Below are 60,948 nucleotides of genomic sequence, written 5' to 3'. Positions count from 1 at the left end.
ACAATATATATGGTGAATAAAATTAAAATAAGGTAAGTAATAAATAAAAGCCACTATTCTCGACCTTTGTCTGGTTCGTAATCTGAGTGAGTGTGTTGGTAGTCTATGATGTAGATTTATTCTCGTCGCGAAGTTTCAAACTTTACCGTTAACTAAAATAAACTACAAAAAAAGTTGTCCGTTCGGTTCTCGCCGCCCGGGAAGAATTGTGGCGCCTATTGTTTGTACGTGCTTTGTGGCGGTCTTTGAAGCCGTGTAGAGATTTCCCCAGAATATCATTAGCAACCCCCCCCCCTCTCCCCCTTTTGCACCGGTTTTTATTTATTTATTACATTTTATGGCTACTTCCTTGCCTGGTGTAGCTTGTGGGAGGCAGCTGCTGTTTGAGGGGAGGGTGTTTGTGTCGCCCCCTTTTTGCCCCAAGCGACACCCCGATCTATTATTATAAAAAAACAAATATTGGCAGAATTATTCTTAATATCAATATTTGGAAAAAAGGCCTATATATACAACACACCACAAAATACAAAATAGAAGTTCCTGTTCAGTACAATGGAAGAAATAGGGATACTGACCCGATTCGTCAATTGGTGCCATATATTGTACTCGCCACCCCTGCACAACGGTCTCCACCAACGGAATCATTTCAAGAAGGTTCACACTCACGCATGGAATTCTCCCTCCTGAGCGTGCTATCCATAGAGGCACTGGCTGAGAAGATTAGAAAAAGCATAGAGATCAAAGTGCTGTCCTGTGGGGATTGAGTAAATCAAATACATCTCTATGCAGACAATATAATATTAACCATCACCGAGCCTGTAACCTCAATCCCGGCCCTCCTGAAGGAGATTAAGGAATATGGAGAAATGGCAGGATATAAGCTAAATGTAAACAAATCATAACTAATTACCATCTTCCAGACTCTCAAGGCCTCCCAATTAAATTCTGCCCCTTAAAATGGTGCCTTCAGAGGATTAAATATCTCGGAGTCATTATTCCGAGTCGGCTGAGTGAGCTTTTTAAGGTGAACTTCTCCCATCTACCCCAATAGATCCAAACTTCCCTGGCAGTGTGGAATCATATCCCATTGTCTCTTCCTAACAGGGTGCACTTGATTACAATGTTGACCCTCCCAAATATATTGCACCACCTGAGAATGATTCCAACCCAGAAAATGACGGGACCAGTTCATGTATCAACGTCCTTGGCCGTGCTTTGCTTGCTCGAGACTGACATCTTGAGGAAGATGCCCCTAATAATTTTGATCGATCAAGGTTGCCTTGAGTTGCCATCGGGCCGTCAAATGGCCTTTTCGCTTTCTTCCACTCGAATGTGCATGGCCACACTACTGTGCAAGCGCTTGCGAGTAAGACCGTAAAGATTCCCCCCGGTGTGAAAATGTTCGTTCCTTTATGATTGCGCAAGCCGCTAGACCAGGAGGCGACTGCGGGAGGAATTCTCCTAGGACCCTCAAACAAAGCCATTCGGAAGTTGACGTTGGTAGGCGCCCAGACTCTGGTTATCCAATGACCAGGAACCGTTCATTCAAGTCCTGAATGCAGGGTTGGACACGTCTGTCATTCAGGAGGGCACCGTGCTAGCCTACACATCACCCGCGCTTCATGAGGGAAACATCGATAGCGGTAAGGGGGCCGTTTCAAATATGAAGCCGCAACAGGTTTCTGATGGATACATTTTGTTCCGAAAATTCTGATTTTTCTGAGTCCCAGAGGTGGGAGTTGAGGGCGCTTTTGCATGAATTTTCCGATGTATTTAGCAAGGGCAAATTTGACATCAGCCGCACTACGCTTTTGAGTCACCACATCGATACGGGCGACGCCACTCCCATCCGGCAGAACCCCTATCGGTTGAGCCCTATGGAAAAAGAACACGTACGGCTGGCAGTTGAGGAAATGTTGGCCGCCAATATTATCTCGCTGTCCACCAGCCCGTGGGGAGTCCTGATTGTACTTGTTAAAAAGCAGGATTGTAGTTTGCACTTCTGTGTTGACTTCCAGAAGCTTAAGATATCTGTGGCTGACACATACCCTCTTCCTTGGATGGACGATTCCCTGGATGCTCTCGCAGGAGCACATTATTTTTCGACTCTTGACTTCCTATCCTGATTTTTGGAGTTGCCACTAGATGAGTCCTCTAAGCCCAAGACAGCCTTTCATACACCACAAGTCTTATTTGAAATTAATCGGCTTCCGATGGGTCTTCATTCCGCGCTGGCTATGTTCCAGCGATTGATAGAACTGGTTCTAGCTGGCCTGCAGTGGGTATCGTGCTTGATATGTCTCGATGATGTTATCGTTTTTAGCTGTACGTTTGAAGAACATCTGGAACAGTTACGTGCTGTCATTCTTAAAATGCGTGCGGCGAACCTCAAATTTAAGCCGAAGAAGTGTCATCTGCTCCAAAAATTTGACATCAGCCGCTCGGCACTTGTATTGGTTATTGGCTGAACCTGGCCTTCATTATGCTTGCGGGTGTTGTTACACGGTGAGTGTGGGAGATGCTGGTGCTGAAGGGGGTCCAAAGGTTTTGTGTGTTACTGCGTTTTGTTTTCTCTCTCTCTCTCTTCCCTATTCTCTCTTCCTTTTTTTGCCTATTGTTGTTATGTACTTCCATCCTCTTCCCCCATTAGTTACTGTATATTCTGTATATAGTGTATATGTTGTATAGATGGGTTGGGGTATTTGTTTGTTGCGGCACACTAAGGGGTTGTTCGTTTTGTTCTTTTGTTGAAGGGGGAGTTGACAGCCGGGACTGCTGAGTGCTACAAAGGGGGGGGGGGGGGGGTTATGTAGTGACATCGCGGAAAGTCACTGTCCAGTGCCGGCCCTAGAGAGGCACTGTGTGTGGTGTAACCACATCACGGATACCACAAAAGTGTGGGTCTAGTACTGGCCTTAGAGGGGCCCGGTGAGCGCTGATGGATAGCGCTAGATGGCACCATGCTTGGCGTGCAGTGCCAACCCTACAAGACAGGGTGTGGGAGTGCTGACCATAGGAATGAGGTTACTAGAGGGCATGGCACTCTGGTTGACCCGAGAGGACATGTGACCAGTTAAGTCTACAAAGGGGCCCAAGTGGTGGCTAGGTGTGGTCACGTGGTTAGCATCCAGATCCTTCCCGAGGATTTTGGAAGGTGGTCATGGCCAAGTGCAGAGCCAGCCACGCCGCAGAGAATATAATCCGGGTCCCCAGAGGGACCGGCGTTGTTGTTCATCCTTGAATAAACCTTTGTCTATGTTCTACGTTCTCCATTCTCCGTTCAATGAGTCTTCAATACGTGGACCTGGACCCGAGCTGTGGTCCCGTTCCGTAGTAGCTCGTTATGTTGTAATTAGTGTAGTTAGCCTGGTGGTCACCACCATAGGTTGTTATTCTGTTAAGGGGTAGTTATCCCGTGTGTTGGAGTTAAATAAATGTGTTGCCTCCAAGTCTATGTCTGCGACTCAGTTGAACTCACTCCAAGTCTATTACATCAATAATACGTGACTAAGTTTGCTAGTATTATGTAATTTTTTTTAATTGCGGCGTTCTCAATTTACAATGTATTTATCTTGTTAGCCTCACGTATAATTCAGACGAGCTTAGTTATAATTTCTAAGTATTTTTCGTATGTATTTAAGTACAGTGCACGTGTAGTGGGCTCACTTGAAAGACACACTGATTCAGGAGGCAACACATTTATTCTATGACCACAATGGGGTAACGACACAAACGCGTCAGGTCAGTCGGCACACTGCCTGACCCAAGTTGCTGAGCATGAAGACCGAAGAGAAGACGTAGCAAGGCGGGTTCTATTGCAGCAAACAGCCCTGATGCAGCCCCGGGACCCCCCTTTCATACCCCTCAGCGTGGCCCCGCTCCGCCCTCGGACACGATTTCATCCAGAACTTACTAGAAGGTTCTGGATCGCCTTCCACGTGTCCCCTGCCTGGCTCTGCCCTCGGCCACGCCCCCTTCTGGAACTCACTAGAAGGTACTGGGTCCTACAACACGTGTCCCCTCTGTCACCTTTGGCCTACATGCCATCACGTGCCCCTGCGGCCAATCGGGCTGCTACATCCTCAACTGCCCCCTACTCTGCCAGCCCCAGAGACGTCTACCATGACATATACTCTGCTGGCAGAGGGCTACTATACCCACTATTCTTCTCTCTGTCGGTAGATGGCACTAGGTGCCGTAGTGACCCATTATATGTCACTACACATGTAATGGACGGACACCCACCGTGAACCAGTTAACTACACGAAACATATATTCGGTTGGTTGGCATTATATATTATATTTTGTTCAGTCATCTTCGCGCAGAATATATACACGTGTGTAATATGAGTTTAATGTGTGAAATTATTCACGTCAATTATGTCACCATAATTAGATAGGTGGAAGATTGAGGAATCATGCCACGATTGAGCCATTTAATGTCTGTACGCTCTTCGTTAATAAAATATAAGTGTATGCTTTCAGTTTAAATTCTTCATCATCATCATCGGACATGTTTAATCCACTGCTCGATGGATACTGATTTAATTACCAGCTAATGCTCACACACTTGTGTGGTGACGTGGAATGAGTCACTGGAGCGCGTGCCGCTGGGAGATTGGTAGACAATGGCATTAGGACTATCAGCCCGTTCTACCAGTTGCAGCTGTGGGCAAAGCATGAAGCCATCTGAAGGATCCAGAGGGGTGCAGCGCCGAGGGTGGAGCCTGGCCACGCTTTTCAGGATATAAGGCGAGCTCCAACTCACAGTCGGGGCAGCTGCGATCTGGAATGGAATTTGTCGTAATTGTGATCGTCACCCTCTTCAAGCTGTGGGTTTGGCAGCATGTTGGCTGTCCCGACCCGGTGTGTGGTTATCCCCTAAGGCTCTGAAGGCCGGAATGAAAGAGATAGAGTACTTCCTATTAGTGTCTGTGAACTAGAACACAACATTTGGTGTCAGACGTGTTAACGAATTTTTTATTTATATTTTAGGGTTGTTATTAATTTTTTTTCTTCGAATCCTTGAGGGGGAAATAGACTATGCTGAAACACGTGAAGAGGAAGGCTCTCACCCGCATACCCTCGGGCAAGGAGGATTCCCGGGCAGGGCTGGCAACCGGGACCCCTTGTGGGGGGCCCCGGAGTGGTGATCCCGGCGGGGCAGCGAGCAAAGGGCGACGGCTCTGCGCCGCCGCCGGCTGAAGGGGGGCTGCAGGCAATCGGCAAGCACATCGTGGGGCTGCTTTCCACAGTGTCGACCCTGGTGGGGCAGCTGGGCAGGGAACAGCCGAAGGAAGGGGCTGTGGCTCGGGGGTGGCGAGCGGGCAACTCCACCATCACTGCCGACCGAGGGCAGGAATTGGGTCCCTTTAACCTGCCGCCGACAGCTCATCCGGGGGCACCTTCCCTAGCGCAGCGGCTGCCGCTTCTCAATTAATTTTCGGCTGCGGGGGGTGCTTGGGCGGCCTTCCAGCGGCGGTTCTCCACCACTTGCGAGCTCGCAGGGTGGTCCGATGCGGAGGCGCTACTTATTCTTCCCACCACACTGGATAACAGCCTTGGCGGCGTTTTTTTACATTCCGGAGGTGGACAGAACGAAGCTGCGTCAAGCGTACTCCCAGTTGGCGGCAATTTTTGAACTGCCGTCCAACGCGGCAGACATTCGTAATACAGAGTTGGGGGGAGACAGAGACACCCCGCGCTTTCTGCAGCGCACTGCTGTCGCTGGCCAAGGATGCGTACCCAAAGATGGAGCAGGCAGGACTGGATTCTCTGGTGCTTGAGAAAATGTTGACGCTGGCTCAGGAAATTAACGTTTGTTTGCCGGCCACAGAGGAGGATGACCTGTCCTCGATTCAGGTAGCCCATTGCATCCAGGCCCACTATAACCTGCGACGTGCTGGGGTGACGGCAGGGGCTGTATTTCCGGGAGAAAAGGGCAACCAGGCGCTCCGAGCGTCTCCCTGGGTGTGCGCGTCAGGTGGTTGGAGCCTGCGGAGGACATTCCGAGTGGGACGACGATGGGACAAGCGGCGGGGGGGGGGGGGGTCCCCATTACCTCTTTCAGTTGTGGCCTACCGAGACACATCTCCAGGGGCTGCCGTGCTGATTTGGGGCCGCCTCCGCTCCTCTGGGTCCAAAGGCAGGTTGCAATAGGTCACACACCCAGCCGACACAGCCACCTCATGCATCCCATTGCAGTCAGTGTCAGGTGCACACGCCATCGCCCCTCATAGGAATACGGGGTATGAAGGTGGTGCATGATGGTTGGCAATGGACCGCACTGGCACACTGTGTCATGGCAGCGGGATCATCCACAGTATGTGGATTTGTGCAGGCTGTTGAGGTGCGAATGCTCATAGATACGGGGGCATCCGCCACCATGGGTTCAGAGTTTATTTTTAGGACTCTGCCATAGATGTGGGTTGCCTGGGTCTGGTAGATAATCTGTTGCCGCTAATGGTGCGAGTTTAGGCATTATGGGCTAAATCAAGGCATCTATACGGACTGGCGATATTGAAAGGACGGGCCTGGTGTTGGTTTCAAGTTCGTTAGCGGTGCCTTGTTTATTGTGGAAGGATTTTTGGAAGAGGATGCCCCTCTGGATTTTAATTGACCAGGGTTGTGTGGAGTTACCGTCGGGGCATCGGTTGAGATTTTTGGAGTCCCCTACTGGATGGTGTATCGCTAACACTGTGGTTCAGGCTATGGTGTGTGAAACTGTTAGGGTTCCCCTGGGTGCACAGATGCTCATACCATTGAGCTGCGGTCACGGCTCGACCAGAAAATCGCTGGGAGTGAGGTTCTTCTAACCCCTTCAAATAGAGCAGTTCGTGGGCAAATTTTTATAGGGCATCAAACCTAGTGTGGGGAGCGGTGGCGCAGCGGTTAACACACTAATGAACATGGCGACCAGGGTTCGATTGTCCAACACCAGTGACAATTATCTGAGTCGGTCCTGGGCCTCCCCTAGATTAACTCAACCTCGAATGAGTATCAATTACAATGTGTAAACAACGCCACTGGGGAGATAAAGGCGGCCAAGCATGGTGCTGGCCACACACCCCATTGTGTATCGTACCAGCCTTCATAGGTGCTGGCTACAGTAGGCTGTTGGCAATATATTGTATTTTAATTAACAATTTGGCACGTTGTTTACGTGACATACTTTACTGGCTGTCGGGTGGTGGAGGGTTGCGACGCATCTATACTTATGGGATCTAATCCTAAAACCTGTATTAACATTTTAAGCTGTGTTCAACCACCACACTACAGGTCTCAACAACACTCACTGGTTCGCTCAATCACGATTATATTATTGCGTATGGAGGCAATAAAAGGTGTCAATTGAATACAGTGTACCAAAAAAAGTTTAACAGTAGTATTGCTATATTCTTGGTTCTTTCGGTAAAGTCACGTGGTTTTCACACCTGATGATTGTTGTGTTGCAGTCGAAACGTCGTGAATTTTATTGTTCTGTTAACGCCGACAATGGTATCTGCAGCGAAACGTCGAATATGAGATTGGAAATTTTGCTCTCTTAACATTTCGGCTATTGCTGAAGTGCCAAATCAATTGGCATGTTTTTCCAAGTGACGACTTGAAGTGATTGGCTCTGTCGGTTGGTGGAGGGTTATACTGAACATTGGCCTCTTACCTACCAAGAGTATAATGACATTTATTTTCGGCACTTCTTGACTCGAGTGCTCACTCGCCACGTCATGGAGGCCGTGATGGCGTGGAGAAGGCCGTGGTAGCGGAAAGGATGCCGTGATAAACTCGCTCATCTTGCACCGACTCACTCGCACATCAATGACTCGCGCAACCACAGACCCATTCACTCATCATACACTCGCTCACACTACCACTGACTCGCACACATCATACACTGGGAGTGTCATGCTGCCAGCTATGGCTGCAACTTTGGTCGTACATGTTATAGTATCGTAATACTATTGCATGTTCACCAGCTCACTCCTTGTTTAAAAAATGTTGCTGTGAAGGTCTGGCTCTCAGATTAACTCTCCCAAATAACATATATTGGTAGTGTCCTGATATAGACCGCCTAGTGGGAAGGATGTTGAAGCTGCATCTGCAGAGCTTTTTGGAGGCCTCCCAAAAGGTGAAATAGTTTTAGTGGGTGATCTAAATTGGAATTTGCTAAACCCGCTGGCCGTGGCCACATTTTGCAGATGAATTTAACCTGTTTAAATTAATAAATGTCCCCACAAGACCCAACCTAAAAAATCTGGTACAGTCATCTCTGCTTGACGTCCTATTGACAAATGCCCCTCACAATTTCACACTGACTGGTGTTCTGGGTAAAAACCTTGGTGATCGCTCCATTTTTGGGGTGAGATCATCAGCCAGACCCGAAGCACTCGGACACTTCAGCACTCGGGCATTTACTAATGATGTGCTTCACTCGGATATTGACAAGGTCTGTGATATCCCCAACCTAACCACGGCTTGGGAGACCTTCAGGTACACGTTTCTCCAAATTCTTAACAAACATGCTTCGTTGGTTAGATTTAAAACTAAAGGCAACCACCCACCATGGTTTGATCCTTTGATTACAAAGCTCATGAAAACTAGGGACAAGGCTTGGACATGTGCTCAGAAAAGTACTTTGGTCAATAACTGGCTAGAATACAGGATTTTAAGGAATAGATGCGTCAAAAAAATGCCTATTTTTCCTCCTGGAATCACATGGAAATGCCAGGATTTTCTGGAAAACAATCAAATGTATCGAAAAGGCATCCAATACAGATAATCTGCCCGTTGAGCTTAACGGAAATGGGGAATATTTTTCAGATCCCAAAAAAATAGTTGACAATTTTTTAACCTTCATTTTTCTGAAGCTGGTAATCTTTTTGATAATGTATTGGGAGTCACCCCTGCTCATGCAAATTCATACACCCCTGTCCAAATATTAAACGACTTTAGTTTCCAGCAAATCCACGAAAATATTGTTCTGAAACAACTGTCCTACCTCAGAGTCTTCCTCTACCGGAGCAGATAGTATTCCCATCTTTGCTCTACTAACTGTTGGTCACCTAATATACAAACCTATAGCCCATATTTTCAACCTGTCCATCATATAAGCATCAGTTGCTCTAGAATGGAAACATTCCTATGTCCGTCCACTTCACAAAGAGGGCCCTAAAGGTGATCCAAATAACTACCGACCTATCTCAATTTTGTCCCCGTTCATGAAAATTTTTGAAAAATTATTGAACTACCAAATTATCAGTTTCCTGTCCACCAACAATCTACTACATCTAAAACAATCTGGGTTCTGAAAAAAATACAGCACCACATCTGCTCCATTAGACTCTCTGAATCACATTTACAGTAGCCTTGATACTAAGCAGTAATATGCCTGTCTTTTTCTTGACCTGTCCAAAGATTTTGATACAGTAGACCACAACACCCTGCTAAGTAAACTAAGTTGCCTCTGTTTTTCCGAAAACGCAGTAAAATGGGTACAAATTACCTCTTCTCTTACCCAAACTGTATTCACAGATGGTTGGAGGTCAATCGGCGTTAAGATAACAAAAGGGGTTCCACAGGGTTCCATCCTTGGCCCCCTTTTGTTCTCTCTTCATGTCAATGACTTGGGCACTGACCTGGATCATTCCAGGGTAAATCTTTTTGCAAATTACACGATACTAATTACTGCTGGCCGCTCTCCGGATGACTTGATTGCTAAGCTACAGGGTGATTTCAACAAACTACAACATCAGCTAGTTGCTCTTAAACTAGTCCTGAATACTTCCAAAACCAAGGTGCTATGCTTCTCACCTTGACTAAAGCTGGAAGTTATTTTTCCCCAATTACAGTCCTTAAATAATTATCAAATAGAGCAAGTCAAGATCTATAAGTATCTTGGTCATCCTGGATTCAAAAGTGAATTTTGAAGATCGCATTGATTATATTGGTAAAAAGACGAAAATATAAATTGGTTTTCTGTATCGACACAAGCCCTGCTTCTCCCCCAATGTTCCGTTTTGCATTGATAAAATCTACCATACTGCATCTACTTGATTACTGTGACATCGTGTAAAAATCAGCCCCAAGTACTGAAGCTTGATTCCATCTATCACTCGGCCTTAAGATTTACATTGCACTGCCCATAGAGGACTCGCCACTGATCTCTCTACATTGGGTCAAACTTAACATCTCTTAATGTTCGACGGCTTGTGCAACAGATCTTATTTATTCACGATGTACTTACAGAAAATTCCGCAGACTACCTACTGGATCTCGTCTCTGTTTCAAAGAACAAATTTGACCTCAGGTCTTCGCTCATTTACCAGCTTCACATTCCCTATTGCCGTACAAAAACTGGAGGAAGGGCCTTTGCTATTGATGCCCCCAGGTTCTGGAATGCTATTGCCAATAAACTGCAACTTGAATCGCTACCAATGAGATCTTCTCTCAACACTGCTCTAGAGGAGTTGTACACCCCTAGCTGCTACTGCTATTCATTAGCGTAAAATAAAATGTTTCGCTCCAGATGACTACTGCAAAGTATTATCTGTATTTTGATTTAGCGTGCTGATCTTAAAGGTGCATTGAAAAAATAGATACTCCGACTGATGCTTCTGTTGTGGAGTAACTCATTCAGCCAGCTGTGGCTCTAGGGTTTGGTGTTTCAAGTTATTCATGTAGTTTATTGTTAAAAATTCGGTCAGTCCCTATGATCACTGTTACATTGCAATTATGGCTTCATTTTTGGTTATTTCGAAAACGTTTTTTGGTTTGGACATGTTTGTAGTACGGAGTTAGAATGGTGGCCTTAATCTAAGTTTCTTGTTGTTGTTTGACTTGCATCCCACTGGGATTTTTGCACACAGCGTTGGTGTACGGTGCTTTTTCAAGAATATTTTGCTGTTTTTTCCTGGATTTTCTGTTTGCACAGTCACTTCAAGATGTTTTCTTGTTCGTTTTTTCTTGTTTTTTGTTTGTTGCGGTTGCTCCCGATTTCAAGAGCCAAATGGCTCACAGGGCTATACCAAATAAATAAATAAACTGAAATGTATATCGTTAATACTGGTAGGAACCTCCTGGTGACACCAGCCCACAGGGGATCATTGTGACCGTCCGTCGTGCATACAAAAATGGGAGGGGCTGGGTGGGGAGGGGCTGGTCACCCCGTGGTGCCCTTATAAAACTCAACGTTTAACCTACTCACGCCGACTTGTGCCTGCCCTCATAGTCGGGCATATTTGTGGAATACACCACGCCGCCGTTGACCCTGGCCATTGACCGAGCAACCCAACGTTCCTACCAGCTCCCTCCGCTGCAATGTGTTTTGTTAAATTTGAATCACAGTTCCTATGATTACTGTTCTTACATTGTTCTTATAGCTTTATTTTGATTTCGAAAACATGGTTTAAGCCATGTTTCTTGTGGAAGTGCGGAGTTGGCCTGATAACTTAAATCTAAATTGTCTTATGGTTGTTATTCTTTGACTTGCATTACACTGAGATTTTTGCACACAGCGTTGTAATACCGTTTTCTTTTCTGGAAGATTTGCTGTTTTATCCAGGATGTTTCTGTTGCGTGTCGTCGCTTTAAGATGTTCTCTGTTCATATTGTTTGTGGTTGCACCCGACTCAAGAGCCGCATGGCTCACAGGGATATACCAATAATAAATTAAACTTGAAACGAGCCCTGTGCTCATACGACTGGAATCATGACCCCGTTGTTCCCCACTGTCACGCCCGCACGTCCGCGTGTCTGCCCTGGGCCACATTCGCGCCTCTGACTCGACCATCATTGCTAGCGTCACGCTCACCAACAGGGACACTCACTGATGTTCCTCCATTTACGAAAGCGATGCTTTCTTTATAAAACGCGCAAAACTAAATATCAAATGAATTTTCCCATTAATTTAATGCAAAAAAAATCGGGATGCGTTTCGGACATATCAACTCCACTCCTTATCTAAAAATATACACCTATCACTTTTCACAATGCAAAAGTACCCGTAAGGAATTTTTTTACCTTTGCAGGGTATTCACCAAAAGATGTGCATGTTGAATTGACTGGAGGTGATGTGGAGGCTTTGCTGTTGCCCTGCAGGGACACCGTGACGCTGTAGTGGACGGGTGATGCAGCCTCCACGGTGCTTCTCGTTTGATCTGGCGCGTGCCGTATGGTGTTTCGTTCACGCGGAAATTCGATTTTGTTCATCTAAAGGTGTCCATAATTTGTCAATTGCATGAACGTGACATTTTGTAAAATCGAACGTTCGTAAATAGATACATGAAGCAGGCGACTGTTGTATATGCCCCCCTTTCCATCTTAATATTAACAAGTAATTTTTTATACATATAGATACATATTTCTATTGTTATTATTTTAACCATGAATAAAAACACCAAACCAGGCCTCGGCATGGCATGTGGAGGTCATATTTACCTTGACCCACTAACACGATTTTGACGTTCAGAGCCCTCCCAGGGTCGGAGGGAGCAGATAGAGAGCAGAGCACAGCGGATTGCAAGGGGCTGACATAAACACAAAGCCAGGGTCACTGGGAGGTTGCGTTAGCCTAGATCTAGTTAAGTCAAAAAAGCTAATTGGTTCTGTATTACTATTAAAGTAACTTAAAGTCGGAATTTAACGACACGGTAGGCTAAAGTTATTTATCTTCACACCCACTTCAATTGAACCCTGCCACAAGCTATGTCAATGTAACCATCACCCGTCTATTAATTTAATATGAAATGTATTTACATTTTAATAATTTCTATACGACTTGACCCGAAGCCTATAACAATCAGGTTTTTCTAAGTCAACATGAATGCTCTAATCCACCCATACGCAAATAATAAGCAGGGTTAAAGCAAGAGTAGAGAGGAAAAGAAATGCAAGCGCACAGCAAAACTGCAACGTAAGCAAAGGGCGATGTTAAACCCAAGGTCGGAGAGAAAGGGAGATCCCGGCCGTCTTTGTATCCCCACAGCGCGGGGTAGGAGTGTGTATACGCTCGAGGAAACACGAGTCAAACACCACAACGGGAAGCCGACCCAGACCTTGGATTAATACAGAATCATAACTTTGGAACGCTGATGAAATGAAATGTTAACTTAAAACTGTTTAACCATTTCTTTGTGCGTCGGTGAAAGTCGGAGGGAATATCGCCCCTCCCTCCAGGTTGTGCACCCAGACAGAGGCGCCTTCGAGACAATTTATAACATTTGATTGTTTTACTTGTGGGTTTTATGGTAGGAGTATGACAACGGAATATACCGTGGGTGATGCACACAATGACACACTGACACACGTACAGACACACACGGACGCAGATACATACGGACAAATCCTGACACAGCAAAAATCGAAAGAAACCCCGCCTTGTGGGCAGGATCCGAGTGAAGGGATTTTTGGGCATAAAAAGAGGATCCTGAGCATTGAAACCTCAGTTCGACGGAGGGGGTCGGCTCACCAGAGTTCGACCGGGGTGGGGGGGGGGGGGGTCGGCTCACCAGAGTTCGACCGGGGGGGGTCGACTCTCGGGAGACAGTTCGACTCGGAGGAGCAACTCGAAAGAGTTCGACCAGGGGGGTCGGAACTCGGGGAGTTCGACCAGGGGGGTCGGAACTCGGGGAGTTCGACTCGGAGGAGGTCGGAACGCGAGAGAGTTCGACCAGTGAGTCGGCTCAGGAGCAGTTCAAATCGGGAACGAGAGGAACAGGTCGCCAGCCGGCGAGCTGCAGAGCAGGGGGCGGCGAACAGAGGCCTAAGTGGCCCCGTCGCTACCCACTGACGTTGGCAAGACTCGCAAGGTAGTGAGGCGCCACCGAGTGTGATTTTAAAAGAGCTGAAAAAAAGAGTATTGTTGAAAGTTTATTTTACATTGAGTCCAGCTGCAGAGTGACCGACGCACCAAGCAAGAGCTTCTGCAAACCAGAGCAAGAGCACGTGCGACTTGAGTCATCCAGAAGTGGAGAAAAACCTGCTTTCAGCAAACCAGCAACGAGCACGTTCGAGTTCTCCACCCAGAGAGAGGGAGCGTGCCGATGCAGCTCATCCAGCAGCGGAGAGAAACTGCTATCGGCGAACCAGCACGAGCGTCATCGCGCAGCTCATCCAGCAGTGGAGAGAGGTGGCCACTGAGCAGCACTGAGAGCGATCAAGCAACTCTCCCCCGTGGACAGGGGCTGGCTGCTGTGTGGAGGAGGGAACGCCGATACGTATGATGCACAACCCCCACTCACCCTGACCGCTCTAAAGGGAGCGAGTATCCCTTTCATACAAGGGACCCGTCGACGTAAGTTAACGCGAGAAGACCAACCACACTCACATTACCCTATAAAGAGAACTCCACGATATGATGCGCTATGCCCCACTACACGACCAATCTGACGTTCGCTGGACCTAAAGACAACTCCAAACAATGACTACTCCACACAATTCATGACACACAAACACTCAAGTCCGTGAACCATCTGGCCGTGGAAGCATCGATCGTGTGATAACAGTCCGTCGTTTATAAGTATATTCGTAATTTTCCTCTTTAATATTTTGTTTTGGACTGTACTTCTAATCGCATAAGTTACCAACCGATCCATTAATACGAATTAACCCTTGGCACCTTCGCCACGGAGCTACGCTCCCGGGGAGGAATCGTGCTAAACCGATTTTTTGATCATACAATCTTATTCACGAATTAATTAATCTCCCGTGAGATAACACGTTCCGCCGAATACCCTCACACTAAGCCATTTCGGTAATCTTATATTCTGTCCGGTGGATCTGTTGTTACATTCATGCCTTTGGAAATAACTGTTTGATTGTCTTTTTATATGAATACCGTTGCATGTGAATCAATCGCCTGTGATAATGTGCTGACCATTTCAAGCATAATAATCGTTCATATTATAATGTATAAGCTTTTGTGTAGCATAGCATTGGCATGTTCTGACTCTCTCACTAACGGCAATCGCTTTATGCGGGGTCCATGTGTTATCAAAGTGAAATCGTACAGTCGTTGATGATTCTGTATTGATACCGTGTGGATACCGTGTTGAAGTTCCGAGATTGAGAGTTCGCATACATATTATAGTTAAGGTTTAATTAGAAAATAAATTGATCAATACAGAAGTGGTCGTGTGATTCTTTCCTGAAATTTTTGCATAAGATCTGTATCCTGCGATCAGATATGAACTCGGGAACCTAAACTATAAACACACCAATCCACACTCATTAAACTTTAAAACGAATGATATGAACTTGGGACATAAAATATGAACACAGAGTGTTAAAGCGAGAATCATTGTATTATGCTGATCAATAATACAAAGTTAGACAACGAGGCCGAATTGACACTAGCGTAACTGCACACGATTGATTGCGTTATCCTGATTGATAACCCCACCTCGTCAACGAGGTGGGGCCTGATTATCATAAAGGCTATCATTAACACAACCACACCCACTCGTATAAATTAATACGATTACCTCTCTAATTAGCATAGTTATACGCATAATTACACGAATTAACATAATTTTGGATTCATTATGCAAATTTCGAATTTCATTTAATTTTCATTACTTTTCATCAATTTTCACACACCCACATATACAACACCCACTCACTCAAGACTTCACTCACCCACCCACTCACCTATTCACTCCCCCACTCACAAACCCACCCATCCACCCACCCACTCTCTAACTCACACACTCACCCGTCCGCTCACCCAGCTACTTACCTACTCACCCACCTACCCAACCACCCATGACTCAATCACACACCTACCCACTCAATAAACTAAAACTGAACTATTTTTCATCGTACTAGCTAAGGTCCACAGAGATATATAGATCTTTTTCAAAAGCGACCTTGTTACAAATGACAGGAAAACAAAGTGGTTTATCACATATACAGTGAGGGAAAAAAGTATTTGATCCCCTGCTGATTTTGTACGTTTTCCCACTGACAAAAAAATGATCAGTCTATAATTTTAATGGTAGGTTTATTTGAACAGTGAGAGACAGAATAACAACAATGGGTGGCATGGTGAGTGGGTTCGTGTGTGAATGGCTCGGTGGTTGAGTTTGTGGGTGGTTGAGTAAGTGGCTGGTTGAGTTAGTGAGTGGTTAAGTTAGTGGGTAGGTGTTTGAGTGGGTGAGAGAGTCCAAGAGCGTAGCGCCATGGTGACGAGATACTATCTCGCCTGGTATCCAGGAGCTTCTAGGTTCAATCCCTACCTTGTTGCGTCTCTATTTCCCTAAACATTTAGAAACATGCATTTAGAGGAGTTGGCTGCTATAAATGTATCCGTGATACGCCACATTGTTGAGCTATCATTTGTGGTAACGGTTGTTTTGAAAACGAGCTATATAGCTCAGTGTGCCTTACCTGGTAAAATAAACATCATTTAGATTTAGTTTAGTGTGTAGGTGAGTGGGAGGTGGGTGAGTGAAATAGTGGGTTAGAGATATAGTAGTAGGTGGCTTGCTGAGTGGGTGAGTGGCTCGGTGGTCGAGTTAGGGGGTGGTTGAGTTAGTGGGTGGTTGAGGTAGTCTGGTAGTGGGTGGTTTAATTAATAGGTGATTTATTTTGTGAGTGGTTGAATTATTGGGTGGTTGACTAATGGGTGAGTGGGTGAATAATTCCGTGGTAATGGGTGAGTAGATGAGTGGGCGGGCGGTTGGGTGAGTGGGTGGGTTAGAAATTGAGTGGGTTGCATGGTAAGTGGATGTATAAGTGGGTGGGTAAGTAGGTGAGTGGCTGAGGGAGTGGGCAGCTGGTTGTGTGAGTGAGTGGGTTAGAAATTGAGTGGGTGGGTTAGAAATTGAGTGGGTGGCAGGGTCAGTTAATGTGTAAGTACTGGGTGAGAAGGTGAGCGGCTCATTGAGTAAGTGAGTGGATGGGTGAGTAGGTGAGTGGATGGATGAGGGAGTGAGTGGGTGGGTGGGTGGGTGAAGAAGGGCCCATATATCTACTGAGAATTTCATCATCGACTGCGGCTGGGGTTGGCATCGTCCCCGACTCCTCCTGATGTCGAGGGTAAATGGGAGAGGTTTAGGACTGTGACTCATGCAGCTGCAATGGCTGCTTTGGGTACGCGGTCCAGACCTCCCCAGAGACCCTGGCTGACAGAGGAGGTGTTCAGGATATTTGAGAAAAGCGACAGGCCCACTGTCATCGGCTACAGAATCCCACGTCAGGGAATGAGGAGGCTTACCGCAACCTTCGCTCGGAGGTTCGGAGAGCCGTGAGGCGCTGCAAGGATGGATGGTGGTCGCGGGTTGCTGAGGAAATGGAGTCTGCCTCAGTGGCCCACGATCACAAATCTCTATTTAACTCCATCAAAAAAGTTACCTGCAGTGCCACACCTATTACCATCATTAGGGGAAAAAACGGTGATCCAATCTCCGACCCCCCGGTGAAACAGGTTTGCAGATTTGCTGAGCATTTCTGTGAGGTCCTGGGGGAGGGAAAATTCCTCGGCCAGGAAAACATCGTGGCACAAAGTGAGGATGACCCTGCTGAGGCTGCGGTGCCTCAAATATTGGAAGAAGTCACCGCCTGTGAGTGGCAGGCTCAAGTGCCATCTGTTGAGGAAGTACTGAAGGCAATCCGGAGTCTGAGACCAGGAAAGGCAACGGGCAAAGATGATCTCCCAAGCGAACTGCTGAGGGAGGGTGGCGTTGGTGCACAGACTGCCCTATATGACATCATAACAACAGTCAGGACCACTTGACGGGTTACGCAGGATTGGAAGGATGCCCTGGTCGTCCCCCTCTTTAAGAAGGGAGACCGCACAGACTGTGACAACTACAGGGGCATCTCACTCCTCAGTGTGCCGGGAAAGGTCCTGGCAAGGATTATTCAACATCGCCTTGCCAGGCATGCTGAGGAGAGGCTTGCGGAGCCCCAATGCGGTTTCAGGAAAGGGCGGTCCTGCACAGATGCCATATTTTCTGTCCGTCTGCTACAGCAGAGGTGTAGGGAATTCCAGCAAGACCTACATCTCTGCTTTATTGACCTGGTCAAGGCCTATGATACCATCAGTAGGCCTGGGCTATGGTTTGTTCTTCGTGCTTTTGGAGTACCTGACCCTTTGCTCACGATCATTAAGGACCTTCATGATGGTAAGCGGGCGCGGGTAAAACTACGTGGCCGGGAGTCCGAGCCATTCCCTGTATACCTTGGGGTGCGACAGGGATGTCCTCTGGCTCCCACATTATTTAACATCTATTTTGACCACGTAGTTCATGACGCCTTCAATAGCTGTACCGGGGGAATCTCCATATGGTACAGATATAATGGGAGGCTGATCGATGCCCGGGTGCGGTCAAGGGATGGCTCCCTATTGCTCAACCACGTTATGTATGCCGATTATTTGGTAATAGCTGCTCATTCAGAGGAGGAGTTGGAGATGCTGCTGCTGAGGCTGGAGCGTGCCTCTTAGCGATGGGGCCTTACCATCAGCCCCACCAAAACTAAGCACCTACCTGGGTATTTTGTACCATGGGACACTCCAACCCCACAACTCCCAATCGGTGATGGGGCAGTTGTGGAGAGAGTGGAGAGTTTCCCATATCTGGGCAGTGTGCTCATGACTGGCTCCAGTTTAACAGCAGAGGTCTCACTCCGAATCAGTCGTGCGGCAATATATTTTCATCGGTTGCGTAACGCTGTGTCGAAGCTACCTGGTCTGTCACGCCACACGAAGCTTCGGGTCTTCTCGGCCACGGTCATTCCCTCCCTTCTCTACGCTTGCGAAACGTGGACCCCCCTAATGGAACATCTTCGCCGGTTAGAAACATTTAGACAGGCCTGCCTACGATCCATCCTGGGTTTAACCAGACTGGATTGTGTGAGGAGCTCACAAATCCTTGAAAGATCTGGGCAAGGTCCCATCGGTGAGCTCCTCCGGCAGGCAAGGCTGCGATGGCTAGGTCATGTAGCCCGCATGCCCAGCCACCACTGCCGAAACAGCTTTTGTTCGGCCGGATCGAGGGGGCTAAATGGGCGCCGCACGGGCTAGAGAAGAGATGGAGTGATGTGGTACAGGAGGACGTGGAGCTGAGTGGACTTGCCGATGACTGGTACCAGCGGTGTCAAAATCGGCCTCTGTGGAGGAGGCTCGTGAAGGACGCTACTGGGCAGTTCGAGGTAGTTGCCCTCCAACAACAACGGAGGGCAGAGGAGCGACGCTCACAACAACGAGCGGAGCGCCGGGTGGCTAGGGCACAGCAGGTTGGCACAGTAGGGGGCACAGGTGGTGCATCAGCCAGTCATCTCAGTCATCTCAGTCAGTCGACCCGTGGCACCTGGGTCTGCCCCGTGACCTCCTGCCAGCGGGCGTTCGACACTAAACGTGGCCTCGAGGTGCACATGGCCTGGCACAAGCGTCGTGGTGACGTCACCGCCACTTAGGGGCGAATGGCGGTTGTTATATATCTACTATAATCACCCAGGAATGTATGTCCTTAACGTTCGTGACGTCACTCCACATCGACCAGCCCCCCTCATTAATATTCATGAGAAGGTGACGTCCTCCAAATGGACACACCCCCACCCCTCATTCATAATCATGAGCGGGTGACGTCACTCCAGATGGAGTACTCCCCCCCTCACCAATAATCATGAACAAGTGACGTCACTCCACATCGAACAGCCCCCTTCAATAATCATGAACAGGTTACGTCCTCCACATGGACCCCCCCTCCCTCATTAAGAATCATGAGCATTTCGATTTAAAGCTTTCGTGACTGCAGAGATTCATCTTCTTGGTTCTTTCGGTAAAGTCACGTAGAATGGAAATAAAATAACAAAAATAATAAATAAATAAATTCTCACGACGTTTCGGCCACATCACAAGTAGCCTTCCTCAGGTGAAGAAACAGAACTGTCGGGAAGACAACGCTTCAGTGAACACTGCCAGGCTTGGCAGCCTCTTTTAAGCTGGGTGGGAGAAGCAGAGCGCCTTGACAAAGGAGTTTACATATCAACAGTAGCTGTGTTAATGTGTTGGATTAGCAGGATGTTAAAGTCAGAAATTAGCATGTAACTGGGGGATTAGCATGATGTTAGTGTGAGGGATTAGCACCACGGAGAGCGACGAGCTTTGTTCAGACGGACGAGTCCATCTATGTTCGGAACGGAGGAGGGGGGAGAGGAGTTTACATATCAACAGTAAATTAGCATGTAACTGGGGGATTAGCATGATGTTAGTATGAGGGATTAACACCACGGAGAGCGACGAGCTTTGTTCAGACGGACGAGTCCATCTATGTTCGGAACGGAGGAGGGAGGAGTGAATGTGTTGGATTACCAGGATGTTAAAGTCAGAAATTAGCATGTAACTGGGGGATTAGCATGCTAATCTCCCAGTTACATGCTAATTTCTGAAATTGGATTAGCAGGATGTTAAAGTCAGAAATTAGCATGAAACTGGTGGATTAGCATGCTAATGCTAATTGATGTTAAAGTCAGAAATTAGCATGTAACTGGGGGATTAGAATGCTAATTCCTGACTTTAACATCCATGCTAATCCCCCAGTTACATGCTAATTTCTGACCTTAACATCCTGCTAATCCAACACATTAACTCTCCCCCTCCTCCGTTCCGAACATAGATGGACTCGTCCATCTGAACAAAGCTCGTCGCTCTCCGTGGTGCTAATCCCTCACACTAACATCATGCTAATCCCCCAGTTACATGCTAATTTCTGACTTTAACATCCTGCTAATCCAACACATTAACACAGCTACTGTTGATATGTAAACTCCTTTGTCAAGGCGCTCTGCTTCTCCCACCCAGCTTAAAAGACGCTGCCAAGCCTGGCAGTGTTCACTGAAGCGCTGTCTTCCTCCCGACAGTTCTGTTTCTTCACCTGAGGAAGGCTACTTGTGTTGTGGCCAAAACTTCGTGGGAATTTTTATTATTATTATTTTATTTCCATTCTACGTGACTTTACCGAAAGAACCAAGAAGAATCATGAGCATGTGACGTCACTCCACATGGAGTGCCCTTACCCTAAATAATCATGAGCAGGTGACGTAACTCCACATCAAACAGCTCCCCTCATTAATATCACTGTGTAACAAAAAAAAGTAGGTTCCTGGATAGTGTCATTTTCCAATTGCTTATGCCTCAAAAGTACAGAACATCTGTTTGTGCAATTTGTAAGGGTGCAGTGACACACGCATTAATGCAATGAATATCACGTCGTGGTCTGCTTTTTCGCTTGCAAATTTCAGATTTACTGCAATACACCCGTCCTTGGACGGGCTAAAGGCGAGTCTAACAATGGTTCCCTCTCAGCAACATCTGGCAGTTCACCAGTTCAAGTGAGCCTGACTGCTGATGAGACACTGAGAGACGAAGCCTGTTTCAGGGTGCTGCTTGTGTTGAGTTAATGTTGATGATGAGATGCACTCTCAGAAGCTTGTGCGGCTGAGTAGCACCACTCGCATTGTGTGCGTGGGGAAGTGGCGATGTGGAGGCTGTACAGCTCGGTCATCTTGTTCCTTGAGCTGCAGCAGCAGCTGTAGTTATGCGTTTGTCCACTAGAGGGCATCACGTGCCTTGTGGAGAACCTGCAGTGCCCCTACATCCTATAGCCCTGACGCTAAAGCCCTGACCCTATAGCCCTGACCCTATAGCCCTGACCCTATAGCCCTGACCCTATAGCCCTGACCCTATAGCCCTGACCCTAATCTAATACTTTTGTTGTCCTTCCCCGGCACCTCCGATTAGCACGGTTGGCTATGTACGGTGCGAAAGAAATTCAGCCTTCAATAGCTGCCCCCAGACATGAGTTATCATTTGTGGTCAAGTGGCTTCTGAAAAATAAGCTAATACCTCATTGGACTTTACCTGATAACATTTAAAAAAATTGCTTAGTTTATTCTTTTTTTTAGTGATTTGTTTACTTTTCCTATACCTTGCACTCCGATCGTTATTTTTGTATTGTTTGTTGCTGTAACGTACAAAGCCGTCCCTACTGGACATCTCTGAAAAAAGCTATATAGCTCATCGGATTCCTCCAGTATGATTACATATTCAGATTTTGATTCTCATATACATATCTGGGGCAGCTCGTGTTGGTAGTGAGCCCCGATGAAGGCCAGCAAGGCGCACGAAGGGGACGGAATGGTCAGAACAGTGTCTGGTCCTCAGACTCACCAGAGACACTCACCAGGGACAGACTCACCACATATCGACACACTCACTCACCCACCCACTCACTCAATCTCCCACCCACCCACTCACCCTCACCCACCCATCCACAAACCTACTCTCACCCGCTCACCCACCTACTCACCCACCCACCCACTCTAACTCACCCACCCACCTACTCACCCACTCTCACTCACCTACTCACTCACCCACCTACTCACCCACCCACTCACTCACACACACACTCACCAACTCACCCATTCACTCAATCACTCAATCATTAAAATACCACTTACCCACGTACTTATTCACCCACTCACTCAATTACCCACTCACCCACCCACTCAACTACTCACCCACCCACTCACCCACTCACTCACCCACCCACCCATTCACCCACCCACTCACCCAACCACCCACTCACTCACCCACCCACTCACTCACTCACTCACCCACCCACCTACTAACTCACCCACCCGCTCACCCACCCACTCGCCCACCAACTAACTCATCCACCCACCCACCCAATCACCTTCCCACTCACCCACCACTCATTCACCCACTAATTTACCCACTCACCCATCCAACCACTCAATTACCCACTCACACACAGACTCACGAACTCACCCATTCACCCAATCACTCATTCAAAAATCCACTCACCCACATACTCATTCACCCACTCGCTCAATTACCCACTGACCCACCCAAGCACCAAATAATGTATCCACCTCCCCATTCATTTAATTAGCCACTCAACCACTCATTCATTCAAACTCACTGACCCGCCCACTCACTCATCCATCCACCTAATCATTCACCAACTCAACCACCCACTTACTCATTAACACATTCACACATCTACCAATCTACACACTGACCCCTTCATTCAATTACCCATCCACCCATTCAACCACCAACCATCACTCACCCAGGCACCAACTCATCCAATTACGCATCCAATTACCCATCCCCTCACCCACACATGCACACACCGATGCACTCATTCATCCACCACCTACCCACCCACTTACTCAATTTCCCACTCACCCAAGCAGTAATGTGATGGTGTATTATGTGCAGTCAATGGCAACCGCGCTGAGACCATTAATTCACCAGACTTGAGAACCTGCTTTAATCGTAGGTGAATGCCTGGATTCAACCCCATTTTAGTGCCCTGACCTCTGAGCCACTGGACCATCTCTAGACAATCAACACCCCCCCCCCCCCATGTTAAATACATATGCAGCCTGTTTAGTAAGCAGCATTATTGGAATACTTTGCCAAGGCAATTGGTAATGGGGAGCAGTCCTGCAATTGCTTTCTCATGCCTCTGCTGGCAGGAAGAAATTCCACAAGAGAGACCTCTAGAAAGGCGTTTGAACGATATTTTGGTCTATTCTTCCATACTCGTTAGATGATTTTGAAGAGGAAGGAGTATCCACACATTTACCCACCACACGCAACTTGCCACTCGATTTTGGTGTACCCAGTTGCACTGTTTGGCGGACAAAGGCAGGGGAACTTCAGATACTCGACCATTTGTTTCAACTGCTGTGCCAGAAGGTGGAACCAGCAATCTCTATATTGCCAGTGAAGTTTACGAGCCATTGCATCACAGCAGCCCCCTCCAGTATGCAATGCTAAACGAGGGTCTCTCTCTCTGCGTGCACATCAGGGTAATATTTAATGAGGTGGTATGGACGTCTCGCTGCTTCGTGATGGATGTGATGGCAGTGGGAAAGTGGAGCAATGGAACAGCGGGGCATTAGGGTAGAGTGGCACCAAAGCAGTGGGGCAGCGGAGCAGAGGGGCAGTGAGGCAATGGGGCAGTGGGCAGAGGGGCAGTGAGGCAATGGGGCAGTGGGCAGAGGGGCAGAGGGGCAATGGGGCAGTGGGCAGAGGGGCAGTGAGGCAATGGGGCAGTGGGCAGAGGGGCAGTGAGGCAATGGGGCAGTGGGCAGAGGGGCAGCAGGACAGCAGAAGCAGCTTGGCAGAGGGGCAGTGGGGCAGTGAAGGGGTGGATGTGTCAGACGAATCGCCTGATGATCTTTTCCCACCACTGCTTGTACACGTTCTGAAGAAGGGCCATTGACTGAAACTTCTCTCATGACATAGTTGTCATTGTACCGCCGCACACACAGCCGGGACACTGCACACGAGCCAAGGCACATTAAACCAACCCAGGCAGCGCTCACAAGCAATGCAAAGTTACATTGTTTCGTCATAGTTTTATGTCATAAAGTTTATAATAAAAACAACAATGATAATTATTACATAATGCATTGGATTGATCCTAACTCTTAACAGAGTTAGTCTGTTGGCAGCAGTCAGTGTCCAGTGCAGTCCTGGCATCTGCTGCTCAGTTTCCTTCCCCGGCTGCGGTCCCAGTGGCACCTCCATCACCCCAACTGTGCGGTCGACCGGCCGCAACCAAACAGCATCATGCTGCGGAAGAGCGCACGGATCGCGTTCGCCACACGAGCCAGGCCCTTTCGTTCCTGCACTACCACCGCCTCCTGCCACTCTGTCTCGTGTCTCCTCCTCTGTCTCCTTCCCCGTCGCCTCCTCTGTCTCCTCCGTCTTCTCATTCTCCGTCTTTTCCACCTCCTGCATCACCATCTCTTCCACCACCACCACCTTCTCCTTTTCCTCCTCCACAGCCATCTTCTCCTCCATCTCCTTGTCGTCCTCTTCGTCCTCCACCGCTATCTCCTCATTTGTCTTCTCCAACTCCCTCTACACCTTCTCCATTTCCTCTTTCACCTCCTCCTTCACTTCCTCTTTCATCTTCTTCTCCACAACCTCTCTCTCCTCTTCAACGGCCTGCGAGGATTGCTGCGCTGGCTCCGCTCTGTGAAGAGACGCGCATGACACCGTTCAACCTTCCTGCTATGGCAGACATCGCAGTCGTCTCCTCATAATCTGTAGGTGGACTGTGTGGCGGATTAATTCGAATTTAAAAACCACACAAAACATCACAATCAGTGAGTACGCTTGGCATTGCAGCTGTCATTCTCTCAATGCAAGGCTAGCACGAAGAAAGGTGCTGCTGAATCTAACACAGACTGCTGTAGTTTCACAGTAGTGGCTGCCATTGCTGTGTAAATCCAATCGAATTACTTGCAGTGACATTTATATATGTGTATTATTATTGATCCCTGGCACACAATGGCATACTCATTTCCAATGACATCAGGGGAGATTTTTAACGTCTGCTACGAAGGAGAGGGTGTGCGTGTCTTTGTGGTTTACGCAGCAGCAGTAATACCCAGGGCAGGACGCCAGAGCTGAACTGTAAGCAGTGAGTGATGAACCCGCTATCGCTGGCCTGCTTCACCCATGCACGATTGTGGAAAAAATATCTATGGTGATTCGTGGTCGACTAAGTTGACCCCTTTGACTTTGATGGCATCTCAGAGCGCTTTACACGTGATGAGCCATTCACATATTGCATTTCTCGTCTCAATGCATTTGAAAGGGGGCTCCCCCCTCCTCCCAATGGCAGCTATCCTTGTGCAGTAAAAATACACTTGGTAGTTGGCCAGGAAACGGGCATTAGTCTGGCAACAATATAGTGGATGTAGGGTTACATGGTGAATGTATGACCGCATTGTTACGTGGTCTCACCCAGAAACCAATTATGGAGAACATTTCTATCGCCGAATGTACATGTGGGGTTTGCATTGTCTGTGTGATTGTGTGGGTGGCAGAGCTAGGACATCTTTGCCTCATAGCTAGAGGGATCTGGGTTCGATTCCCAACTTGGGCCACTTTCTCTGTGTGGAGTTTGTTCTCTCCCCCTGTTCTGGGTGGGCTCTGCAGCTTTATCCCCATAACTGAACCCACATAAGCAATGCAAATCACTCAATTGAGATCGCAAACAACAGCAAATTTGTTCACGATTACTAACAAAACTTGGCAGGACCCTGCTGAAAAAAGGTCTTGAGACTCAGTGATGCCTATCCTGCGTAAACAATAATAATAAATACACACAGGACACACGGAGAGTTGCTTACCCTGGCTCAGCGGCTCCTTCTCTAAAGACATCTTCTCCAATGTGCAGTGTGATTGGGCCCTGCACACGAGTGGTAGTGGTGGTTGTAGCGGTAGCGGAGGAGGTGGCGGCGGTGCTGGCGGCGGTGCTGGCGGTGGTGCTGGTGGTGGTGCTGGTGGTGGTGGTGGTGCTGGCGGTGGTGCTGGTGGTGGTGCTGGTGGTGGTGCTGGCGGCGGTGCTGGCGGTGGTGCTGGTGGTGGTGCTGGCGGTGGTGCTGGTGCTGGTGGTGGTGCTGGTGGTGGTGCTGGTGGTGCTGGTGGTGGTGCTGGTGGTGGTGCTGGCGGTGGTGCTGGCGGTGGTGGTGGTGCTGGTGGTGGTGGTGCTGGTGGTGGTGGTGCTGGCGGTGGTGCTGGTGGCCATGGTCCGGAGGCAGTGGTGCTTCAATTTGGTGATGCGCTTCTCCTCCTCGAGACGTTTCACTTCCATGAAATGCTTTAACTGATCGAGGCGCTCCTCCATGAGGTGGTTCACATCTTTGAAGCGCTTTTCCACTAAGCGCTTCACTTCCTCGAGCCGCTGCTCTGCAAGCCGCTTCTCCTCTGCAAGGTGCTTCTCCTCTGCAAGGTGCTTCTCCTCTACAAGGTGCTTCTCCTCTACAAGGTGCTTCTCCTCTGCAAGGTGCTTCTCCTCTGCAAGGTGCTTCTCCTCTGCAAGCCGCTTCTCCTCTGCAAGGTGCTTCTCCTCTGCAAGGTGCTTCTCCTCTGCAAGGTGCTTCTCCTCTGCAAGGTGCTTCTCCTCTACAAGATGCTTCTCCTCTGCAAGGTGCTTCTCCTCTACAAGGTGCTTCTCCTCTGCAAGGTGCTTCTCCTCTGCAAGGTGCTTCTCCTCTACAAGGTGCTTCTCCTCTACAAGATGCTTCTACTCTGCAAGGTGCTTCTCCTCTGCAAGGTGCTTCTCCTCTACAAGGTGCTTCTCCTCTACAAGGTGCTTCTCCTCTGCAAGGTGCTTCTCCTCTACAAGGTGCTTCTCCTCTACAAGGTGCTTCTCCTCTGCAAGGTGCTTCTCCTCTGCAAGCCGCTTCTCCTCTACAAGGTGCTTCTCCTCTACAAGGTGCTTCTCCTCTGCAAGGTGCTTCTCCTCTGCAAGGTGCTTCTCCTCTGCAAGGTGCTTCTCCTCTGCAAGCCGCTTCTCCTCTGCAAGGTGCTTCTCCTCTACAAGGTGCTTCTCCTCTGCAAGCCGCTTCTCCTCTGCAAGGTGCTTCTCCTCTGCAAGGTGCTTCTCCTCTGCAAGGTGCTTCTCCTCTGCAAGGTGCTTCTCCTCTGCAAGGTGCTTCTCCTCTGCAAGCCGCTTCTCCTCTGCAAGCCACTTCTCCTCTGCAAGCCGCTTCTCCTCTGCAAGGTGCTTCTCTTCCTCGAGACGCTTCACCTCGCTGAGGTTCTTCACCTCCCGAATGCTCCTCTGGTTCTTGGGGCGCCTACACTTGAGCTGCTTCTATTCGTACATATGCGCAACGATAAGCACAGGAACATTCAGACATGCCCACACATGCACAAAATAATACCCACACGCACGCAAACATGCATTTCCACCCATACACAAATACAAACTCACACACCTATGCATGGACGCAAACATGCATATTGACTCATCCAAATATGCTGAGCACACACATACATATACACAATCACCCGATGTTAAAACAAACCTTTACCAATCAGTACTTTTGAGCACAGAATTAATGTAGCCCTAACCCCTAATTCACCTAAACCCTACAAACTAATGATACATGTTACACCCTCATATATTCCCACAGATACCTATCGACCCCACAGACCTCATGAACCCCATTGAGGCCTTGATCAACTGCGATAATTTAATGGCGATTGTTATCAACATTCATCACGGGCAATAGGTGCCAGAGAATGTTCCATTGTAAAGATCTAGCTGCCCATAATCTAGAAAAATCTAAAAGCAGCGCTCATAGTGGGCAACTGGAACAGCACCTTCCAATGAGCTCACAGACTGAGGTCGCGTCACTGCCTGAAAAAAAGGCCAATTTCTGTGCATGCACGAGTGGGATATGGCATGACATGGTGGCAAGATGGGGTGATGTCGGGAGATGATGTGGTGGTATTTAGATGTGATGTGTTGGAATGTTATGGAGAGATGGTGTCATGTGATGGTGTAGACACATGGTGAGGTTCTATGATGGGTTATTGACTGGATGGTGGGGTGGTATGATGGGAAAGGTGGTGTGGAGAAATGATTTGATGTGATGTGTAGTCATGTTGTAGTTTGATCGTGTGGTGGCATGGTGTGCTATCGTGTACAGACGGTGTCCTTGACCCTCACCAACCACATGCACACCTTTTGGTCGCCATTGTTGTCACCTTGGTTCGGGAAAGGGTCAACTCTGTCCATAATGTCCCCCCACGTGGTCGTTTGGAGCTGCGACTTCCGGGCTACGGCGCACAGACATTTCATTCAAAGGATGAGTGATGGATTAGAGAACGAAGCACATGGAGATTTTACAGAACTCATTCTGAGATCCCTCTAGTTACCTTTTATCACACTACAGGCCCTGCTATTGAGAAATATTCATCACATGGCATTAACACTTTACATGTCATATTTTTGTGAGCATGTTGAGATCCTTCATTCCATAAACTTGAGACCCTAGTTTAATTATAGGTTGCTGAAACCCAAAGCTTCACCAATGTTCTCTGCTATGCTGGATCAGTGTATAATCCCTTACCCACCAAGCCAGTTCTACTGAATGTCATTATTAGGGAGTTCTCCTCTGCATTTCCTAGTAATTTGTGAAAAGTAAGTTTATAGCTCATCAGAATCCTTCAGAATCTATAAATATTCTGATTCTAACAAACTATTTTATGTAGGTATATGTAACTTACTCTCATAGTGCTCCAAGATATCAGCCCACTTAAGTTGTTTGTCCATGTTGTCGGTGTTGTGTCTGTTTGATGGTGGTGGCCTAGAGGGGTTAGAACAAGGATCAAATTTATTAATTCAACTAATCACTCATCCTCTCAATTATTACCATTTCCCACTCACAGTACCAGTTCACTCACTCTTGTGCATGTTGATTTACAAGCCCCTTCATTTACTTGCTTTCTGCCAACTCACTCACTTGTGCACCCGCTCACTCACTCATTCACTCACCCACTCACACATGTTTATTCCAATCCACTATTCCATTGAACATAATCGTCAGACTTAACCATGTTCATGTAGAACCCATTTGTATTAATCCACTGGTTGATAAAGGCCTCCCAATGCCTCATGGATGATGAGGGTTATGTAACCATACTTTAAAACGCTGGTCAGTGTGGGTTGGTGAAGGTCGGGGAGACTGCAAAAGAAAATATATTTCTGCACTGCCCACTAATGCTCACAATGGCTATTACACCATTTATAGCACGTGGTGGCCACCCAATGCTAGGACATCCAATCACTCCCCAAGCTAGACCCTGCTTAGCTTCTGAGACCTGATGAAATCAGGAACATAACGGGTAATCCATTCATAGGTCAACCAATTGAATAACCTGAGCAATATCCCTCGCCCAAACATCGAAATACTATTACTCAAGAATAACCCGAACACCTGATAGGCAACCCTAACCCCTCATACCGAACACTAACCCTTAATACACAAACCCTAATACACAACCGTAACTCTAACTCCTAAACCGTAACTGTATCACACTTACCCCTACGGCAAACTCCAACCTCTAATTATAACTGTGAACTCTAACCCTTCACTCTATCCCCAAACACTAAAACTCAGCCTGTAGCCCATAACCACAACTTTTCATCCCTAATTATTAACAACGATCCCTGATCATTTTTAAAACGCCCGTGTCGGGCTCACTTTTCAGATGTGATGAAGACCAGGCTCACAACTGACGAGATTAACTTTACTTTTATCACCGGTTGTGCATCTATTAAAAACTAGAATGCAAAATAATCGCGTACAGTTGCACATTATTTAATTGTAAATGCATTTACATGATTTTGCTTTACAAACAATGTTTTCCATCAATTGAATAATTGTTGCATAATAAGACAAAATGCAGGAGTATCTGCATTATTATGAAAAAACTATTGTAACATTTACAATATTATAGAAATAAAAGAGAAAATAATAAATTGTGTCAAGCAGACGATCATACACTGCAACACATAAATTAACAATTGAGAATTGTTTAATGATTAATGTTCAGCTTTTTTGCATGCCGTTTCTATTTGAAACTAATTTTTACAACAATGTAAGAAATATCTACATCAATATTAATTCTACCGTCAAGAATCCAAAAATCACAATATCCACGACATTGTAGTTTGATTTTCTAATAACATTTGCTAAAATTATATATTTAAACGTATTTGTTACAACACGTTACCATAAGCTGAGCGAAACCCCCAAACCCCTCATGCTCATGTAGTGAGTGAGACCCCCACACCCATGAAAGCCTCAATAATAAACCCCATTAACACGCAAACAATCCTTAAACCACCCCTTTCAGGCTCACCGGTTCAATGATGTGCAGGCTGACAACGGCTGAGATTAATATCAGTTTCATCAACAATAGTGGAGGCTTTAATAACCACGAGGCTAAATAATCTCACGTTTATTTTAGCTGAGACAAGAAACACAGCGACCAATAAACACAGCTCTTCCAATATGAATGACACGTGGTACATGACGTCATAGACATCATGATGTCAAAGGTACCACCCACATGACTGACACAGACTGGAGACAACCACGTCATCAGCCAGGATCTAACCTGAACAGCAGACCCCTTCCTAATGTTAAATGTAATGTAACTCAGATTATTTCGGGCACAATTGTCCCAGTAATAAGAAAATGATGATTGTGTACATTTTATTCGTAATCTAGATGACTTAAACAGGCTCGTTATCAACGTTTTGAATGGTTACACGGTTACGGTCTAAACAATGTTAGAAACAGCAATATATGAAGCGATATTCCAAGTAACGAATCTAATTGTCTTAATTTGATGGCAGACAATCCAATTACCACAATATTATGAATATTTGAGTCTAGTTTGAGGTGACAATGTAAAATTATATTTTAAAAATGGCATCTTATGAAAAAAACTATTGTAACATTTACAATATTATAGAAATAAAAGAGAAAATCATAAATTGTGTCAAGCAGATGATCATACACTGCAACTCAAATTAACAATTGGGAATTGTTTAATGATTAATGTTCACCTTTTTTGCATGCCGTTTCTATTTGAAACTAATTTTTACATCAATAATCAGTCACATAAAACGACAATGTCAGAAATATCCACATCAATATTAATTCTACCGTCAAGAATCCAAGAATCACAATATCCACGACATTGCAGTTTGATTTTCTGATAACATATGCTAAAATTGTATATTCAAAAGTATTTGTTACAACACGTTACCTTAAGCTAAGCTAAACCCCCAAACCCCTCATGCTCATGTAGTGAGTGAGACCCCCACACCCTTGAAAGCCTCAATAATAAACCCCATTAACACGCAAACAATCCTTAAACCACCCCTTTCAGGCTCACCGGTTCAATGATGTGCAGGCTGACAACTGCTGAGATTAATTTCAGTTTCATCAACAGTAGTGGAGGCTTTAATAACCACGAGGCTAAATAATCTCACGCTTATTTTAGCTGAGACAAGAAACAGCCACCAATAAACGCAGCTCTTCCAATATGAATGACACGTGGTGCATGACGTCATAGACATCATGATGTCAAAGGTACCACCCACATGACTGTGACATCACAGACTGGAGTCAAGTACGTCATCAGCCAGGATCTGAATGCAATGTAACTCCTATTATTTAGGGAACAATTGTCCCAGAAATAAGAAAACGATGATGGTGAAAATTGTATTCATATTCTAGATGACATAAACAAGCTAGTTAGCAAAAGTTTAAATGGATACACGCTTGCAGTCTAAACAAAATATCAGGGAATATGCGAAGCAACGAATCTAATTGTAATTTGGTGGCAGAAAATCAAATTATCACAATATCATAACCATTGTAGCCTAGTTTGTGGTGAAAATCTAATTATCACAATATCATAACCATTATAGCCTAGTTTGTGGTGAAAATCAAATTATCACAATATCATAACCATTATAGCCTAGTTTGTGGTGAAAATCTAATTATCACAATATCATAACCATTATAGCCTAGTTTGTGGTGAAAATCTAATTATCACAATATCATAACCATTATAGCCGAGTTTGTGGTGAAAATCTAATTATCACAATATCATAACCATTATAGCCTAGTTTGTGGTGAAAATCTAATTATCACAATATCATAACCATTATAGCCTAGTTTGTGGTGAAAATCTAATTATCACAATATCATAACCATTATAGCCTAGTTTGTGGTGAAAATCTAATTATCACAATATCATAACCATTATAGCCTAGTTTGTGGTGAAAATCTAATTATCACAATATCATAACCATTGTAGCCTAGTTTGTAGTGAAAATCTAATTATCACAATATCATAACCATTATAGCCTAGTTTGTGGTGAAAATCTAATTATCACAATATCATAACCATTATAGCCTAGTTTGTGGTGAAAATCTAATTATCACAATATCATAACCATTATAGCCTAGTTTGTGGTGAAAATCTAATTATCTCAATATCATAACCATTATAGCCTAGTTTGTGGTGAAAATCTAATTATCACAATATCATAACCATTGTAGCCTAGTTTGTAGTGAAAATCTAATTATCACAATATCATAACAATTATAGCCTAGTTTGTGGTGAAAATCTAATTATCACAATATCATAACCATTGTAGCCTAGTTTGTGGTGAAAATCTAATTATCACAATATCATAACCATTATAGCCTTGTTTGTGGTGAAAATCAAATTATCACAATATCATAACCATTATAGCCTAGTTTGTGGTGAAAATCTAATTATCACAATATCATAACCATTGTAGCCTAGTTTGTGGTGAAAATCTAATTATCACAATATCATAACCATTATAGCCTAGTTTGTGGTGAAAATCTAATTATCACAATATCATAACCATTATAGCCTAGTTTGTGGTGAAAATCTAATTATCACAATATCATAACCATTATAGCCTTGTTTGTGGTGAAAATCAAATTATCACAATATCATAACCATTATAGCCTAGTTTGTGGTGAAAATCTAATTATCACAATATCATAACCATTATAGCCTAGTTTGTGGTGGAAATCTAATTATCACAATATCATAACCATTATAGCCTAGTTTGTGGTGAAAATCTAATTATCACAATATCATAACCATTGTAGCCTAGTTTGTGGTGAAAATCTAATTATCACAATATCATAACCATTATAGCCTTGTTTGTGGTGAAAATCAAATTATCACAATATCATAACCATTATAGCCTAGTTTTTGGTGAAAATCTAATTATCACAATATCATAACCATTGTAGCCTAGTTTGTGGTGAAAATCTAATTATCACAATATCATAACCATTGTAGCCTAGTTTGTGGTGAAAATCAAATTATCACAATATCATAACCATTATAGCCTAGTTTTTGGTGAAAATCTAATTATCACAATATCATAACCATTGTAGCCTAGTTTGTGGTGAAAATCAAATTATCACAATATCATAACCATTGTAGCCTAGTTTGTAGTGAAAATCTAATTATCACAATATCATAACAATTATAGCCTAGTTTGTGGTGAATAGCTAACATTTTCATGGAGAAATTTGAGACTGACGCCATCCAGACTGCCACTCTGCGCCCAACCTTATGGAAGAGGTACGTGGATGACACTTTTGTCATCTGGCCACATGGCCGGCCTGCTCTAGACCAATTCTTCGACCACATCAATTCCATACACCCAGCCATCAGATTTACCATGGAAGTCGAAATAGATGGCAAGATACCTTTTTTGGATGTCCTAATTAAAAAGAGACCTGATGGTTCAATGAGCCACTCTGTCTACAGGAAAGCTACCCATACGGATGCTTATCTGAAACCGGATTCCCACCACCATCCATCACAGAAGAATTCTCTCATCAAGACTCTGTATCATAGAGCCCAATGCATATCCGACCAGGAACACATAAGCAGTGAACTCAAGCACGTACACCAAGCTCTTAGGGCTAATGGTTACTCCGACTATACAATCCGCAAAGCTATCACTCAAACCATGAAGAAGAACCCTCTTGAGGAGCCTTTCAAAACCATCACTTTACCCTACATTGCTGGGATCACAAAAAAGATCTCCAAAATCTTGAATAAACACAAGATCCAGGTCCGTTTCAACACATTACATAAAATCAGTGATCTTGTTCCGTCTGTAAAAGATGTGATTCCGGACATACAATACCCTGGTGTCTACAAACTAAGTTGCCTCTGTGGTAGTAGTTACATTGGAGAAACCAAACGCCATATCTCGGACCGCATTCGTGAACATAAAGCAGACCTTAAACACGGTAGGACCAACACCTCGGCCGTAGCAGATCATTGTTCTAATTCAGTAGGCTCACATGCCATTGACTTTTCCAAGACGGAGGTTCTTTGTAAGCCATCTGGCTTCCATGAGAGATTCGTTCATGAGGCTATCCACATATACAAGCACAGAGACAATTTCAACCGAGAAGATGGATTCTATCTTAGCAATCATTGGAAAGATTTGATAAATCATTTCAGTTCTTGATTGATTGTTCACGCTTACAGTGGCTTTCAGACAGCATACATAAAAACAAATTTCGTCTCCCCCCTCCTCTTTTCAAAAAATAGATGGACTAGTCCTGGGCAAACTGCCAATCGCTGCGCGTGACGCAAAACGTTATTTTTTTATATATAAATAAATAAATATGCCGTTTTCAAAATAAATGTATGCAAACCGACACACCTGATGATGACCGTTTGAGTTATGGTCGAAACGTCGTGAGAATTTTTTTATTGTTTTATATATATTTTGTTATTTTGTTGTTTCTCTTCAACGTGACTTTACCGAAAAAACTAAGAACATTATAGCCTTGTTTGTGGTGAAAATCAAATTATCACAATATCATAACCATTATAGCCTAGTTTGTGGTGAAAATCTAATTATCACAATATCATAACCATTATAGCCTAGTTTGTGGTGAAAATCTAATTATCACAATATCATAACCATTATAGCCTAGTTTGTGGTAAAAATCTAATTATCACAATATCATAACCATTGTAGCCTAGTTTGTGGTGAAAATCTAATTATCACAATATCATAACCATTATAGCCTTGTTTGTGGTGAAAATCAAATTATCACAATATCATAACCATTATAGCCTAGTTTTTGGTGAAAATCTAATTATCACAATATCATAACCATTGTAGCCTAGTTTGTGGTGAAAATCTAATTATCACAATATCATAACCATTGTAGCCTAGTTTGTGGTGAAAATCAAATTATCACAATATCATAACCATTATAGCCTAGTTTTTGGTGAAAATCTAATTATCACAATATCATAACCATTGTAGCCTAGTTTGTGGTGAAAATCAAATTATCACAATATCATAACCATTGTAGCCTAGTTTGTGGTGAAAATCTAATTATCACAATATCATAACCATTGTAGCCTAGTTTGTGGTGAAAATCAAATTATCACAATATCATAACCATTATAGCCTAGTTTTTGGTGAAAATCTAATTATCACAATATCATAACAATTGTAGCCTAGTTTGTGGTGAAAATAAAATTATCACAATATCATTACCATTGTAGCCTTGTTTGTGGTGAAAATCTAATTATCACAATATCATAACCATTATAGCCTAGTTTGTGGTGAAAATCTAATTATCACAATATCATAACCATTGTAGCCTAGTTTGTGGTGAAAATCTAATTATCACAATATCATAACCATTATAGCCTTGTTTGTGGTGAAAATCAAATTATCACAATATCATAACCATTATAGCCTAGTTTTTGGTGAAAATCTAATTATCACAATATCATAACCATTGTAGCCTAGTTTGTGGTGAAAATCTAATTATCACAGTATCATAACCATTGTAGCCTAGTTTGTGGTGAAAATCTAATTATCACAATATCATAACCATTATAGCCTTGTTTGTGGTGAAAATCAAATCATCACAATATCATAACCATTATAGCCTAGTTTTTGGTGAAAATCTAATTATCACAATATCTTAACCATTGTAGCCTAGTTTGTGGTGAAAATCTAATTATCACAATATCATAACCATTGTAGCCTAGTTTGTGGTGAAAATCAAATTATCACAATATCATAACCATTATAGCCTAGTTTTTGGTGAAAATCTAATTATCACAATATCATAACCATTGTAGCCTAGTTTGTGGTGAAAATCTAATTATCACAATATCATAACCATTGTAGCCTAGTTTGTGGTGAAAATCAAATTATCACAATATCATAACCATTATAGCCTAGTTTTTGGTGAAAATCTAATTATCACAATATCATAACAATTGTAGCCTAGTTTGTGGTGAAAATCAAATTATCACAATATCATTACCATTGTAGCCTTGTTTGTGGTGAAAATCTAATTATCACAATATCATAACCATTATAGCCTAGTTTGTGGTGAAAATCTAATTATCACAATATCATAACCATTGTAGCCTAGTTTGTGGTGAAAATCTAATTATCACAATATCATAGCCATTATAGCCTTGTTTGTGGTGAAAATCAAATTATCACAATATCATAACCATTATAGCCTAGTTTTTGGTGAAAATCTAATTATCACAATATCATAACCATTGTAGCCTAGTTTGTGGTGAAAATCTAATTATCACAGTATCATAACCATTGTAGCCTAGTTTGTGGTGAAAATCTAATTATCACAATATCATAACCATTATAGCCTTGTTTGTGGTGAAAATCAAATTATCACAATATCATAACCATTATAGCCTAGTTTTTGGTGAAAATCTAATTATCACAATATCATAACCATTGTAGCCTAGTTTGTGGTGAAAATCTAATTATCACAATATCATAACCATTGTAGCCTAGTTTGTGGTGAAAATCTAATTATCACAATATCATAACCATTATAGCCTAGTTTTTGGTGAAAATCTAATTATCACAATATCATAACCATTGTAGCCTAGTTTGTGGTGAAAATCAAATTATCACAATATCATAACCATTGTAGCCTAGTTTGTGGTGAAAATCTAATTATCACAATATCATAACCATTGTAGCCTAGTTTGTGGTGAAAATCAAATTATCACAATATCATAACCATTATAGCCTAGTTTTTGGTGAAAATCTAATTATCACAATATCATAACCATTGTAGCCTAGTTTGTGGTGAAAATCAAATTATCACAATATCATTACCATTGTAGCCTTGTTTGTGGTGAAAATCTCACGTAATTTTTTTCATTTTATTTTCATAGCACTACTGTAAAATGTACAATAATATAGAAATAAACGTGAGATCTTCAGAAATTGAGTCAAGCAGACAAGCATACACTACAACACATAAATCAACAGTTGCGAATTGTTTCATAATTAACTGTAACCTTCTTTGCATGCCGTTTAAATTTGAACCTATTTTTTACATCAATAATCAGTGGCATAAAACGAGAATATAAGAAATATTCGCAATAATATTAATTCTACCGTCAATAATCCAAACATCACAATTTCCACGACATTGGAATTCGATTTTTTTTAAATAAAATATGCCAAAAAATAACCCGTACCCATGACCCAAGCCGAAACCTACAACCCCTCACTCTTCTGTACTGAGAGAGGCCTCCACTTCTTTGAAACCCTCAGCAACAGACCTCATAAACATCCATGAAATAATATTCTTTGCGTCTTTCGGTAAAATCACGTAGATAGGTTGAAAGAAAATAATTTTTAAAAAATAACAAAAAAACTACGACGTTTCGATCACAACACAAGCGATCGTCATCAGGAGGAGAAAAGAGGAAAGCTGCTGAGGCAAAACAGTCTGCGACAATTCTGTAAGCAGCCAGGGCCTTAAACGAAGGGCAGACCCCTTCCCAATGTTGAATGAAATGCAACTCGTATTATTTCTGGCACAATTATTCCGGAAATCAGATTACGATGACTGTGGACATTTAATTCATATTCTAGATGTGAGTGGGGACCGGTGGCGCAGTGGTGAGCGCACTGTGTGAGAATGTGGAGATTGGTGGTGTAGTGGTTTGCACATTGTGTGAGGGGGGAGTGGTGGCACCGCGGTTAGCACACCGAGTGAGAGGGGAGCGGTGGGCACAGTGGTTAGCTATAAATGTTCCGATACGTGTGGCATTGCCTTTGTACTGTTCGCCTTTTGGCGATCTCTGGTCTGACACTGGTGGTGAGGCTAGGTCACAAAGAAGGCTGTCTCTGGTGTAGGCCAATCAGTTTAAAAGACAATTCAAATATGATCAGAGCATATTCTTAGCTCTTTCAGTAAAGTCACGTTGAAGGGAAACAATAAAATAATAAAATATATAAAACAATAAAAATTCTCACGACGTTTCGACCATTAACACAAATGGTCGTCATCAGGTGTGTCGGTTTGCATACATTTATTTATTTTTAAACGGCGTATTTATTTATTTATTATATATTTTTTAAAACGCCAGCGCCACGCGCAGCGATTTTGACAATTTATTTAGAAGGACTAGTCCATCTATGTTCTGAAAAGAGGAGGGGAGAGACGAAAAAATTAATGTATGCTCTCTGAAAGCCACTGTAAGCGTGAACAATCAATTAAGATCTGAAATTGTTTATCAAATCTTTCCAATGATTGCTAAGCCAGAATCCATCTTCTCGGTTGAAATTATCTCTGTTTGTATATGTGGATAGCCTCATGAACGAATCTCTCATGGTAGCCAGATGGCTTACAAAGGACCTCTGTCTTGGAAAAGTCAATGTCATGTGAGCCTACTAAATTATAACAATGATCTGCCACGGCCGAGGTGTTGGTCCTACCGTGTTTAAGGTCTGCTTTGTGTTCACGAATGCGGTCCGAGACATGGCGTTTGGTTTCTCCAATGTAAGATTTTGGAGATCTTTTTTGTAATCCCCGCAATGTAGGGTAAAGTGATGGTTTTGAAAGGCTCCTCAAGAGGGTCCTTCTTCATGGTTTGAGTGATAGCTTTGCGGATTGTATAGTCGGAGTAACCATTAGCCTTAAGAGCTTGGTGTACGTGCTTGAGTTCACTGCCTATGTGTTCCTGGTCGGATATGCATTGGGCTCTATGATACAGAGTCTTGATGAGAGAGTTCTTATGTGATGGATGGTGGTGGGATTCCGGTTTCAGATAAGCATCCGTATGGGTAGCTTTCCTGTAGACAGAGTGGCTCATTGAACCATCAGGTCTCTTTTTAATTAGGACATCCAAAAAAGGTAGCTTGCCATCTATTTCGACTTCCATGGTAAATCTGATGGCTGGGTGTATGGAATTAATGTGGTCGAAGAATTGGTCTAGAGCAGGCCGGCCATGTGGCCAGATGACAAAAGTGTCATCCACGTACCTCTTCCATAAGGTTGGGCGCAGAGTGGCAGTCTGGATGGCGTCAGTCTCAAATTTCTCCATGAAAATGTTAGCTATAACCGGAGATAGGGGGGAGCCCATTGGCGTGCCCTCAGTTTGTTTGTAGAAAGTTCCATTCCAAGTGAAGAATGTATTGGTTAAACAGTGTCTCGCCAGGAGGGGTACCTCAGTGTTTTAGCCCTTGATGAACCAAGTTTTCAATGATTGCAATGGTGTCAGGTACAGGAACCTTGGTGAATAAGGAAACTACATCAAAACTGACAAGCAGGTCGTCTGGGGCGAGGGAAATACCCTTGATTGTCGATACCAGGTGAGTAGAATTTTGTACCGCAGAGGTGTTTTTTCCAGTGAAAGGACGCAGGATTTCAGGCAAAAAAACGAGCCAGTTTGTAGGTGGGGGAGTTGATAGTAGAGACGATGGGACGAAGGGGTGTATCTACTTTATGAGGGCACCCCAATGGGCTCCCCCCTATCTCCGGTTATAGCTAACATTTTCATGGAGAAATTTGAGACTGACGCCATCCAGACTGCCACTCTGCGCCCAACCTTATGGAAGAGGTACGTGGATGACACTTTTGTCATCTGGCCACATGGCCGGCCTGCTCTATACCAATTCTTCGACCACATCAATTCCATACACCCAGCCATCAGATTTACCATGGAAGTCGAAAAAGATGGCAAACTACCTTTTTTGGATGTCCTAATTAAAAAGAGACCTGATGGTTCAATGAGCCACTCTGTCTACAGGAAAGCTACCCATACGGATGCTTATCTGAAACCGGATTCCCACCTCCATCCATCACAGAAGAACTCTCTCATCAAGACTGTATCATAGAGCCCAATGCATATCCGACCAGGAACACATAGGCAGTGAACTCAAGCACGCACACCAAGCTCTTGAGGCAAATGGTTACTCCGACTATACAATCCGCAAAGCTATCACTCAAACCATGAAGAAGGACCCTCTTGAGGAGCCTTTCAAAACCATCACTTTACCCTACATTGCTGGGATCACAAAAAAGATCTCCAAAATCTTGAATAAACACAAGATCCAGTCTGTTTCAACACATTACATAAAATCCATGATCTGGTTCCGTCTGTAAAAGAGGTGATTCCGGACATACAGTACCCTGGTGTCTACAAACTAAGTTGCCTCTGTGGTAGTAGTTACATTGGAGAAACCAAACGCCATGTCTAGGACCGCATTTGTGAACACAAAGCAGACCTTAAACACGATAGGACCAACACCTCGGCCGTGGCAGATCATTGTCATAATTCAGTTGGCTCACATGACATTGACTTTTCCAAGACAGAGGTTCTTTGTAAGCCATCTGGCTACCATGAGAGATTCGTTCATGAGGCTATCCACATATACAAGCACGGAGACAATTTCAACCGAGAAGATGGATTCTGGCTTAGCAATCATTGGAAAGATTCGATAAACAATTTCAGGTCTTAATTGATTGTTCACGCTTACAGTGGCTTTCAGACAGCATGCATTAATTTTTAGTCTCCCCCCTCCTCTTTTCAGAACATAGATGGACTAGTCCTTCTAAATAAACTGCCAAATCGCTGCGCGTGGCGCTGACGTTTTTATAAATAAATAAATACACCGTTTAAAAATAAATACATTTATGCAAACAGACACACCTGAAGACGACCGTTTGTGTTATGGTCGAAACGTCGTGAGAATTTTTATTGTTTTATATATATTTTATTATTTTATTGTTTCCCTTCAACGTGACTTTACCGAAAGAGCTAAGAATATGAATTACTGCAGTCACGAAAGCTTTAAATCAAAATTTACGATCAGAGCATGTTTGTTTGCATATTTACCACAAGTACCGTGTGTGGTTAATGCAATAACTTGATTCATTGCAACAGGTTTCTAATTGGTTGTTTGAACATTTTAACACCACTTCCTGCTTTACTGCCAGAAAGGGTAAAACCTTTTATTATTTTTCACACTTTGATTCTGGAAAAAGGTCCCATGATACAGCTTGTTTGGCTGGATGGGGCTAAATGGATGTGTCATAGGCTAGAACAGAGATATAATTATGTGGTACAGAAGGATGTGGATGGAGCTAATTGGACTTTCTGATGACTTGTACCAAGTGTCAAAATCGGCCTCTGTGGAGGAGGTTTTCATATAAAGTCTCATAACTTTTTTCACAAGATCCCTAATCTCAAGCAAAAGCCACCCAGACACGAACATGTGACACATTACAATGTTTATTCACCCGATTGCTACTAAGCATGCATCAATTTCCAATTGTAGTCGACAGACACGTTATGGTTTGATGTGGAAAATAGACTGTTGCAGAGTGTGAATACGATCTTCAAAAAATATATTTTTTTGATAGCAGCTTGCAGTCTTTTACATGATGAAGGATCACTGCCATTTATCATCCCAACGAGTAAACCATCTTAACCAATCAAATATGCCTAGATTTTTGGAATACCATGAAACACTATTAAAGTGTTCATTTTTGTACATGTTTTCATGAAATGTTTCCAATAGATGTTTATATAGTTTTCTTACACGCATCATGTAGTTCACTATGATAATAATGGTTTTGATATCATGCCATTTACACAGGGGCGTCTCAGATAAGGGGCGTCTCAGATAAGTGCCATGCAGCACATTTCATGAGGTTTTCTAAATAAAATTTATTGCAGCCTCCTTGTGCAAACTAGTCTTGTTTTCACGTCGTTAGTAAAGTAAAACTCACAAACTCATGGACTGTGTTGACCGGGGGAGGTGAAGGTAATCACCAATAACCTTGCCATGGACATACTCTAAGACAACCTCTGTGAAGGACGTTCTCCCTGTGGAACCCATCATCCCTTCTGGATGCCCCGATCATTGCAGTGATCCCCTAGAAGGCCAATAGACCCCCTCCGAGTACCCCTACTGCTCAACATCCATGGCACTTAATGTATGGGAAATGCGAGTTGATGACCCAGGTCAAAATATACAGTGAGGGAAGAAAGTATTGGATCCCCTGCTGATTTTGTACGTTTGCCCACTGACAAAGAAATGAGTCTATAATTTTAATGGTAGGTTTATTTGAACAGTGAGAGACAGAATAACAACAAAATCCAGAAAAACGCATGTCAAAAATGTTATAAATTGATTTGTATTTTAATGAGGGAAATAAGTATTTTACCCCTCTGCAAAACATGACTTAGGACTTGGTGGCAAAACCCTTGTTGGCAATCACAGAGGTCAGACGTTTCTTGTAGTTGGCCACCAGGTTTGCACACATCTCAGGAGGGATGTTGTGCCACTCCTCTTTGCAGATCTTCTACAAGTCATTAAGGTTTTGAGGCTGACGATTGGTAACTCGAACCTTCAGCTCCCTCCACATATGTTCTATGGGAGTAAGGTCTGGAGACTGGCTAGGCCACTCCAGGACCTTAATGTGCTTCTTCTTGAGCCACTCCTTTGTTGCCTTGGCCGTGTGTTTTCGGTCATTGTCATGCTGGAATACCCATCCACGACCCATTTTCAATGCCCTGGCTGAGGGAAGGAGGTTCTCACCCAAGATTTGACGCTACATGGCCCCGTCCATCGTCCCTTTGATGCGGTGAAGTTGTCCTGTCCCCTGAGCAGAAAAAACACCCCCAAAGCATAATGTTTCCACCTCCATGTTTGACGGTGGGGATGGTGTTCTTGGGGTCATAGGCAGCATTCCTCCTCCTCCAAACACGGCGAGTTGAGTTGATGCCAAAGAGCTCCATTTTGGTCTCATCTGACCACAACACTTTCACCCAGTTGTCCTCTGAATCATTCAGATGTTAATTGGCAAACTTCAGACGGGCATGTATATGTGCTTTCTTGAGCATGTGGACCTTGCGGGTGCTGCAGGATTTCAGTCCTTCACGGCGTAGTGTGTCACCAATTGTTTTCTTGGTATGGTCCCAGCTGCCTTGAGAACATTGACAAGATCCTCCCGTGTAGTTCTGGGCTGATTCTTCACCGTTCTCATGATCATTGCAACTCCACGAGGTAAGATCTTGCATGGAGCCCCAGGCTGAGGGAGATTGACAGTTCTTTTGTGTTTCTTCCATATGCAAATAATCGCACCAACTGTTGTCACCTCACTAAGATGCTTGGCAATGGTCTTGTAGCCCATTCCAGCCTTGTGTAGGTCTACAATCTTGTCCCTGACATCCTTGGAGAGCTCTTTGGTCTTGGCCATGGTGGAGAGTTTGGAATCTTATTGATTGATTGCTTCTGTGGACAGGTGCCTTTTATACAGGTAACAAGCTGAGATTAGGAGCACTCCCTTTAAGTGTGCTCCTAATCTCAGCTCGTTACCTGTGTAGTGATGGTAGCATCACTACTGTGTACACACGCACAAGCGTGACGTCACTATGCGGGGGAGCATCATGACCACGCGGGTCTACACACACGCATGACGTCATCCCGGCTGGAGGCGAGAATGACGTCAGGGCCGGTCCTGGGCTCGGGAGGCCACGAGGGTGGTGTGAGGCCGTGGCACTCTGTGACCCCGGCTGGACACGTGACTGGACCCCAGTGGGGGCCGGGGGCCTAGGGGGCACCTCGGAGGGCACGTGGACAGCAGGGGGGCTTCGAGAGGGTTCTCGAAGGAGGCGTGGCCGGGGCTTGGCCCGGGAACGCCGAGGCCCATATAAGCAGCCTCCTCACGAGGTTCGAGGCTGCCCGTATCAAGAACAAAGATGCATCGTGAAGACGCCAAGAAGAGTCAAGCCTCCAGTCAGCGGACCTGGCAGTAGCCCACCTGGCTGGGTCACGCTAGAGTATTTGAGAAGTATGTGTTAGCTAGAGTAGGTCGGTGGTCACCACCTTATGTGCAGTGTTATATTACTTACCGTTCTAATAAATCAGCGTTGCCTCCCAAGGAGTCATGTGTGCACCTAATTCGAACCCACTACAACTGTGTGAGTGACTCTGAGTGACTCTGAGTGATTGTGTGAGTGACTGTGAGTGACTGTTAGTGACTATGAGTGACTGTGTGAGTGACTGTGAGTGACTATGAGTGACTGCGTGACTGTGTGAGTGACTGTGAGTGACTATGAGTGACTGTGTGAGTGACTGTGTTAGTGACTATGAGTGACTTGTGTGAGTGACTGTGTGAGTGACTGTGAGTGAGTCTGAGTGAGTGACTCTGAGTGACTGTGTGAGTGACTATGAGTGACTGTGTGAGTGACTGTGTAATTGACTGTGATAGTGACTGTGAGTGACTGTGTGAGTGACTGGGTGAGTGACTGTGAGTGACTGTGTGAGTGGCTGTGTGAGTGACTGTGAGTGACTATGAGTGACTGTGTGAGTGACTGTGAGTGACTATGAGTGACTGCGTGACTGTGTGAGTGACTGTGAGTGACTATGAGTGACTGTGTGAGTGACTGTGTGAGTGACTATGAGTGACTTGTGTGAGTGACTGTGTGAGTGACTGTGAGTGAGTCTGAGTGAGTGACTATGAGTGACTGTGTGAGTGACTGTATAATTGACTGTGATAGTGACTGTCAGTGACTGTGTGAGTGACTGGGTGAGTGACTGTGAGTGACTGTGTGAGTGACTGAGTGATTTTGTGAGTGACTGTGATTGACTGTGAGCTACTATGAGTGACTGTGTGAGTGACTCTGTGAGTGACTGAGTGACTGTGTGAGTGACTGTGTGAGTGACTATGAGTGACTATTTGACTGTGTGAATGACTGTGCATGACTATGAGTGACTGTGTGAGTGACTGTGTGAGTGACTCTGAGTGACTCTGAGTGATTGTGTGAGTGACTGTGAGTGACTGTGAGTGACTATGAGTGACTGTGTGAGTGAATCTGAGTGACTGTGTGAGTGACTGTGAGTGACTATAAGTGACTGAGTGACTGTGTGAGTGACTGTGAATGACTGTGAGTGACTCTGAGTGACTGTGAGTGAATGTGAGTGACTGTGAGCGACTGTGTGAGTGACTGTGTGAGTGACTGTGTGAGTGACTGTGAGTGACTGTGTGAGTGACTGTGTGAGTGACTGTGAGTGACTGTGTGAGTGACTGTGAGTGACTGTGTGAGTGACTGTGAGTGACTGAGTGACTGTGTGAGTGACTGTGAGTGAGTGTGAGTGACTGTGTGAGTGACTGTGTGAGTGACTGTGAGTGACTACGAGTGACTGTGTGAGTGACTATGAGTGACTGTGTGATTAACTGTGTGAGTGACTATGTGAGTGACTGTGAGTGTCTATGAGTGACTATGAGTGACTGAGTGACTTAATTGACTGTGTGAGTGACTATGAGTGACTGTGAGTGACTATGAGTGACTGTGTGAGTGACTATGAGTGACTGAGTGACTGTGTGAGTGACTGTGTGTGTGACTATGAGTGACTGTGTGAGTGACTGTGTGAGTGACTGAAATTGACTATGTGAGTGACTATGATTGACTGTGAGTGACTGTGTGAGTGAATCTGAGTGACTGTGAGTGACTGTGAGTTACTGAGTGGCTGTGAGTGACTCTGAGTGACTGTGTGAGTGACTGAGTGACTGTGTGAGTGACTGTGAGAGTGACTGTGAGTGACTATGAGTGACTGAGTGACTGTGAGTGCCTCGGAGTGATTATGAGTGACTCTGAGTGACTGTGAGTGACTGAGTGACTCTGAGTGACTGTTAGTGACTGTGAGTGACTCTGAGTGACTATGAGTGATGGTGTGAGTGAATGAGTGACTCTGAGTGACTATGAGTGACTGTGAGTGACTGTGAGTGACTGTAATTGACTGTGTGAGTGACTGTGTGAGTGACTGTGAGTGACTGTGTGAGTGACTGTGTGAGTGACTGTGTGAGTGACTGTGAGTGACTGTGTGAGTGACTGTGAGTGACTGTGAGTGACTGTGTGAGTGACTGTGTGAGTGACTGTGAGTGACTACGAGTGACTGTATGAGTGACTATGAGTGACTGTGTGATTGACTGTGTGAGTGACTGTGTGAGTGACTGTGTGGGTGACTGTGTGAGTGACTGTGTGGGTGACTATGATTGACTGAGTGACTGTAATTGACTGTGTGAGTGACTATGAGTGACTATGAGTGACTGTGTGTGTGACTCTGAGTGACTCGGAGTGACTCTGAATGACTGTGTGAGTGACTGTGTGAGTGACTGTGAGTTACTATGAGTGACTGAGTGACTTAATTGACTGTGCGAGTGACTATGATTTACTGTGAGTGACTGTGAGTGTGACTCTGAGTGACTCTGAGTGACTATGAATGACTGTGTGAGTGACTGTGAGTGACTGTGAGTGACTGTGTGAGTGACTATGAGTGACTGAGTGAGTGTGTGAGTGACTGTGTGTGTGACTATGAGTGACTGTGTGAGTGACTGTGAGTGACTGTGCGAGTGACTGTGTGAGTGACTCTGAGTGACTGTGTGAGTGACTATGAATGAATATGAGTGACTATGAGTGACTGTGAATGACTGTAATTGACTGTGTGAGTTACTTTGAGTGACTGTGTGAGTGACTGAGTGATTCTGAGTGACTGTGTGAGAGACTGTGTGAGTGACTCTGAGTGACTGTGTGAGTGGCTGTAATTGACTGGTGAGTGACTATGAGTGACTAATTGACTGTGAGAATGACTGAGTGACTATGAGTGACTGTGTGAGTAACTATGAGTGATTATGAGTGACTGAGTGACTGTGTGAGTGACTGTGAGTGACTATGAGTGACTGTATGAGTGACTGTAATTGACTGTGTGAGTGACTATGACTGACTATGAGTGACTGTGTGAATGACTGTGTGAGTGAATGAGTGACTGTGTGATTGACTGTGTGAGTGACTCTGAGTGACTATGAGTGACTGTGTGAGTGACTGTGTGATTGACTATGAGTGACTTGTGTGAGTGACTGTGTGAGTGACTGTGAGTGAGTCTGAGTGAGTGACTATGAGTGACTGTGTGAGTGACTGTATAATTGACTGTGATAGTGACTGTCAGTGACTGTGTGAGTGACTGGGTGAGTGACTGTGAGTGACTGTGTGAGTGACTGAGTGATTTTGTGAGTGACTGTGATTGACTGTGAGCTACTATGAGTGACTGTGTGAGTGACTCTGTGAGTGACTGAGTGACTGTGTGAGTGACTGTGTGAGTGACTATGAGTGACTATTTGACTGTGTGAATGACTGTGCATGACTATGAGTGACTGTGTGAGTGACTGTGTGAGTGACTATGAGTGACTGTGTGAGTGACTGTGTGAGTGAATCTGAGTGACTGTGTGAGTGACTGTGAGTGACTATAAGTGACTGAGTGACTGTGTGAGTGACTGTGAATGACTGTGAGTGACTCTGAGTGACTGTGAGTGAATGTGAGTGACTGTGAGCGACTGTGTGATTGACTGTGTGAGTGACTGTGTGAGTGACTGTGAGTGACTGTGTGAGTGACTGTGAGTGACTGTGTGAGTGACTGTGTGAGTGACTGTGTGAGTGACTGTGAGTGACTGTGTGAGTGACTGTGAGTGACTGTGTGAGTGACTGTGAGTGACTGAGTGACTGTGTGAGTGACTGTGAGTGAGTGTGAGTGACTGTGTGAGTGACTGTGTGAGTGACTGTGAGTGACTACGAGTGACTGTGTGAGTGACTATGAGTGACTGTGTGATTAACTGTGTGAGTGACTATGTGAGTGACTGTGAGTGTCTATGAGTGACTATGAGTGACTGAGTGACTTAATTGACTGTGTGAGTGACTATGAGTGACTGTGAGTGACTATGAGTGACTGTGTGAGTGATTATGAGTGACTGAGTGACTGTGTGAGTGACTGTGTGTGTGACTATGAGTGACTGTGTGAGTGACTGTGTGAGTGACTGAAATTGACTATGTGAGTGACTATGATTGACTGTGAGTGACTGTGTGAGTGACTGTGAGTGACTGTGAGTGACTGAGTGAATCTGAGTGACTGTGAGTGACTGTGAGTTACTGAGTGGCTGTGAGTGACTCTGAGTGACTGTGAGAGTGACTGTGAGTGACTATGAGTGACTGAGTGACTGTGAGTGCCTCGGAGTGATTATGAGTGACTCTGAGTGACTGTGAGTGACTGAGTGACTCTGAGTGACTGTGAGTGACTGTGAGTGACTCTGAGTGACTATGAGTGATGGTGTGAGTGAATGAGTGACTCTGAGTGACTATGAGTGACTGTGAGTGACTGTGAGTGACTGTAATTGACTGTGTGAGTGACTGTGTGAGTGACTGTGTGAGTGACTGTGAGTGACTGTGTGAGTGACTGTGTGAGTGACTGTGAGTGACTACGAGTGACTGTGTGAGTGACTTTTTAGTGACTGTGTGATTGACTGTGTGAGTGACTGTGTGAGTGACTGTGTGGGTGACTGTGTGAGTGACTGTGTGGGTGACTATGATTGACTGAGTGACTGTAATTGACTGTGTGAGTGACTATGAGTGACTATGAGTGACTGTGTGTGTGACTCTGAGTGACTCGGAGTGACTCTGAATGACTGTGTGAGTGACTGTGTGAGTGACTGTGAGTTACTATGAGTGACTGAGTGACTTAATTGACTGTGCGAGTGACTATGATTTACTGTGAGTGACTGTGAGTGTGACTCTGAGTGACTCTGAGTGACTATGAATGACTGTGTGAGTGACTGTGAGTGACTGTGAGTGACTGTGTGAGTGACTATGAGTGACTGAGTGAGTGTGTGAGTGACTGTGTGTGTGACTATGAGTGACTGTGTGAGTGACTGTGAGTGACTGTGCGAGTGACTGTGTGAGTGACTCTGAGTGACTGTGTGAGTGACTATGAATGAATATGAGTGACTATGAGTGACTGTGAATGACTGTAATTGACTGTGTGAGTTACTTTGAGTGACTGTGTGAGTGACTGAGTGATTCTGAGTGACTGTGTGAGAGACTGTGTGAGTGACTCTGAGTGACTGTGTGAGTGGCTGTAATTGACTGGTGAGTGACTATGAGTGACTAATTGACTGTGAGAATGACTGAGTGACTATGAGTGACTGTGTGAGTAACTATGAGTGATTATGAGTGACTGAGTGACTGTGTGAGTGACTGTGAGTGACTATGAGTGACTGTATGAGTGACTGTAATTGACTGTGTGAGTGACTATGACTGACTATGAGTGACTGTGTGAATGACTGTGTGAGTGAATGAGTGACTGTGTGATTGACTGTGTGAGTGACTCTGAGTGACTATGAGTGACTGTGTGAGTGACTGTGTGAGTGACTATGAGTGACTTGTGTGAGTGACTGTGTGAGTGACTGTGAGTGAGTCTGAGTGAGTGACTATGAGTGACTGTGTGAGTGACTGTATAATTGACTGTGATAGTGACTGTCAGTGACTGTGTGAGTGACTGGGTGAGTGACTGTGAGTGACTGTGTGAGTGACTGAGTGATTTTGTGAGTGACTGTGATTGACTGTGAGCTACTATGAGTGACTGTGTGAGTGACTCTGTGAGTGACTGAGTGACTGTGTGAGTGACTGTGTGAGTGACTATGAGTGACTATTTGACTGTGTGAATGACTGTGCATGACTATGAGTGACTGTGTGAGTGACTGTGTGAGTGACTCTGAGTGATTGTGTGAGTGACTGTGAGTGACTGTGAGTGACTATGAGTGACTGTGTGAGTGACTGTGTGAGTGAATCTGAGTGACTGTGTGAGTGACTGTGAGTGACTATAAGTGACTGAGTGACTGTGTGAGTGACTGTGAATGACTGTGAGTGACTCTGAGTGACTGTGAGTGAATGTGAGTGACTGTGAGCGACTGTGTGATTGACTGTGTGAGTGACTGTGTGAGTGACTGTGAGTGACTGTGTGAGTGACTGTGAGTGACTGTGTGAGTGACTGTGTGAGTGACTGTGTGAGTGACTGTGAGTGACTGTGTGAGTGACTGTGAGTGACTGTGTGAGTGACTGTGAGTGACTGAGTGACTGTGTGAGTGACTGTGAGTGAGTGTGAGTGACTGTGTGAGTGACTGTGTGAGTGACTGTGAGTGACTACGAGTGACTGTGTGAGTGACTATGAGTGACTGTGTGATTAACTGTGTGAGTGACTATGTGAGTGACTGTGAGTGTCTATGAGTGACTATGAGTGACTGAGTGACTTAATTGACTGTGTGAGTGACTATGAGTGACTGTGAGTGACTATGAGTGACTGTGTGAGTGATTATGAGTGACTGAGTGACTGTGTGAGTGACTGTGTGTGTGACTATGAGTGACTGTGTGAGTGACTGTGTGAGTGACTGAAATTGACTATGTGAGTGACTATGATTGACTGTGAGTGACTGTGTGAGTGACTGTGAGTGACTGTGAGTGACTGAGTGAATCTGAGTGACTGTGAGTGACTGTGAGTTACTGAGTGGCTGTGAGTGACTCTGAGTGACTGTGAGAGTGACTGTGAGTGACTATGAGTGACTGAGTGACTGTGAGTGCCTCGGAGTGATTATGAGTGACTCTGAGTGACTGTGAGTGACTGAGTGACTCTGAGTGACTGTGAGTGACTGTGAGTGACTCTGAGTGACTATGAGTGATGGTGTGAGTGAATGAGTGACTCTGAGTGACTATGAGTGACTGTGAGTGACTGTGAGTGACTGTAATTGACTGTGTGAGTGACTGTGTGAGTGACTGTGTGAGTGACTGTGAGTGACTGTGTGAGTGACTGTGTGAGTGACTGTGAGTGACTACGAGTGACTGTGTGAGTGACTATGAGTGACTGTGTGATTGACTGTGTGAGTGACTGTGTGAGTGACTGTGTGGGTGACTGTGTGAGTGACTGTGTGGGTGACTATGATTGACTGAGTGACTGTAATTGACTGTGTGAGTGACTATGAGTGACTATGAGTGACTGTGTGTGTGACTCTGAGTGACTCGGAGTGACTCTGAATGACTGTGTGAGTGACTGTGTGAGTGACTGTGAGTTACTATGAGTGACTGAGTGACTTAATTGACTGTGCGAGTGACTATGATTTACTGTGAGTGACTGTGAGTGTGACTCTGAGTGACTCTGAGTGACTATGAATGACTGTGTGAGTGACTGTGAGTGACTGTGAGTGACTGTGTGAGTGACTATGAGTGACTGAGTGAGTGTGTGAGTGACTGTGTGTGTGACTATGAGTGACTGTGTGAGTGACTGTGAGTGACTGTGCGAGTGACTGTGTGAGTGACTCTGAGTGACTGTGTGAGTGACTATGAATGAATATGAGTGACTATGAGTGACTGTGAATGACTGTAATTGACTGTGTGAGTTACTTTGAGTGACTGTGTGAGTGACTGAGTGATTCTGAGTGACTGTGTGAGAGACTGTGTGAGTGACTCTGAGTGACTGTGTGAGTGGCTGTAATTGACTGGTGAGTGACTATGAGTGACTAATTGACTGTGAGAATGACTGAGTGACTATGAGTGACTGTGTGAGTAACTATGAGTGATTATGAGTGACTGAGTGACTGTGTGAGTGACTGTGAGTGACTATGAGTGACTGTATGAGTGACTGTAATTGACTGTGTGAGTGACTATGACTGACTATGAGTGACTGTGTGAATGACTGTGTGAGTGAATGAGTGACTGTGTGATTGACTGTGTGAGTGACTCTGAGTGACTATGAGTGACTGTGTGAGTGACTGTGTGAGTGACTATGAGTGACTTGTGTGAGTGACTGTGTGAGTGACTGTGAGTGAGTCTGAGTGAGTGACTATGAGTGACTGTGTGAGTGACTGTATAATTGACTGTGATAGTGACTGTCAGTGACTGTGTGAGTGACTGGGTGAGTGACTGTGAGTGACTGTGTGAGTGACTGAGTGATTTTGTGAGTGACTGTGATTGACTGTGAGCTACTATGAGTGACTGTGTGAGTGACTCTGTGAGTGACTGAGTGACTGTGTGAGTGACTGTGTGAGTGACTATGAGTGACTATTTGACTGTGTGAATGACTGTGCATGACTATGAGTGACTGTGTGAGTGACTGTGTGAGTGACTCTGAGTGATTGTGTGAGTGACTGTGAGTGACTGTGAGTGACTATGAGTGACTGTGTGAGTGACTGTGTGAGTGAATCTGAGTGACTGTGTGAGTGACTGTGAGTGACTATAAGTGACTGAGTGACTGTGTGAGTGACTGTGAATGACTGTGAGTGACTCTGAGTGACTGTGAGTGAATGTGAGTGACTGTGAGCGACTGTGTGATTGACTGTGTGAGTGACTGTGTGAGTGACTGTGAGTGACTGTGTGAGTGACTGTGAGTGACTGTGTGAGTGACTGTGTGAGTGACTGTGTGAGTGACTGTGAGTGACTGTGTGAGTGACTGTGAGTGACTGTGTGAGTGACTGTGAGTGACTGAGTGACTGTGTGAGTGACTGTGAGTGAGTGTGAGTGACTGTGTGAGTGACTGTGTGAGTGACTGTGAGTGACTACGAGTGACTGTGTGAGTGACTATGAGTGACTGTGTGATTAACTGTGTGAGTGACTATGTGAGTGACTGTGAGTGTCTATGAGTGACTATGAGTGACTGAGTGACTTAATTGACTGTGTGAGTGACTATGAGTGACTGTGAGTGACTATGAGTGACTGTGTGAGTGATTATGAGTGACTGAGTGACTGTGTGAGTGACTGTGTGTGTGACTATGAGTGACTGTGTGAGTGACTGTGTGAGTGACTGAAATTGACTATGTGAGTGACTATGATTGACTGTGAGTGACTGTGTGAGTGACTGTGAGTGACTGTGAGTGACTGAGTGAATCTGAGTGACTGTGAGTGACTGTGAGTTACTGAGTGGCTGTGAGTGACTCTGAGTGACTGTGAGAGTGACTGTGAGTGACTATGAGTGACTGAGTGACTGTGAGTGCCTCGGAGTGATTATGAGTGACTCTGAGTGACTGTGAGTGACTGAGTGACTCTGAGTGACTGTGAGTGACTGTGAGTGACTCTGAGTGACTATGAGTGATGGTGTGAGTGAATGAGTGACTCTGAGTGACTATGAGTGACTGTGAGTGACTGTGAGTGACTGTAATTGACTGTGTGAGTGACTGTGTGAGTGACTGTGTGAGTGACTGTGAGTGACTGTGTGAGTGACTGTGTGAGTGACTGTGAGTGACTACGAGTGACTGTGTGAGTGACTATGAGTGACTGTGTGATTGACTGTGTGAGTGACTGTGTGAGTGACTGTGTGGGTGACTGTGTGAGTGACTGTGTGGGTGACTATGATTGACTGAGTGACTGTAATTGACTGTGTGAGTGACTATGAGTGACTATGAGTGACTGTGTGTGTGACTCTGAGTGACTCGGAGTGACTCTGAATGACTGTGTGAGTGACTGTGTGAGTGACTGTGAGTTACTATGAGTGACTGAGTGACTTAATTGACTGTGCGAGTGACTATGATTTACTGTGAGTGACTGTGAGTGTGACTCTGAGTGACTCTGAGTGACTATGAATGACTGTGTGAGTGACTGTGAGTGACTGTGAGTGACTGTGTGAGTGACTATGAGTGACTGAGTGAGTGTGTGAGTGACTGTGTGTGTGACTATGAGTGACTGTGTGAGTGACTGTGAGTGACTGTGCGAGTGACTGTGTGAGTGACTCTGAGTGACTGTGTGAGTGACTATGAATGAATATGAGTGACTATGAGTGACTGTGAATGACTGTAATTGACTGTGTGAGTTACTTTGAGTGACTGTGTGAGTGACTGAGTGATTCTGAGTGACTGTGTGAGAGACTGTGTGAGTGACTCTGAGTGACTGTGTGAGTGGCTGTAATTGACTGGTGAGTGACTATGAGTGACTAATTGACTGTGAGAATGACTGAGTGACTATGAGTGACTGTGTGAGTAACTATGAGTGATTATGAGTGACTGAGTGACTGTGTGAGTGACTGTGAGTGACTATGAGTGACTGTATGAGTGACTGTAATTGACTGTGTGAGTGACTATGACTGACTATGAGTGACTGTGTGAATGACTGTGTGAGTGAATGAGTGACTGTGTGATTGACTGTGTGAGTGACTCTGAGTGACTATGAGTGACTGTGTGAGTGACTGTGTGAGTGACTATGAGTGACTTGTGTGAGTGACTGTGTGAGTGACTGTGAGTGAGTCTGAGTGAGTGACTATGAGTGACTGTGTGAGTGACTGTATAATTGACTGTGATAGTGACTGTCAGTGACTGTGTGAGTGACTGGGTGAGTGACTGTGAGTGACTGTGTGAGTGACTGAGTGATTTTGTGAGTGACTGTGATTGACTGTGAGCTACTATGAGTGACTGTGTGAGTGACTCTGTGAGTGACTGAGTGACTGTGTGAGTGACTGTGTGAGTGACTATGAGTGACTATTTGACTGTGTGAATGACTGTGCATGACTATGAGTGACTGTGTGAGTGACTGTGTGAGTGACTCTGAGTGATTGTGTGAGTGACTGTGAGTGACTGTGAGTGACTATGAGTGACTGTGTGAGTGACTGTGTGAGTGAATCTGAGTGACTGTGTGAGTGACTGTGAGTGACTATAAGTGACTGAGTGACTGTGTGAGTGACTGTGAATGACTGTGAGTGACTCTGAGTGACTGTGAGTGAATGTGAGTGACTGTGAGCGACTGTGTGATTGACTGTGTGAGTGACTGTGTGAGTGACTGTGAGTGACTGTGTGAGTGACTGTGAGTGACTGTGTGAGTGACTGTGTGAGTGACTGTGTGAGTGACTGTGTGAGTGACTGTGAGTGACTGAGTGACTGTGTGAGTGACTGTGAGTGAGTGTGAGTGACTGTGTGAGTGACTGTGTGAGTGACTGTGAGTGACTACGAGTGACTGTGTGAGTGACTATGAGTGACTGTGTGATTAACTGTGTGAGTGACTATGTGAGTGACTGTGAGTGTCTATGAGTGACTATGAGTGACTGAGTGACTTAATTGACTGTGTGAGTGACTATGAGTGACTGTGAGTGACTATGAGTGACTGTGTGAGTGATTATGAGTGACTGAGTGACTGTGTGAGTGACTGTGTGTGTGACTATGAGTGACTGTGTGAGTGACTGTGTGAGTGACTGAAATTGACTATGTGAGTGACTATGATTGACTGTGAGTGACTGTGTGAGTGACTGTGAGTGACTGTGAGTGACTGAGTGAATCTGAGTGACTGTGAGTGACTGTGAGTTACTGAGTGGCTGTGAGTGACTCTGAGTGACTGTGAGAGTGACTGTGAGTGACTATGAGTGACTGAGTGACTGTGAGTGCCTCGGAGTGATTATGAGTGACTCTGAGTGACTGTGAGTGACTGAGTGACTCTGAGTGACTGTGAGTGACTGTGAGTGACTCTGAGTGACTATGAGTGATGGTGTGAGTGAATGAGTGACTCTGAGTGACTATGAGTGACTGTGAGTGACTGTGAGTGACTGTAATTGACTGTGTGAGTGACTGTGTGAGTGACTGTGTGAGTGACTGTGTGAGTGACTGTGAGTGACTGTGAGTGACTGTGTGAGTGACTGTGTGAGTGACTGTGAGTGACTACGAGTGACTGTGTGAGTGACTATGAGTGACTGTGTGATTGACTGTGTGAGTGACTGTGTGAGTGACTGTGTGGGTGACTGTGTGAGTGACTGTGTGGGTGACTATGATTGACTGAGTGACTGTAATTGACTGTGTGAGTGACTATGAGTGACTATGAGTGACTGTGTGTGTGACTCTGAGTGACTCGGAGTGACTCTGAATGACTGTGTGAGTGACTGTGTGAGTGACTGTGAGTTACTATGAGTGACTGAGTGACTTAATTGACTGTGCGAGTGACTATGATTTACTGTGAGTGACTGTGAGTGTGACTCTGAGTGACTCTGAGTGACTATGAATGACTGTGTGAGTGACTGTGTGAGTGACTGTAAGTGACTGTGAGTGACTGTGAGTGACTGTGTGAGTGACTATGAGTGACTGAGTGAGTGTGTGAGTGACTGTGTGTGTGATTATGAGTGACTGTGTGAGTGACTGTGAGTGACTGTGCGAGTGACTGTGTGAGTGACTCTGAGTGACTGTGTGAGTGACTGTGTGAGTGACTGAGTGACTGTGAGTGACTATGAATGAATATGAGTGACTATGAGTGACTGTGAATGACTGTAATTGACTGTGTGAGTTACTTTGAGTGACTGTGTGAGTGACTGAGTGATTCTGAGTGACTGTGTGAGAGACTGTGTGAGTGACTCTGAGTGACTGTGTGAGTCGCTGTAATTGACTGGTGAGTGACTATGAGTGACTAATTGACTGTGAGAATGACTGAGTGACTATGAGTGACTGTGTGAGTGACTATGAGTGATTATGAGTGACTGAGTGACTGTGTGAGTGACTGTGAGTGACTATGAGTGACTGTATGAGTGACTGTAATTGACTGTGTGAGTGACTATGACTGACTATGAGTGACTGTGTGAATGACTGTGTGAGTGAATGAGTGACTGTGTGATTGACTGTGTGAGTGACTCTGAGTGACTCTGATTGTGTGAGTGACTGTGAGTGACTGTGAGTGACTATGAGTGACTGTGTGAGTGGCTGTGTGAGTGACTGTGAGTGACTACGAGTGACTGTGTGAGTGACTGTGAGTGACTATGAGTGACTGAGTGACTGTGTGAGTGACTATGAGTGACTGTGAGTGACTGTGTGAGTGACTGAGTGATTTTGTGAGTGACTGTGATTGACAGTGAGTGACTATGAGTGACTGTGTGAGTGACTGTGTGAGTGACTGAGTGACTGTGTGAGTGACTGTTTGAGTGACTATGAGTGACTATTTGATTGTGTGAATGACTGTGAATGACTATGAGTGACTGTGTAAGTGACTGTGTGAGTGACTCTGAGTGACTCTGAGTGATTGTGTGAGTGACTGTGAGTAACTGTGAGTGACTATGAGTGACTGTGTGAGTGACTGTGTGAGTGACTCTGAGTGACTGTGAGAGTGACTGTGAGTGAACATGAGTGACTGAGTGACTGTGTGAGTGACTGTGTGTGTGACTATGAGTGACTGTGTGAGTGACTGTGTGAGTGACTGAAATTGACTATGTGAGTGACTATGATGGACTGTGAGTGACTGTGTGAGTGACTGTGAGTGACTGTGAGTGACTGAGTGAATCTGAGTGACTGTGAGTGACTGTGAGTTACTGAGTGGCTGTGAGTGACTCTGAGTGACTGTGTGAGTGACTGAGTGACTGTGTGAGTGACTGTGAGAGTGACTGTGAGTGACTATGAGTGACTGAGTGACTGCGAGTGCCTCGGAGTGATTATGAGTGACTCGGAGTGACTGTGAGTGACTGAGTGACTCTGAGTGACTGTGAGTGACTGTGAGTGACTCTGAGTGACTATGAGTGACGGTGTGAGTGAATGAGTGACTCTGAGTGACTATGAGTGACTGTGAGTGACTGTGAGTGACTGTAATTGACTGTGTGAGTGACTGTGTGAGTGACTGTGAGTGACTGTGTGAGTGACTGTGTGAGTGACTGTGAGTGACTGTGTGAGTGACTGTGAGTGACTGTGAGTGACTGTGTGAGTGACTGTGTGATTCACTGTGTGAGTGACTGTGTGAGTGACTGTGTGGGTGACTGTGTGAGTGACTGTGTGGGTGACTATGATTGACTGAGTGACTGTAATTGACTGTGTGAGTGACTATTAGTGACTATGAGTGACTGTGTGTGTGACTCTGAGTGACTCGGAGTGACTCTGAATGACTGTGTGAGTGACTGTGTGAGTGACTGTGAGTTACTATGAGTGACTGAGTGACTTAATTGACTGTGCGAGTGACTATGATTTACTGTGAGTGACTGTGAGTGTGACTCTGAGTGACTCTGAGTGACTATGAATGACTGTGTGAGTGACTGTGTGAGTGACTGTGAGTGACTGTGAGTGACTATGAGTGACTGTGAGTGACTGTGTGAGTGACTATGAGTGACTGAGTGAGTGTGTGAGTGACTATGTGTGTGACTATGAGTGAATATGAGTGACTATGAGTGACTGTGAATGACAGTAATTGACTGTGTGAGTTACTTTGAGTGACTGTGTGAGTGACTGAGTGATTCTGAGTGACTGTGTGAGAGACTGTGTGAGTGACTCTGAGTGACTGTGTGAGTGGCTGTAATTGACTGGTGAGTGACTATGAGTGACTAATTGACTGTGAGAATGACTGAGTGACTATGAGTGACTGTGTGAGTGACTATGAGTGATTATGAGTGACTGAGTGACTGTGTGAGTGACTGTGAGTGACTATGAGTGACTGTATGAGTGACTGTAATTGACTGTGTGAGTGACTATGACTGACTATGAGTGACTGTGTGAATGACTGTGTGAGTGAATGAGTGACTGTGTGATTGACTGTGTGAGTGACTCTGAGTGACTCTGATTGTGTGAGTGACTGTGAGTGACTGTGAGTAACTATGAGTGACTGTGTGAGTGGCTGTGTGAGTGACTGTGAGTGACTACGAGTGACTATGTGAGTGACTGTGAGTGACTATGAGTGACTGAGTGACTGTGTGAGTCACTGTGTGAGTGACTGTGAGTGACTATGAGTGACTGTGTGAGTGACTGTGTGAGTGACTCTGAGTGACTGTGTGAGTGACTATGAGTGACTGTGAGTGACTGTGTGAGTGACTATGAGTGACTGTGAGTGACTGTGTGAGTGACTGAGTGATTTTGTGAGTGACTGTGATTGACTGTGAGTGACTATGAGTGACTGTGTGAGTGACTGTGTGAGTGACTGAGTGACTGTGTGAGTGAATGTTTGAGTGACTATGAGTGACTATTTGATTGTGTGAATGACTGTGAATGACTTTGAGTGACTGTGTAAGTGACTGTGTGAGTGACTCTGAGTGACTCTGAGTGATTGTGTGAGTGACTGTGAGTAACTGTGAGTGACTATGAGTGACTGTGTGAGTGACTGTGTGAGTGACTCTGAGCGACTGTGAGAGTGACTGTGAGTGAACATGAGTGACTGACTGACTGTGTGAGTGACTGTGAGTGACTGTGAGTGACTGTGTGAGTGACTATGAGTGACTGAGTGAGTGTGTGAGTGACTGTGTGTGTGACTATGAGTGACTGTGTGAGTGACTGTGAGTGACTGTGCGAGTGACTGTGTGAGTGACTCTGAGTGACTGTGTGAGTGACTGTGTGAGTGACTGAGTGACTGTGAGTGACTATGAGTGAATATGAGTGACTATGAGTGACTGTGAATGACTGTAATTGACTGTGTGAGTGACTTTGAGTGACTGTGTTAGTGACTGAGTGATTCTGAGTGACTGTGTGAGAGACTGTGTGAGTGACTCTGAGTGACTGTGTGAGTGGCTGTAATTGACTGGTGAGTGACTATGAGTGACTAATTGACTGTGAGAATGACTGAGTGACTATGAGTGACAGTGTGAGTGACTATGAGTGACTATGAGTGACTGAGTGACTGTGTGAGTGACTATGAGTGACTTTGAGTGACTGTATGAGTGACTGTAATTGACTGTGTGAGTGACTATGACTGACTATGAGTCACTGTGTGAATGACTGTCTGAGTGAATGAGTGACTGTGTGATTGACTGTGTGAGTGACTCTGAGTGACTCTGATTGTGTGAGTGACTGTGAGTGACTGTGAGTGACTATGATTGACTGTGTGAGTGGCTGTGTGAGTGACTGTGAGTGACTACGAGTGACTGTGTGAGTGACTGTGAGTGACTATGAGTGACTGAGTGACTGTGTGAGTGACTGTGTGAGTGACTGTGTGAGTGACTGTGAGTGACTATGAGTGACTGTGTAAGTGACTGTGTGAGTGACTCTGAGTGACTGTGTGAGTGACTATGAGTGACTGTGAGTGACTGTGTGAGTGACTATGAGTGACTGTGAGTGACTGTGTGAGTGACTGAGTGATTTTTTGAGTGACTGTGATTGACTGCAAGTGACTATGAGTGACTGTGTGAGTGACTGTGTGAGTGACTGAGTGACTGTGTGAGTGACTGTGTGAGTGACTATGAGTGACAATTTGACTGTGTGAATGACTGTGAATGACTATGAGTGACTGTGTAAGTGACTGTGTGAGTGACTCTGAGTGACTCTGAGTGATTGTATGAGTGACTGTGAGTAACTGTGAGTGACTATGAGTGACTGTGTGAGTGACTGTGTGAGTGACTCTGAGTGACTGTGTGAGTGACTGTGAGTGAACATGAGTGACTGAGTGACTGTGTGAGTGACTGTGAGTGACTGTGAGTGACTGTGTGTGTGACTGTGTGAGTGACTGTGAGTGACTGAGTGACT

General features: G+C 45.0%; 1 long non-coding RNA gene across 1 annotated transcript; it reads left to right on the top strand.

Moving 5' to 3' along the window:
• Positions 1–2,835: 2,835 nt before the first annotated feature.
• On the top strand, positions 2,836–12,593 carry LOC142923881 (uncharacterized). Its single transcript, XR_012940928.1, has 2 exons — positions 2,836–5,862; positions 5,984–12,593. It is a non-coding gene; the product is annotated as an uncharacterized LOC142923881 (long non-coding RNA).
• Positions 12,594–60,948: the final 48,355 nt, after the last annotated feature.

The sequence above is a fragment of the Petromyzon marinus genome, unplaced genomic scaffold (genome assembly GCF_048934315.1).
Source record: "Petromyzon marinus isolate PM22_M1 ecotype Great Lakes invasive population unplaced genomic scaffold, UKy_Petmar_22M1.pri1.0 PM_Scaffold_82, whole genome shotgun sequence".
Lineage (NCBI taxonomy): Eukaryota > Metazoa > Chordata > Hyperoartia > Petromyzontiformes > Petromyzontidae > Petromyzon > Petromyzon marinus.
This window is presented reverse-complemented; position numbering and strand designations above follow the sequence as displayed.